This window comes from Sapajus apella, unplaced genomic scaffold (genome assembly GCF_009761245.1).
Source record: "Sapajus apella isolate SASKATOON/1434 unplaced genomic scaffold, GSC_monkey_1.0 scaffold253, whole genome shotgun sequence".
NCBI lineage: Eukaryota > Metazoa > Chordata > Mammalia > Primates > Cebidae > Sapajus > Sapajus apella.
In genome coordinates, this window is record NW_022437193.1 from 105,538 (window position 1) to 177,626 (window position 72,089).

Consider the following 72,089-nt stretch of genomic DNA (forward strand, 5'->3'; position numbering starts at 1 on the left):
ATCTTTGAAACTGCTCTGCTGTGTGTTTGTTCACCGTAGGGAGTTGCATCTCTGTTTAGATATGGTGAGTTAGAAACAGCTTTCTTCCAGGTGCAGCGTTTGGATACTCCATAGTGAATCGGAGTATATGCTGTAATGAGAATTATCTGGCTTTAAAAAGAAAACGGAGCTATCTAACAGAATGGTTGTCAATGTGTGCATTCAACATGTACAGTTAAACTCATGTGTGTATGCAGCCGTTTAGAAACCATTTCTCTGGAGAATCTAAAAACAGACATTTTCAGCCAAATCTGGGCATATAAGAAATAGCAGAAAGACTGCATCTAAAACACAGAAGAAATGTATCTTTCAAACTGCTCTGCTCTGTGTTCGTTCACTTTAGGGAGTTGCATCTGTGTTTAGATTCAGCGAGTTAGAAACAACTTTCTTTTAGAAGCTGCGATTGGATTTTCCAGAGTGAATGGGAGTATAAGCTGTAATGAGAAATACCTGGCTCTAAAACAAAAATGGCCCTATCTAACTGAATGGTGGTCAATGTGTCCATTAAACTTACAGAGTTAAACTGATGTGTGTTTGCAGCAGATGTTACCAGCCAAATACAGGGATATAAGAAACAGGAGTAAGCCTGCTTCTAAAACACTGAAGAAACGTATCTTCCAAACTGCTCTGCTGTGTGTTCGTTCACCTTAGGGAGTTGCATCTAGGTTTAGATTCAGCGAGTTAGAAGCACGTTCCTTCTAGGAACTACATTTGGACATTCCCGAGTGAATGGGAATATATGCTGTTATGAGAAATATCTGGCTCTAAAATGAAAACGGAGTTATCTAACAGAACGGTTGTCAATGTGTGCATTCAACTTAGAGTTAAACTGAGGTGTGTATGCACCAGTTCAGAAACCCTTTCTGTGGAGAATCTAAAAGCAGACATTTCCAGCCAAATCAAGGCATGTAAGAAATAGGAGTAAGTCTGCGTCTAAAACACTGAAGAAACGTGTCTTTCAACCTGCTCCACTGTGTGTTCATTCACCTTAGGGAGTGCATCTATGTTTAGATTCAGAGAGTTTGAAACACATTTCTTCTATCAGCTGTGTTTGGACATTCCAAAGTTAATGAGAGTATATGCTGTAATGAGGAGTATCTGGCGTTAAAAGGAAAATGGAGCTTTCTAACAGAATTTTGTCAATCTGTCCATTCAACATACAGGGTTAAACTGATGTGTGTATGCATCAGTTCAGAAACGCTTTCAGTGGAGAATCTAAAAACAGACATTTCCAGCCAAATCCAGGCATATAAGATATAACAGTAAGACTGCATCTAAAACACAGATGAAACACAACTTTCAAACTGCTCTGCCCTGTGTGCATTCATCTTAGTGAGTTGCACCTATGTTTAGATTCAGCAAGTTAGAACCATGTTTCTTCTAGGAGCTGCATTTTGTCATTCCAGAGTGAATGTGAGTATAGGTTGTAACCAGAAATATCTGGCTCTAAAACAAAAATGGACCTGTATAACAGAATGGCTGTCAATGTGTACATTCCACTTACAGAGTTAAACTGATGTGTTTATGCAGCAGTTGATAAATCCTGTGTGGAGAATCTATAAACAGATAGTTCCAGCCAAATCCAGGCATATACAAAGTAGAGGTAGCACTGCATCTAAAACACAAAAGAAACATACCTTTCAAACTGCTCTGCTGTCTGTGCGTTAACCGTAGCAACTTTCATCTATGTTTAGATTCAATGAGTTAGAAACACGTTTTGTCTGGGAGCTGCGTTTGGACATTCCAGAGAGAATAGGAGCATATGCTGTAATGAGAAATATCTGGCTCTAAAACGTAAATGGAGCTGTGTTACAGAATGGTTGTCAATGAGTGCATTCAACTTACAGAGTTAAACTGAGGTGTGTATGCGCCATTTAAGAAACCCTTTCTGTGGAGAATCTGAAAACAAACATTTTCAGCGAAATCCAGGCATATAAGGAATACTAGTAAGACTGCGTCAAAAAAACAGAAGAAACATATCTTTCCAATAGCTCTACTCTATGTGCGTTCACCTTAGGGAGTTGCGTCTATATTAACATTCAGCATGTTGGAAACACGTTTCTTCTAGGAGCTGTGTTTGGACATTTCAGATTGAATGGGAACATATGCTGTAATGAGAAATATTGGGCTCTAAAACGAAAACGGACCTATCTAACTGACTGGTTGTCAATGTGTGCATTCAACTTACAGAGTTAAACTGATGTGTGTATGCAGCAGTGCAGAAAATCTTTCTGTGGAGAATCTAACAGCAGACGTTTCCAGCCAAATCCAGGAATATAAGAAATAGGAGGAAGCCTGCGTCTAAAACACTGAAGAAACCTATCTTTCAAACTGCTCTGCTGTGTGTTCGTTCAGCTTCGGGAGTTGCATCTATGTTTAGATTCAGTGAGTTAGAAACACATTTCTTCTAGGAACTGCATTTGGACATTCCCGAGTGAATGGGAATTTATGCTGTTATGAGAAATACCTGGCTCTAAAACGAAAATGGAGTTATCTAACAGAATGGTTGTGAATGTGTGCATTCAATTCACAGAGATAAACTGCTGTGTGTTAGCAGGATGACTGCGTCTAAAATGCAGAAGAACCATATCTTTCAAATTGCTTTGCTGTGTGTTCATTCACCTTAGGGTGTTGCAAGTATGTTTATATTCAGCGATTTAGAAACACGTTTCTTCTAGAAGCTGCTTTTTTACGTTCCAGAGTGAATGGGAGTATATGCTGTAATAAAAAATATCTGGCTCTAAAATGAAAATGGAGCTATCTAACAGAGTGTTTGTCAATGTGTGCATTCAATTTACATAGAAAATCTGATGTGAGTATGCAGCAGTTCAGAAACCCTTTCTGTAAGGAATCTAAAAACTGATATTCCATCCAAATCCAGGCATATAAAAAATATCAGTAAGATTGCGTCTAAAACACAAAAGAAATGTATCTTTCAAACTGCTTTGCTGTGTGTTCATTCACCTTAGGGAGTTGCATCTATGTTTAGATTCAGCGAGTTAGAAACACATTTCTTCTAGGAGCTGCATTTGGATATTCCAGAGTGAATGGGAGTATACCCTGAAATGAGAACTGTCTGGCTCTATAACAAAAACACAGCCATCTAACCAAATGGGTGTCAATGTTTGTATTCAACATGCAAAGTTAAACTGATGTGTCTATGTGTAATAAAATTTACAGAGTTAAACTGATGTGTGTATGTAGCAGTTCCGAACCCTTTCTGTGCGAAATCTAAAAACAGATATTTCCAGCCAAATCCAGGCATGTAAGAAATTGACATAAGGCTGCGTCTAATACACAGAAGAAACATATCTTTCAAACTGCTCTGCTGTGTGTTTTTTCACGAGAGTTGCATCTATGTTTAGATTCAGTGTGTTAGAAACACTTTTCTTCTAGAAGCTGCTTTTGGACATTCCAGAGTGAATGGGAGTATATGCTGTAATGAGAAATACCTGGTTCTAAAACGAAAATGGAGGTATCTAAAAGAATGGTTGTCAATGTGTTCATTAAACTTACAGAGTTAAACTGATGTGTGTATGCAGCAGATCGGAAACTCTTTCTGTGGAGAATCTAAAAGTAGATATTTTCAGCCAAATGGAGGCATATTAGAAATAGCAGTAAGACTGTGCCTAAAACACAGAAGAAACGTATCTGTCAAACCACATTGCTGTGTGCTCGTACACCTTAAGGACGTGTCTCTATGTTTAGATTCAGCGAGTTAGAAACACGTTTCTTCCCGGACCTACCTTTGGACATTACAGATTGAATGGGAGTATATGATGTAATGAGAAATATCTGGCTCTAAAATGAAAATGGAGCTATCTAACAGAATGGTTGTCACTGTGGGCATTCAATTTACAGATAAACTGATGTGTGTTGCAGCAGTTCAGAATCCCTTTCCTTGGATTATCTAAAAACGGATATCTCCAACCAAATCCAGGCATATAATAAATAGCAGTAAGACTGCGTCTAAAACACAGAAGCAACATATCTTTCTAACTGCTCTACTGAGTGTTCCTTTACCTTAGGGAGTTGCATCTATGTTTAGAATCAGCGAGTTAGAAACACGTTTTTTCTAAGGGTTGTGTTTGGACATTCCAGAGGGAACCAGATTATAAGCGGTAATGAGAAACACCTGGCTCTAAAACGAAAACAGAACCATCTAACAGAAGGGTTGTGAATGTGTGCATTCAATTTACAGAGTTAAACTGATGTGTGTATGCAGTAGTTCAGAAACCCTTTCGGTGGAGAATCAAAAAAGTGATACTTACAGCCAAATGCAGGCATATAAGAATTTGCAGTAAGACTGCTTCTAAAACACTGAAGAAACATATGTTTAAAAGTACACTGCTGTGTGTTTGTTCTCCTTAGGAAGTTGCACCTATGTTTAGATTCAGAGATTTAGAAAGACGTTTCTTCTAGGAGCTGTGTTTGGACATTCCAGAGTGAATATGATTATATGCTGTAATCAGAAATATTTGGCTCTAAAATGAAAACAGAGCTATCTAACAGAATGGTTATCACTGTGTGCATTGAATTTACAGAGAAAAAATGATGGGTGTATGCAGCAGTTCAGAAACCCTTTCTGTGGGGAACCTGAAAGTAGATATTTCCAGCCAAATCCAGGCATATAAGAAATAGCAGTAAGATTGCATCTAAAACACAGAAGAAACGTATCTGTCAAACTGCACTCCTCTCTGTTTGTACACCCTAAGGAGTTGCATCTATGTTTAGATTCAGTAAGTTAGAAACCGGTTTCTTCTAGGAGCTCCATTTGGACATTCCAGAGTGAATGGGAGCATATGCTGTAATGAGAAATATATGGCTGTAAAATGAAAACGTAGCTATCTAAGAGAATGGTTTTTAACGTGTGCATTCAATTTGCAGAATTAAACTGATATGTGTATGAAGCATTTCAGAAACCCTTTCTGTGGAGAATCTAAAAAGAGCTATTTCAAGGTAAATCTAGGCATATAAGAAATTGCAGTAAGACTGCATCTAAAACACAGAAGAAACATATCCTTCAAACTGCTCTGCTGTGTGTTCGTTCACCTTAGGGAGTTGCATCTATGTTCAGATTCAGCGAATTAGAAACACGTTTCTTCTAGGAGCTGTGTTTGGACATTCCAGAGTGAATGTGAGTATAAGCTGTAATGAGTAATATCTGGCTCTAAAACGAAAACAGAGATATCTAACAGAATGGTTGTGAATGTGTTCATTCAATTTACAAAGTTAAACTGATATGTGTATGCAGCAGTTCAGAAACACTTTCTGTGGGGAATCTAAAAACAGATATTTCCAACAAAAACCAGGCATATAAGAAATTGCAATAAGACTGCATCTAAAACACAGAAGCAACATATATTTCAAACTGCTCTGCTGTGTGTACGTTCACCTTAGGGATTTGCATCTATCTAGATTCAGTAAATTGGAAGCACGTTTCTTCTAGGAGCTGCTTTTGGACATTCCTAAGGGAATTTAAATATAAGCTGTAATGAGGAATATATGGCACTAAAATGAAAATGGAGCTATCTAAAGAATGGTAGTGAATGTGTGCATTCAGTTTATAGAGCTAAACTGAAGTGTGTGTGCAGCAGTTCGGAAATCCTTTCTGTGGAGTATCTAAAAAGAGATATTTCTAGCGAAATCCAGGCATATAGGAAATTGCAGTAAGATTGTGTCTAAACTTTGACGAAATGTATCTTTCAACTGCTCTGCTTTGTGTTCGTTCACCTTAGGGATTTGCGTCTGTGTTTAGATTCAGCGAGTTAGAAACTTGTTTCTTTGAGGTGCTGCATTTGTACATTCCAGAGTGAATGAGAGTATATGGTATAATGAGAAATATCTGGCTCTAACATGAAAACGGAGCTATTTAACATAATGGTTGTCAATGTGTGTATTCAATTTACATAGATAAACTGATGTGTGTATGTGGCAGTTCAGATACCCTTTCTGTGGGGATTCTAAAAATAGATATTTCCAGCCAAATCCAGGCATATAATAAATATCAGTAAGACTGTGTCTAAAACAAAGGAGAAACGTATCATTCAAACTGCTCTGCTGTGTGTTGGTTCACCCTAGGGAGTTGCATCTATGTTTAGATCCAGGGAATTAGAAGCACGTTTCTTCTAGGAGATGCCTTTGGACATTCCAGAGTGAGTGGGAGTATATCCTGTAATGACATATATCTGGCTCTAATAAAAATGGAGCTATCTAAAAGACTGGTTGTGAATGTGTGCACTTAATTTACAGAGTTAAACTGATATGTATATGCAGCAGTTCAGAAACCCTTTCTGTGGATAATCTAAAAACAGATATTTCCAGTCAAATCCAGGAATATAAGAAATAGCAGTAAGAGTGCATCTAAAGCACAGAAGAAACGTATCTTTCTAACTACACTATTATGTGTGCATTCATCTTATCGAGTTGCATCTATGTTTAGACCCAGCGAGTTAGAAACACTTTCCTTCTAGTAGCTGTGCTTAAACATTCCAGTGTGAATGGGAGTATATGCTGTAATGAGAAATATCTGGCTCTAAAACAAAAATGGAGCTATCTGACTGAATAGTTGTGAATGTATGCATTCAATTTAGAGAGTTTAAATAATGTGTATATGCTTCAGTTCAGAAAACCTTTCTGTGCAGAATCTAAAAACAGATATTTCCAGCCAAATCCAGGCATATATCAAATAGCAGTAAGACTTGGTCTAACACACAGAAGAAACGTATTTTCCAAGCTGCTCTGCTGTGTGTTCTTTAACCTTAGGGAGTTGCATCTATGTTTAGATTCAGCAAGTTAGAAACTCTTATCATCTAGGAGCTATGTTTGGACATTCCAGAGTGAATGGGAATATATGCTATAATGAGAAATGTCTGGCTCTAATACAAAAATTGAGCTATCTAACAGAATGGTTGTGAATGCGTGCATTCAATTTGCAGAGATAAACTGATGTGTCTACGCAGCAACTCAGAAACTCTTTCTGTCGATAATGTAAAAAAAGAAATTTCGAACCAAATCCAGCCTTTTAAGAAGTTGCAATAAGACTGTGTCTAAAACACAGAAGAAACGTACCTTTCAAACTGCTGGGCTGTGTTCGTTCGCCTTAGGGAGTTGCATCTACGTTTAGAATCAGCGAGTTAGAAACACGTTTCTTCTAGGAGCTGTTTGGACATTCCCGAGTGAAATGGAGTATATGCTGTAATGAGAAATATCTGGCTCTAAAACGAACATGAGCTATCTATCAGAATGGTTGTGTATGTGTGCATTGATTTTACAGAGTTAAACTGATGTGTGTATGCAGCAGTTCAGAATCCATTTCTGTGGAGAATCTTAAAACAGGTATTTCCTGCGAAATCCTGCCAAATAAGAAAGGGCAATAAGACCACGTCTAAGACACAGAAGAAACGTATATTTCAAACTGCTCTGTTGTGTGTTTGTTCAGCTTAGGAAGTTGCATCTATGTTTAGGTTCAGAGAGTTAGAATCACATTTCTTCTGAAAGCTGCATTTGGACATTCCAGAGTGAATGGGAGTGTATGCTGAAATTAGAAACATCTGGCTCAAAAACGATAAGGGAGCTATCTAACTGAATGATTGTCAATGTGTGCATTCCACATACAGAGGAAAACTTATGTGTGTATGCAGCATTTCAGGAAGACTTTCTGTGGAGAATCTAAAAACAGACATTTCCAGCCAAATCCAGGTATAGAAGAAATAGCAGTAAGAATGCGTTTAAAACACAGAAGAAAGTTATGTTTCAAACTGCTTTGCTGTGTGTTAGTTCGCCTTATGGAGTTGCATCTATGTTTAGATTCATCGAGTTAGAAACACCTTTCTTCTAGGAGCAGTGTTTGTATATTCCAGAGTGAAAGATAGTATATGCTGTCATGAAAATATCTGGCCCTAAAATGAAAGCAGAGCTATGTAACACAATGGTTGTCAATGTCTGCATTCAACTTACAGAATTAAACTGATGTGTTTATGCAGCAGTTCAGAAACCCTTTCTGTGGAGAATCTAAAAACAGACATTTGCAGCCAAATCTGGGCCTATAGGAAATAGCAGTAAGACTGTGTCTAAAACACAGAAGAACGTATCTTTCAAACTTCTCTGCTGTGTGTTCATTCAACTTAGGGAGTTGCATCTATGTTTAGATTCAGCGAGTTAGAAGTATCTTTCTTCCAGGAGTCGCTTTTGGGTGTTCCAGCGTGAATGGGAGTATATGCTGTAAAAAATGGAGCTATCTAACAGAATGGTTGCCAATGAATGCATTCAATTTACAGAGCTAAACTGATGTGTGTATGCAGCAGTTTAGAGACACTTTCTGTGGAGAATCTAAAAACAGACATTTCCAGGCAAATCCAGGCATATAAGAAATAGCAGGAAGACTGCATCTAAAACACAGAAGAAACGTGTTTTTCAAACTGCTCTGCTGTGCGTTCATTCATTTTAGTGAGTTGCATATATGTTTAGATTCAGTGAGTTGAAACACGTCTTTTCTAGGACCTGCATTTGGGCATTCCAGAGTGAATGGGAGTACATGCTGTAATGAGGAATATCTGGATCTATAATGAAAACGGAGCTATCTAACAGAATGGTTGTCAATGTCTGTATTCAGCTCACTGAGTTAAACTGTGGTCTGTATGCAGCAGTTCAGAAACACATTCTGTGGAGAACCTGAAAGCAGTTATTTTCAGCCTAATCAAGGCATATAAGAAATAGCAGTAAGACTGCACCTAAAACACAGAAGAAACATATCTGTGAAACCTCTCTGCTGTCTGTTTCTACACCATAAGGAGTAGCATCTATGTTTAGATTCAGAGATTTAGAAACACGTTTCTTCTAGGAGGTTCATTTGGACATTCCAGAGTGAATGGGAGTATAGGCTGTATGAGAAATATCTGGTTCTAAAACAAAAACGAAGCCATCTAACAGAATGGTTGTGAATGTGTGCATTCAATTTACAGCGTTAAACTGATCTGTATATGCAGCAGTTCAGAAACCTTTCAGTGGGGAATCTAAAAACAGATATTTACTGCCAAATCCAGACAAATAAAAAATAGCAGTAAGACTGCGTCTAAAACACAGAAGAAACTTGTTTTTCAAACTGTTCTGCAGTATGTTTCTTCACCCTAGGGAATTGCATCTATTTTTAGATTTAGGGATTTAGAAACACTTTTCTTCTAGGAGCTGCCTTTGGACATTCCAGAGTGAATGGGAGTATATGCTGTAATCAGAACTATCTGGCACTAAAACGAAAACGGAGCTATCTAACAGAATGGTTGTCAATGTGTCCATTCAAAATACAAAATTAAAAAGAAGTGTGTATGTAGCAGTTCAGAAACACTTTCTGTGGGGAATCTACAACAGATATTTACAGCCCAATCCAGGTATATAAGAAATAGCAGTAAGACTGCGTCTAAATCACATAAGAAGCATATTTTTCAAACTGCTCTGCTGAGTGTTCATTCACCTTAGTGAGTTGCATCTATGTTTAGATTCATTGAGTTAGAAACAAGTTTTTTCTAGGATCTGAGTTTGGACATTCCAGAGTGAATGGGAGTAATGTTGTAACGAGAAATATCTGGATCTAAAATGAAAACAGAGCTGTTTAACACAATGGTTGTCAATGTGTGCATTGAACTTACTGAGCTAAACTGATGTGTGTATGCAGCAGTTCAGAAATCCATTTTGTGGAGAATCTAAAAGCAGATATTTTCCACCAAGTAGAGGCATATAAAAAATAGCAGTAAGACTGCACCTAGGACACAGAAGAAACGTATCTGTCAAACCACTCTGCTGTCTCTTTGTACACCTTAAGGAGTTGCATCTATGCAACTTATCATTTTTTGTGGCTGCATAGTATTCCATGATGTATATGTGCCACATTTTCTTTGTCCAGTCTACCATTGATGGACATTTGGGTTGGTTCCAGGTCTTTGCTATTGCAAACAGTACCATGATGACCATGCCTGTGCACGTGTCTTTATAATAGAATGAGTTACAGTCCTTTGGGTATATACCCAGTAATGGGATTGCTGGGTCATGGAATTTCTATTTCTAGATCCTTGAGGAATCACCACACTGTCTTCCACAATGGTTGAAGTAATTTGCACTCCTGCCAACAGTGTAAAAGTGTTCCTATTTCTCCACATCCTCTTCAGCATCAGTTGTTTCCCGATTTTTTAATGATCGCCATTCTAACTGGTTTGAGATGGTATCTCAATGTGGTTTTGATTTGCATTTCTCTAATGACCAGTGAGGATGAGCATTTTTTCATATGTTTGTTGGGTTCATATATATCTTTTTTTTAAAGTGTCTGTTTATATCCTTCAGCCATTTTTGGATGGGTTTGTTTGTTTTTTTCTTGTAAATCTAGTTTAGTACTTTGTAGATTCTGGGTATTAGCCCTTTGTCAGATGGGAAGATTGCAAAAATTTTTTCCCATTCAGTCGGTTGCCAGATCACTCTAATGGTTGTTTCTTTTGCTGTACAAAAGCTCTGAAGTTTAATTAGGTCCTATTTGTCTATTTTTGCTTTGTTGTCATTGCTTTTGGCATTCTAGTCATGAAGTCCTTGCCTATGCCATGTCCTGATTGGTTTTGCCTAGGTTTTCTTCTAGGGTTTTTATGGTGTTAGTTCTTATGTTTAAGTCCTTAATCAATCTGGAGTTAATTTTGGTGTAAGGTGTCAGGAAGGGGTCAAGCTTCTGCTTTCTGCACATTGCTAACCAATTTTCCCCACACCGTTTATTAAACAGGGGATCATTTCCCCATTGCTTGTTTTTATCAGGTTTGTCAAAAGTCAGATGGCTATAGATGAGTGGTGTTGCTCCAGAGGCCTCTGTTCCATTCCATTCATCCATGTCTCTGTTTTGGTAACAGTACCATGCTGTTTTGATTACTGCAGCCTTGTAGTATAGCTTGAAGTCTGGCAGCATGATGCCTCCAGCTTTGTTCTTTTTGCTTATTATTGTCTTGGCTATGTGGGCTCTTTTTTGGTTCCATATGAAGTTTTAAGTGTTTTTTTCCAGTTCTGTGAAGAAAGTCATTGGTAGTTTGAGGGGAATAGTGTTAAATCTATAAATTATTTTGGGTAGTATGGCCATTTTCACAATATTGATTCTTCCAAACCATGAGCATGGAATCAGATACAGCAATTCACTCCTCAGCAGCACACAGACAAGGAAAACATCACCTTGCTGAGAACTACCCACAGTCAAAGACCTGTGTAACAACCCAGGCTGGTGGCTCCAGCCAGACCGGTGCCTTGTTAGGGCAGACTAGTGAAGAGATTGGGATTAATACTGAGAAAGCTTGTGAAAAGAAACTGCCCATCCCACCAAAAGTAGAGTTGAAAGCAGGGAGGGGGATATGACCAGACAGGCTCCTCCCCTACAAGATCCAGTAACTGGAGTCCATCTCCTGGGAAAGTTGCACAGTTAACACAACCTCCACTGGGAACACAGGGCTCGGCAGAGGGAAAGAGCCCACCATTGGGAAGGCGGGGCCAACCCCACCAGTACAGAAATGAGGTGAAGAATAAACGGTAGCTGGACTGGGATGGAGGCAGCTCAGCAGCTCCTCCACAGGCAGACAATGGACAGACTGTCTCAAGTGACACACTGACACCTGCATTGGTTTGTTTATTTATTTATTTATTTTGAAAAAAATCCAAAATTTATTTTCCAACAGACAACATCAGCAGGTACAACTACCGGGGTTTGTTTCTCTGTAGATCATACATTCACAAGGTATTATTAGCTCAACAGTCAGAAAGCCACTGGTGTGTTTTCTGTAACAATATCCACTTCAGAGTGTAAACGGGTACTAGTATTGTGTTCACTTACAATTGCAGAAGGAAAGGCACAACTTGGCCAAAAAAAAAAAAAAAGTTGTGGGGGGGGATCCTAAAGTCAGATGCAACGATGAGGAGACAACACTTTGGCTAAGAGTCTTGGATCCACATTTCCATCAGGACCTTCCACATAGAGGGGAAAGACTTTTTCTCCCAGAAGTTAGAGTTTTCCTCTTTCTTTCTCCTTTCTTTTTAAAGCAAGAGCAATGTTTCATTTGCTCAACAGCACACATGCAAAAGGAGACTACAAAAAAAAAGGCATCACAAAATCATCTTGAACGTTCAGCTCTCCCCACCAATACATCAACTCTTCAGTTTTAGATAGGGCCTGGGAATACTTCCACAGTCCTAAAATAGGAAAATATACACCATGGTTACAAAACATAAAAAATAAATGAGGTAGATAAATTAAAGCTTTCACACCCAGGACTTACCTGTGCTATCTTTGTAGCCTTCATGAAATATTCAGCAAGAAAACAAACAAACAAAAAATCTTCATAATTGCTTGGCAGAAGTCGCACCAAGGAAATTCACCAACAAAAAATCAGCATGTGAACCTGTGATAGGAAACACGCCCTTCCACGAGTTTCTTCTCGAGAATGAAAACCCAGTTCTTCAATAGAGTAGGCACTAGCAAAGTAATTTAAGTCGCCTGAGATTTCCTGCTCAGGTGCCCACCTCTTCTGGGGTTCAGGAAGAGGAAGGCATCTAAGAGGCATGGGGAAAACATTGGCACTCTCAGGGATCCAACTGAACTGTATTTAAATAAGCAGCAACACATGCATTGACTCCCTAAAGACTAACATAAGTCCATTTGAGGGGATCCTACACAAGTTTCCAAGGTTGAAGCAATTTTATAATTCTACAACCTTAGTTTTTTGTTGTTTCTTTTTTAAGTACATTCAAAAAAACTTAAAAACCAAAAGATAAGATGGGTACAGGATTGGGGCATAGAAAACAGGTCCCTAAAGAGATGACATACCTTGTCCTTTTACCCACATGTACGGCCCCATGGAAGTATAGAGTTTCAGAGAGGAAGAATACAGACCCCTCTCCCCTAATTAGGCTATGTAGTTGTTTTTTCCACTGTTGGAAGTTCCAACAGTTCTACCTTGAAGTAGGTAAGTCTTTGGAAAAAGTCATTCTAGGTTTTACAGAGGTTCTACGTATACGTCTGTTACAAGGAACAAAGCTACTTTGCAAGACCCGCTTCTTGCTAACATTAAAAAAGAAAAGTGCCAGGCACAGTGGCTCACAGCTGTAATCCCAGCACTTTGGGAAGCCAAGGCAGGTGGATCATGAGGTCAGGAGTTCAAGACCAGCATGGCCAACTTAATGAAATCCTCATCTCTACTTAAAATACAAAAATTAGCTGGGCACAGTACCATGTGCCTATAATCCGAGCTATTCAAAAGCTGAGGAAGGAGAATGGCTTGAACCTGGGAGATGGAGGTTGTGGTGAGCTGAGATCATGCCACTGCATTCCAGCCTAGGTGACACAGCAAAATTCTGCCTCAAAAAAAAAAAAAACCCAAAAAACAAAAATGTCTGTTTTGGTATGAATTTTTTTTTCAATTTTTTGCAAAGCAGCATAGCAACAATCCTGATTGTAGGACTTGCCTGAGGTTTTGGTCACAACCATGGTAAACATCATTTGCATATCAGTAAGAAAAAGAAAACAGAAGGAGATGAGTTCTCATGAAACAAAGCAGATTCTAGAGAGTTCACTGTCTGCCCTTCTCCTTCCATGCACGTTCTCCTTTAGCTTAGCTGACCACAATCTTGTTTTCTTCCAGGAAGTGAGGAAACTGGGACACCTGCATTTTTTAAAAATGCCTTATACAGGAGGAATAACCCCAATTTTAACAAAAAGGACGTCCACTCAGGGAAGACGGGAAGAAACCAGTGCAAAAAGGAGAAAAACATCAAAGTCCAGAATGCTTTTCTCCCCCAGAGAGATCACAACGACTCACCAGCATGGCAACAAAACAGGTCAGAAAACGATTTTTTTTTTTTTTTTTTTGAGACGGAGTTTCACTCTTGTTACCCAGGCTGGAGTGCAATGGCGCGATCTCGGCTCACCACAACCTCCGCCTCCCGGGTTCAGGCAATTCTCCTGCCCCAGCCTCCTGACTCGCTGGGATTACAGGCACGCGCCACCATGCCCAGCTAATTTTTTTGTATTTTTTAGTAGAGACGGGGTTTCACCATGTTGACCAGGATGGTCTCGCTCTCTTGACCTCGTGATCCACCCGCCTCGGCCTCCCACAGTGCTGGGATTACAGGCTTGAGCCACCGCGCCCGGCCAGAAAACGATTTTGATGAACTGACAGAAAGGCTTCAGAAGATTTGGCACAACACATGTGATGAAAGTGTATACCTTTACCTGCATTTTCACCCTTGTCATTCACCACCCACAAGCTTTTTCCACTCAAGAACAGGATAAGCCCTCTGAAACATAAATGTCCACTGGAGAGCACAATGTATGAATGACTCATAGCAAAAAAAGGAAAATGGTAACTATAAAGCTAAATTGTAGTCATGAAAAGCAAGTAGATGAAAATTGATTCCTCTCCACAGGTTAGAGATAGACACACTGCAGGAATTCTTTTTAGATTGAGCATTCTTTTCTTTCTTTCTTTCTTTTTGCCCCAGAATATCACAAAGAAAGCCACTGACTTATTTTCTTTATGCTTTCTCCTGCAAGTAGAACTTTTCTTTTTCACATATGAATTCCAGGTCTTTCTGAAACAGGGGCCATTAATATAAGCCTAAGATAACACTGGCCAAGATAGCCATTTGAAATAGAAATCACTTCCTATTTCTTTAAAATTTCTCCTGTTCAGAATGCCAGGCCAAACTGGTCACTCCTGTTCAGTTTTCTTCATTGATCTGTTTTCTCATTTCACTCCATAAATGTTGGTTGTTTGTAATAGAAGTCACATTTGTCTACGCTCTAATCACTCTACCTGGATTAACTGATTATTTTAGTTTAAATGCTCTCTAATGAAAACTCCAAAATTTGGTCTGATTTCTATCACTGAGTTTCATAACCTTATTTCTGATGGGCTGCACAACAAACCTGAATTGATTTTAGACTCAATTCCATATACTTCTGCTTTCTTCTGTATTTTTATTTGTGATTAATGATATCATCATCTAATTTATCTCTTAAGCTAAAAATCTAAATGTAATATAGAGCTTTCTTAATCCCACACCTCAAACTATAAGTCACTAAATTTTGTAGGTCCTGTTATAGAATATTTCTCTTCTAATCAGGGCTCTTATGTGCCACAGCTTTAGGTTACACATTTATAATTTTCCTCCCATATTGTTGAACAATCTTCTAACTAAACTGTCTGCTACTTCTACTAACCTTTAGGAGTTCATCATCTCTACCGGTATCAGTTATCTACTAAAATCTGACTTGTCTCTGCTACTCCTCTGCTAAGCTATCTTCACATGTCTCCACTGATTATAGCCTCAACTTCGAGCACAAGTTTTCTCCTATTCAGAAAATGCTTTCTATTCTACATGACCAGTAAACTCTAAGACCCAGCAAAAAAATCACCAGTTCTGTGAAGAATTCTTCCGTAAAGACTTTCGGTGACTTCACGGTCTCATAAGACTGTGCCTTCCATGAAGACTTTCCTTACACTCCTTTCTTTTTTTGTTTTTTAGTTTTTAAATTTTATATTTTTATTGTTGTATTCTTATTTTGCATTTCTCTAATGACCAATGATGATGAGCATTTTTTGATATGTTGTTGGATGTATATTTGTCTTCTTTTGAAAACTGTCTGTTCATTTCCTTCACCAACTTTTGGATGGGTTTGTTTGTTTTTTCTCATAAATCTGTTTTAGTTCTTTGTAGATTCTGGATATTAGCCCTTTGTCAGACGGGTAGATTTCAACAATTTTTTCCCATTCTGTTGGTTGCCAGTTCATTCTAATGATTGTTTCTTTTACTGTACAGAAGCTCTGAAGTTTAATTAGGTCCCGTTTCTCTATTTTGGCTTTTATTGCTAGTGCTTTTGGTGTTTTAGTCGTGAATTCCTTGCCTATACCTATGTCCTGAATGGTTTTGCCTAGGTTTTCTTCTAGGGTTTTCATGGCGTAGGTTCTTATGTTTAGGTCTTTAATTCATCTGCAGTTAATTTTGGTGTGAGATGTCAGCCAGGAGTCCAGTTTATGCTTTCTGCACACTGCTAGCCAATTTTCCCAAAACCATTTGTTAAACAGGGGATCCTTTCCCCATTGCTTGTTTTTGTCAGGTTTGTCAAAGATCAGATGATTGTAGATGTGTGGCATTGCCTCCAATGCCTCTGTTGTGTTCCATTGGTCTATATCTCTGTTTTGGTACCAGTACCATGCTGTTTTGATTACTGTAGCCTTGTAGCATAGTTCAAAGTCAGGTAGCGTGATGCCTCCAGCTTTGTTCTTTTTGCTTGGGATTGTCTTGGCTCTGCGGGCTCTCTTTTGGTTCCATATGAAGTTTAGGGTTTTTTTTCCAGTTCTGTGCAGAAGGTCATTGGTAGCTTGATGGGAATAGTGTTGAATCTATAAATTACTTTGGGCAATGTGACCATTTTCATGATATTGATTCTTCCTAATCATAAGCATGGAATGTTTTTCCATCTGTTTGTATCCTCCCTTGTTTCATTGAGCTGTGGTTTGTAGTTCTCCTTGAAAAGGTCCTTTACATTTTTTGCTAGTTGTATTCCTAGGTATTTTATTCTCTTGAGGTAGCAATTGTGAATGACAGTTCATTTTTGATTTGGCTCTCTTTAAGTCTGTTATTGATGTATAGGAATGCGTGTGATTTCTGCACATAGATTTTGAATGCTGAGACTTTGCTGAAGTTGCTTATCAGTTTCAGGAGACTTTGGGCTGAGACAATGGGGTCTTCTAAATATACAATCATGTCATCTGCAAATAGAGACAATTTGACTTCCTCCTTTCCTGATTGAATACCCTTTATTTCTTTTTCTTGCCTGATTGCTCTAGCTAGAACTTCCAATACTATATTGAATAGGAATGGTGAAAGAGGGCATCCTTGTCTAATGCCAGATTTCAAAGGGAATGCTTCCAGTTTTTGCCCATTCAGTATGTTATTGGCTGTGGGTTTGTCATAAATAGCTTTTATTATTTTGAGATACATCCCATCAATACCTAGTTTATTGAAAATTTTTAGCATAAAGAGCTGCTCAACTTTGTCAAAAGGCTTCTCTGCTTGTATTGAGATATCCATGTGGTTTTTGTCTTTGGTTCTGTTTGTGTGGTGGATTACCTTTATAGACTTGTGTATTTTGAACCAGCCTTGCATCCCCAGAATGAAGCCTACTTGATCATGATGGATAAGCTTTTTGATGTGCTGTTGCAATCGGTTTGCCAGTATTTTGTTGAGTATTTTTGCATCTGTGTTCATCATGGATATTGGTCTGAAGTTTTCTTTTCTTGTTGAGCCTCTGCTGGGTTTTTGTATTGGGATGATGTTGGTCTCATAAAATGATTTGGAAAGGTTTCCCTCTTTTTGGATTGTTTGTAATAGTTTCAGAAGGAATGGTACCAGCTCCTCTTTGTATGTCTGGTAGAACTCAGCTATGAAGCAATCTGGACTTGGGCTTTTTTGGTTGGTAAGCTATTAATTGCTGCCTCAACTTCAGCCCTTATTGGTCTTTTCAGGGTTTCGACTTCTTCCTGGTTTAGGCTTGGGAGGATGCAAGTGTCCAGGAATTTATCCATTTCTTCAAGATTTACTAGTTTATGTGTATAGAGTTGTTTGTAGTAATCTCTGATGGTAGTTTGTATTTCTGTGGAATTGGTGGTGATATCCCCTTTATCATTTTTTATTGCATCTATTTGATTCTTTTTTCTTTTTTATTAATCTGGCTAACAGTCTGTCTATTTTGTTTATCTTTTCAACAAACCAGCTCCTGGATTTATTGATGTTTTAAAGAATTTTTTGTTTCTCTATCTCCTTCATTTCTGCTCTGATCTTGGTTATTTCTTGCCTTCTGCTAGCTTTTGAGTTTTTTTTTTTTTTTTTTTTTTTTAGCTTGCTCCTCTAGCTCTTTTAATTTTGATGATAGGGTGTTGATTTTTGATCTTTCCTCTCTTCTCATGTGGGCATTTATTGCTATAAATTTTCCTCTAGACACTGCTTTAAGTGTGTCCTAGAGATTCTGGTACATTGTGTCTTCCTTTCCTTTTTTTTTGAAGAACATATTTATATCTGCCTTCATTTCATTGTTTATCCAGTCAACATTCAAGAGCCAGTTGTTCAGTTTCCATGAAGTTGTGCAGTTCTGAGTTAGTTTCTTAATCCTGAGTTCTAATTTGATTGCACTGTGGTCTGAGAGACTGTTTGTTATGATTTCCATTCTTTTGTATTTGCTGAGGTGCGATTTACTTCCAATTATGTGATCAATTTTAGAGTAGGTGTGACGTGGTGCTGAGAAGAATGTATATTCTGTGGATTTGGGGAAGAGAGTTCTGTATATGTCTATTAGGTTTGCTTGGTCCAGATCTGAAATTCAAATATGAAATGTATTTTCCTTAATTCATAAAAAGCAGCACTTTTAAAAATCAGGGTATCACACTGATTTCATAATTGGACTAGTTTACATATGTATAAGCAAGTAATCATTTAACTGATTAGTTTTTATAAGACTAGTAAACCTGAGTTAGCTATTAAGATGAGGCATTGTAAGTGGTGAATATTTTACCAAACTATCATATAGTTATTTTTCACATTTATTTCCATATAGAAATTGCTTCAACATTTTATAACAACACTTTCTTCAAAGCTTGTTTAAGTACATTGCAAAACATTTTATTTATTACCTTTTTTTCAGTTTTGGTACTGATTAAATGCAGTTATATAAATAACATGCTCTGCTTTGGCTGTTCAAGTTTTCACACTAAATGTATGAAGAAAATTCACTGTATTTGGATACTTATTGCACTCTTTTAATCAATTCACTTTTCCTCTCAACGAAAGTCAAGTATCAGAAATGAGGGTGACTTTTGTGTCCAGATGATATTTTCAGTGGTAGTGTTGCTGAGGAAAGTGAAGAAGCTTCCCAGTATAGACTGTGAGATAGAAAGAGTGTGTAGAGAATAACCAGGGAAACAGGCTGGCAAAGGATAACACCTGTTGTAATAACCTTATCTCTTCATAGTTACTAAAAATGACAGAAATGCATGCAAGAACTGGATGGCATTAAAAAAACACAGGATACAACCTTTGGCAAATGTGATGTGGAACTCCCTTTTGAGTGTACATCTCTCCACTGTGATGATTTGATAGAGACCACAGCCTAATGACAATGCTAGGCAAATTCTTAGAATGATTAGGAGAATCCCTGCTAAGTTGTGGTGTGAATGGTAGCTATGATGATTGGTATCTTCAAACTGTTCCTAAGGTAGCAAAATACTCTGTGTCATGACAATGAATACTGCAATTCCAGTGGATGCAGGGGTAGAATCCTACAGGAGAGGTCTGCTTTGAGACTTCTTCATTCTGACTATTGTCCAACCCATGCATAGACTCAAAAGTAGGTATAACATCTGAATTTGGGAAGTGATATCAAAAAATTCTGCCAAATTTCCCATAAATGGTACTGCTATTCCATCTCTGGAGTAACTGGAGAAATGAATGTAATTAGCTAAAGTTGAACCAGCTGTAACTGCAATGCAGTTGACAAAACCTTTAAAATCATGTGCATGGATCTTCCTTTCTTAATAGCCTGTCACAATGATTGAGCATAAATGCAAGCAATCACAAAGTACACTAGGACTAGGAGGAAAAAGAATTCATGTAACCCAGATTCTCCAGCACTAAAATTATCAAATGGATTCCCTTCAGCATCTGGGTTTAGTAACACCATTTCAAATGGGATATCGTCCACCTGAGTGTTGTCCTTGTCATCTTGGCATGTATGCTTGTCTGCATAAAACACATGCCATGTTTGCAGAGATGGAATCTGGGACACTGTCAGATTATGTTTAGTCTGGTTCATGGTTATTGTCAACTGAGCTTTGGATAATTTTTTACTACAGCTATAACCATGAATGCTTTGCTGTGGCTTTAGCTATTCCTGAGCTTGGAACAGGTAGAGCTTAGCTTCTTTTTCAACAGCTACAGCTGTGTTGTTGATTCTGACACACAGAAGAGCATGGTCACCATGGAACTCGAAGTGGCAGATGCACTGGCTCTGAGCATCTTGGGCTGTGGTGCTGCTGAAGCTGCCCAGCAGGGTGTTACCGTGGCTGCCCTGTGGCCACCAGCAGCATGTGAGGGCCACTGCCAGCAGCCGCAGCCCACCCCCATGCCCGCTTCCCACTCTGCACAGACACCATGGCTCCCCAGCTATCCTGTTTTTATAGGAGGATTTGGGAAGACTCAAAACTATTCTGTTTCTGCATTTTTCAATAATCCCATCATAGAAGTTACTTAGTATAGATATTTTTTAAGATAGAGAACGTAAATGTCCTGGTAGTCTGTATCATTTTATTTTTATTTATTGCTTTAGGAATGATTCACAGATTGATTCTTTTATTCATTCAAAAATAACATTTATTTATTATCTATTACATTACAGGCACTTGGCTAAATGTGACTGAGAAACAGAATGTTCTAGATATGATATTAGGTGCTTTAACATGGAATATCCCATTTACCCTTGAAAAGAACACAGTTTCCTGAAAGTAATTATGTTGCCAAAATTTACACACAGCTTCAGTACCAGGTGTTCAAGTTTATTATACAATTGAATAAAATATGTTGCTTAAGAAATTGTTTGATGTTTATAACTGGCCACTAGGCTAGGCATTGGGAACAGAAATATGTGCCAGCCTTTTGTGTGTGTGTGTGTGTGTGTGTGTGTGTGTGTGTGTGAGTGTGTGTGTGTGTGTGTGTGTGTGTGTGTGTGTGATGTTTACCTATTCTCCATATTAAAAACTTTACTATGGACGAGCCCACTATTACTTTTGGAAGGAATTAAAGCCAATATTGAAAGGCTAAAATAAATATTAAGTATTTTATGTGCTCACACAGACAAAAAAATAGGCGAGATCATGCTATTGAAGGCGTAACATTAGTCTTTACTTTTAAATTGTTCAGGATAGGAAATCAATTCAGGTTGCATTGCAAGGAAGAAATGTTAACTTCTACCAGTTGAGCATTGTATTGTTATTACTATAGAGTATTTCTGGATGAGATTTAATTGCTACTGAAGCTCATCATTTATTATTCACACACTTAGATTACTTCTCATCGATATAGCATTTGCATTTACAAGTGCTCTAATACCATGCTACTCAAAATATGGTCAATGGACCAGCAGCATCCAAATCACCTGGGACCCAGATATGGAGAATCTGGGATCTAGTGAATCAGAAACTGGATTTTAACAAAATCCCCAGGTTATCTTATGCATCTGAAATATTGAAGAACATTGTTCTAATGTGCCAGTGCTTAGATTCATCAGGAATAAAAAGAACATAAATAATATTAACTACCAAATTCTTTTTTTTAAACTTTTTGTTTTCTGAGATGGAATCTCACTTTGTTGTCCAGGCTGGAGTGCAGTGGTTCACTGCAACCTCCACCTCCCTGGTTCAAGCAATTCCCCTGCCTCAATCTCCCAAGTAGCTGGGATTATAGGCTCATGCCACCACACTCAGTTAATTTTTTGCATTTTTAGTAGAGATGGGGTTTCACCATGTTAGTGAGGCTGTTCTCAAACTTCTGACCTCATGATCCGCCCACCTTGGCCTCCCAAAGTGCTGGGATTACAACCCTGAGCCACCGTGCCCAGCCTTTTTTTTTTCTTTTCCTTAGCTACGCTGAGAGGAATTAACTACCAAACTGTAAACACATTATTAAGATATTTTAAAATAGATATTTATAATCTATTGATACTTGAATAAATATTTATGGGAAATTTTATTTAGCATTTAAAAAATTCTATGTAATACTTTCCACCTAGATTAATGTTTTGGTAGAGCTTTGTTAGTAGAGGCATTAGACACCATTTGGGCTGAGCACAGTGGTTCATGCCTGTAATCCCAGCTCTTGGGGAAATCAAAGTGGGAGAATCATTTGAGCCCAGGAATTTAAGACCAGCTTGGGCAACATAGTGGAACCCTGTCTCTACAAAAAAACAAAAAAGAAAAAGGAATCATTTTGTATTACTTTAATAATAACAAAGCTTATTTGGTTTAAAGAGAATTTTTTAAAGATGTTTGCACATTAGCACAGACAGCCACTAAGTAAGGCTGTGCAGTGCTCAAGAAAGGCACTATGGGCAGCTTTGTCACATATACACCTACATTGGCTCATAGCTAGAATGTAAGCACGTAAGTGCAGGAATCTCTTTTCTCTATATACATTCATGATAGAATACTATCAGGCAAATAGTAGTTCAATAAATATCACTGAAAGTTTTTTTTTTTTTTTTGTATGTGAAGAGTCGCAGATAACATTGTCCCATCATACAGGAAGACAGTACACGTTAAAAAAATTAATCAGTGTGAAAGATACTTTGAGTAACATATTTTTAATACTCAGATGCTTTGCTTTCACCAAAGCAAGTCCTATTAATCACATTAGTTACATTTTCACAGATGAGCAGATGAAGACTGTAGTTCAATGGCTTGAGTATCATATGTCTTGATTATAATATGCCTTGATTGTAACATAACATACAAACTACAATATGTTGACAGAGATATTCCTGTCTTTTTTCCTTTTTTTTTTTTTTGTTTTTGAGATGGAATGTTGCTCTGTCACCCGGGCTGGAGTGCACTGGTTTGACCTCAGCTCACTGCAACCTCCACCTCTCAGGTTCAAGTGATTCTCCTGCTGCAGCCTCCTGAGTAGCTGGGATTACAGGTGCCCACCACCATGCTTGGCTAGTCTTTTGTACTTTTAGTAGAGACAGGGTTTCGCCATGTTGGCCAGACTGGTCATGAACTCCTGACATCAGGTGATGCACCTGCTTCTGCCTCCCAATGTGCTGTGATTTTAGGTGCCACTTATGCCTCCGCTCCTGGCCTAATATTCCATTTTTATAAATACTTTAGATCTTCTCCCTTTAACTAGTGAGGGTTGTGATAATTAGCCTATTTGCAAGCAAGCAGGGGGGATTAAGTGTATACACTGTAACTGAGAAAAACACACTCATGGCTCATCCATGTTAATGACTTGTCCTTCTTTCTATCATCTTCTGTCTGATTACAGACTGTACCAGATATTTGAGTGTGTGGCAATTATGGACTTTGATGTGTGTTTGGAGTCAGTCTGTGCCTTGACCTTGATTAAACGAGGAGAAAGCTATGGCTTAATGGAAAGTACATTGGCCAGAAAATTAAATATCTGAATATAATTACCCTGATAATTGAGGATCTGGCTTAAATTGTAGTTCTGTTACTGATGCTGCATTGAATTTAGTCTTTTGATTTAATCATTTTCACATTGTTTTTTTATAGAATGAGGAATATTCTACCTACCTTACATGAGTATTATTATTATTAAATTTGAATGAAACTTATTTAAGATGCGTTTGTTTAAGAAGACTGATGAAAGCAGAATTTCTAAAGTGCCTGTGTTGAAAATTCTTCTCTTTATCCTTGATATTCATTGAATTTCCTTGTTTGTTCTCTTGTTTTGTATATTGGTTTTGAAAAGCCTGCTGCTAATCTGATTATCTCTCCATTGTAAGTTATTTGCCACTTTTGCCATGAGGCCTATAAGAGTTTATTTTTATCTTTAAAATCAATTTATTTTAATAGAATATGTTTCAGAGTAATTTTCTGAGTCAATTTTCCTCAGGTGAACCTTTTTTTTTTTTTGACAAAGTCTTGCTTTATCACCAGGCTGGAGTGCAGTGGCCCATCTCAGTTCACTGCAACCTCTGCCTCCTGGGTTCAAGTGATTCTCTGTCTCAGCCTCCCAAGTAGCTGGGATTACAGGCACCACCACCATGCCCGGATAATTTTTTGTATTTTTAATAGAGACAGGGTTTCACTGTGTTAGCCAGGATGGTCTGGATCTCCTGACCTTGTGATCCACCTGCCTCAGCCTCCCAAAATGCTGGGATTACAGGCATGAGCCACCACGCCAGGCTGAACCTTTTAAAGTTTAGATTGTGGTCTTTTTCTTTCTCCGAAAGCCTTTCTTGAGTTAGACTTGTAAACATCAGCTTTGTTGCATAGTTTTCTTTTCCTTTCCTTTTCTTTTTTTTTTTTTTTTTTTTTTTTTTTTTTTGAGATGGAGTCTTGCTCTGTCACCCAGTCTGGAGTGCAGTGGTGCTATCTTGGCTCACTGCAAACTTCACCTCCAGGGTTCAAATTATTATTCCGCCTCAGCCTTCTGAGTAGCTGGGACTACAGGTGCGTGCCACCAGGCCCAGCTAATTTTTGTATTTTTAGTAGAAATGGGTTTCACCATGTTGGTCAGGCTAGTCTCAAATTCCTGACCTCTCAATCTGCCCTTCTTGGCCTCCCAAAGTGCGGGGATTACAAGTGTGAGTCACCGTGCCCAGCAAAGTTTTCCTTTTCACCATTTTTTTTTTTTTTTTTTTTTTGAGACGGAGGCTCACTCTGTCAGCTAGGCTAGAGTGCAGTAGCACAATGTCTGCTCACTGCATCCTCCACCTCTGGGTTCAAGCAATTCTTTTACTTCAGCCTCCCCAGTACCTGGGACTATGTGCCACCACACTCGGCTAATTTTCATATTTTTAGTAGAGATGGGGTTTCACCATGTTGGCCAGGCTGGTCTCAAACTCCTGACCTCAGGTGATCCACCTACCTCAGCCTCCCAAAGTGCTGAAATTACAAGCGTGAGCCACCATCCCTAGCCAATAAATTACTGTTAACAATAATCACCCTGTATGCTCCTGAACACTAGATTGTATTTCTTCTAAGTAATTGTATTTTCTACCCATTAGCCTTCTCCTCTTATCCCCTACTCTCACTCCCCATCTCAACCCCCGTAACCATCACTCTATTCTCTTTCTCCAAGAGTTCAATATGTTTATTTAAGCTCCCATAAATCAGTGAGAACATGTGATATTTGTCTTTCTGCAGTTGGCTTCTTTCACTTAAATAATGTCCTCCAAATCAACCCATGTTGTTGCAAGTAAAAGGACTTCCTTCCTTTTGTGGCTGAATAAAATTCCACTGTGTAAATGTGCCACTTTTTTTTTCCCCATTTATTTATTTTATTGCATTTTACATTTTGGGGTACATGTGAAGAACATGCAAAATTGTTGCATAGGAACACACGTGGCAGTGTGATTTGCTGCCTTCCTCCCCATCACCTACATCTGGCATTTCTCCCCTTGCTATCTCTCCCCAGCTTCCCACCCCCCACCCTCCCTCCCCTATTTCCCCCCAACTGACCCCAGTGTGTAGTGCTCCCCTCCCTGTGTCCATGTGTTCTCATTGTTTAACACCCGCCTATGAGTGAGAACATGCGGTGTTTGATCTTCTGCTCTTCATAGACCAATGGAACAGAACAGAGGTCTCGGAGGCAACACAACATATCTACAACCATCTGATCTTTGACAAACCAGACAAAAACAAGCAATGGGGAAAGGATTCCCTGTTCAATAAATGGTGTTGGGAAAGCTGGCTAGCCATGTGCAGAAAGCAGAAACTGGACCCCTTCCTGACAACTTACACTAAAATTAACTCCAGATGGATTAAAGACTTAAACATAAGACCTAACACCATAAAAACCCTAGAAGAAAATCTAGGCAAAACCATTCAGGACGTAGGTGTAGGCAAGGACTTCATGACCAAAACGCCAAAAGCATTGACAACAAAAGCCAAAATAGACAAATGGGACCTAATCAAACTCCACAGCTTCTGCACAGAAAAGAAACAATCATTAGAGTGAAATGTGCCACTTTTTAAAACCCATTCATCCGTTGATGGACACTTGGATAGGTTCCATATCTTAGCTTTTGAGAATAATGCTGTTGTAAACATGGGAGTGCAGCTTAGGGAATTGATGTTTTGTAGGGCTTTTATTGCATATTTATTATCATTTCTAGCTACTTCAATAGATTATTTTATTTTAATTCCTTATTATTTAATAATTAAGGTAACAAGGATGGGAAATTATACCCTGATAAAAGCCTCAGTAATATCTCTCAAATTTTGATAGATGGTTTTGATGGTTTTGTTATAATAATTCATTATATTTTTAAAATGCCCTGTGCTACTTTATAAATTTTATAGAAAAGGATCTTATAATTTAATTTCTGAGTCACTGGGGTTTTCAAGTTCCTAGTCTACATTTTAATTTTTTTTCTTTTTTTTTCTTTTTCTTTTTCTTTCTTTTTTTTTTTTTTTTTTTTTTTTTTTTTTTGAGATGGAATCTTTCCCTGTCACCCAGGTTGGAGTGCAGTGGTGCGATCTCAGCTCACTGCAACCTTCACCTCCCAGATTCAAGCACTTCTCCTGCTTTACCTCCCAAGTAGGTGGGACTATAGGTGTGTGCCACCATGTCTGGCTAATCTTTGTATTTTTAGTAGAGACAGGGTTTCACTATGTTGGCCAGGCTGGTCTTGAACTCCTGACCTCAAATGATCTGCCTGCTTCGGCCTCCCAAAGTGTTGGGATTACAGGCATGAGCCAATTTTCAATTTTCACTGCATTGTGGAAAGTAAGTATAACCTAATATTTGCTAAGGTTTTTCTCTGTAACCAAGAATAAGATGAACGTTTATGAAGGGTTTGGCTCTATGCTCCAAGGCTTTTTGTATGTACGTGGAAGCTATCTTCACATTACCCATGTGCCCTGTAGCCCTATTTTTGGTTATTTTGTCTGAGATAAATTATTGTAATGTACTGATTTTATGTTACTTCCTGGATTTACTTTCAACAGTTTTTAATTTTCAGTGCTCTGCTGTCATAGTGGATTTCACTTTTTATCAGTGCCAATGTTCTTTAAATGCTTTTGAGTTATGCTTTTGAGTCCTGCTGATTTTTGCCACATAACCTTTTTGCTTGTGTTTGTATCACATTTACTGTCATGTGCAGTGGTCACTGGGGCTGTTCCCAATTATTCAGTTTCTTCTCCTTCTGGAGATATGGAACATGATGCCCTATCTTTTGCTGTGATTTTGTTAGGGGTGAAACCTTTACCCAATATATGTTACTGTGTTATAATTTTTAATTATTCTGAGAGCCTTTTTATGGTACACTTAGTCTATTTATATTTATTTCACAATATTAAGGTTGAGTCTTAATTCTGTCATTTTGTTTTGTGGGGGTTCTCCTGTGGGCCTACTTATTCTTTTAATTTTTTAAAATTTTCTATTGCATTTTAGGTTTTGGGGTACATGTAAAGAACATGCAAGATTGTTGCATAGGTATACACGTGGCAGTGTGATTTGCTGCCTTCCTCCCCCTCACCTATATCTGGCATTTCTCCCCATGCCATTGCCCCCAACCCCCACACACCGCTGTCCCTCCCCTATTTCCCCCCAACAGACCCGAGTGTGTAGTGTTCCCCTTCCTGTGTCCATGGGTTCTCATTGTTGAAAACCCGCCTATGAGTGAGAACATGCGGTGTTTGATTTTCTGCTCCTGTGTCAGTTTGCTGAGAATGTTGGCTTCCAGGTTCATCCATGTGCCTACAAAGGACATGAACTCATCGTTTTTGATGGCTGCATAATATTCCATGGTGTATATGTGCCACATTTTCCCTGTCCAGTCTATCATCCATGGGCATTTGGGTTGGTTCCAGGTCTTTGCTATTGTAAACTGTGTTGCAATGAACATTCATGTGCATGTGTCCTTACAGTAGAACAATTTATAATCCTTTGGATATATACCCAGTAATGGGATTGCTGGGTCAAATGGGATTTCTGTTTCTAGGTCCCTAAGGAATCGCCACAGTGTCTTCCACAATGGTTGAATTAATTTACACTCCCACCAACAGTGTAAAAGTGTTCCTATTTCTCCACATCCTCTCCAGCATCTGTTATCTCCAGATTTTTTAATGATCGCCATTCTAACTGGTGTGAGATGGTATCTCAATGTAGTTTTGATTTGCATTTCTCTGATGACCAGTGATGATGAGCATTTTTTCATATGTTTGCTGGCCTCATGTATGCCTTCTTTTGTAAAGTATCTGTTCATATCCTTTGCCCACTTTTGAATGGGCTTGTTTTTTTCTTGTAAATCTGTTTTAGTTCTTTGTAAATTCTGGATATCAGCCCTTTGTCAGGTGGGTAAACTGCAAAAATTTTTTCCCATTCTGTTGGTTGCCGATTTACCCTAATGACTGTTTCTTTTGCTGTGCAGAATCTACCTAGGAATACAACTAACAAGGAACGTAAAGGACCTCTTCAAGAAGAACTACAAACCACTGTTCAACAAAATACGAGAAGACACAAACAGATGGAGAAACATTCCATCTTCATGGTTAGGAAGAATCAATATCGTGAAAATGGCCATACTGCCCAAAGTAATTTACAGATTCAACGCTATCCCCATCAAGCTACCAATGACCTTCTTCAAAGAACTGGAAAAAAACACGTTAAACTTCATATGGAATCAAAAGACAGCCCCCTTAGCCAAGTCGATTCTAAGCAAAAAGAACAAAGCAGTAGGTATCACACTACTAGACTTCAAACTATACTACAAGGCTACAGCAATCAAAACAGCATGGCACTGGTACCAAAACAGAGATATAGACCAATGGAACAGAACAGAGGCCTTGAAGGCAACACAACATATCTACAACCATCCGATCTTTGACAAACCTGACAAAAACAAGCAATGGGGAAATGATTCCCTGTTTAATAAATGGTGTTTAATAAACGGACCTACTATTGAGTTATTCTTTTGCAAATACCATCGTGTCTTTGTTTTTGATGTTATTCACTCAACTGCTTGGAAGGTGGATATCTTACTCTTATTCTCTTTACCGATGGCCATTAAGTTCTTTGTGAGCTTATCTCTAACAGCTAAAATCAGTTGCAAATGGAATAATACCTTTTTTAAGAAATATAAGATATTAAATGTTATCTCTCCTTTGTTCTTTGTTAATTTTAATATATGGTGGTTATAAATATGCTCCTCACATTATTTTACAACTTTTATTTTCAATTTTAAAAATATTATTGGTTTTATAACAATATTAGAAACACTTATCTTGCCTGTGTATTTAACTGTCTCTAGTGCTTGCACACAGCCATACTGAACTCATTTTCTGTTTCTTATTTTTAATTAATATGTATTTGTTTTAGCACAAACTTTCCCAAATGTCATTGTTATGTTTTTTTCAGGAAGTTTACTTCAAGCATCGATCCTCTTAGTATTATAAATCTGAGAATATCTTTCACACATTTTCATACAAATCTGAGAATATCTTAACACACATCAACAACTGGGTTTAATATAAAATTCTTGGGCTACAACCTTTTTTTTTCCTGAGATGGAGTCTCGCTCTGTCTCTCAAGCTGGAGTGCCTTGGTGTGATCTCAGTGCACTGTAACCTCTGCCTTCTGGGTTTTTGTGTCCCAGCCTCCAGCATAGCTCAGATTACAGGCCCCCACCAGGCACCCACCACCAGGCCCGCCTAATTTTTGTATTTTAATAGGGATTTGGTTTCAACATGTTGGCCAGGCTAGTTTCAAACTCCTGACCTCAGATGATTCACCCACCTGGGCCTCCCTAAGTGCTGGGATTATAGGCGTGAGCCACTGCACCCAGCCTATAATTCTTTTCTTTTAAAGGTCTTTGAATGCTCCTTCATTATTGTTGGGGTTTAGTATTGTTAAGTTTGTGGTAACCTGCTTTCTCTTCCTTGTGAATAATCTAATTTGGCTTAGGATGCAAACATTATTCAGGAAGTTTGAAAATGTCACCAGTTCAAGTTTATCTCTGTGTTGTAGTTGTGGTGGTGCTTAGTGTTATTGTTGTGTCATTGTGGTTCCTTGGAATATGATTCACACTCTCTGTTTTTATTTATTACTTATTTATTTTTAGAGACAGATTCTGACTGTGTCCCAGGCTGGAGTGCAGTGGTGTAATCAAAGCTCTCTGCAGCCTCAAACTCATGGGCTCAAGTGATCTTCTTGCCTCAGCCTCCAGAGTAGCTGGGATTACAGACTCGTGCAACTACACCTGGAAAATTTTTTCAAAACTTTTTGTGGAGGTGGGATCTCACTGTGTTTCCCAGGTTCCAAACTCCTGGTTTCAAGTGATCCTCCTCTCTCTGCCTCCCAAAGTACTGGGATTACAGGCGTGTGCAAGCCTATACTCTCAATTTTTAGACAGAATTTTCTTTCAGAAAAACATTTGTTCAATACTCTCCAGTTTTCTGCTTTTGCTCTGTATATTTCGGTCTCCTTTGCTAGCCTTATCCACAGCTTAGATCCAGGGCTGTGGCCTTCCCATACCCCTCACAGCTGTTCTTTCTCAATGTTTTTCCTCGGCCTTCTATATTCTCATACATATACTTTCTGCTTCACTACTGTGAGGCTTTCCAGCAGCCAGTCTACTGATTACTGGATTTCATTTCTGTAACAATGCTTTATCCTCTCTGTGGAATTCTTTCTTATCCCTTTTCTATTACAGTTGATGTGACATCTTTACAGTGTTGTTGAGGACATAAACTAGATACTTTTCTAACACTCTTTGGTGGATCTGTTTTAGAGCTGGGCATTGCTGAGTCAAGACAATTGATTAGTGGTGGCTTTTGAATTGTGACATCTTGTTCTCCAGTCTCTTGCTTCTCCTGGTAGAGGGAGACCCAGCTTGTCTAGAGTGGGTTTAGGTCAGGTGATACCAGACTCTAGCATAGGTGGACCAGGGCATCAGCTGAATCCCCTTCCAATCCAGGCAAAGAATGGGGTAGGTGTGAGCTCATAACAAGCAGGTAATTCATTTGGCAATCTAGGGATATTGAAGGGGAAGCCATGTAGGCATTTCTTTTCTGTCTTTTTTTTTTTTTTTTGAGATGGAATCTTGCTCTGTTGCCCAGGCTGGAGTACAGGGGTGCAATCTCTGTTCACTGCAACCTCCACCTCCCCAGGTCAAGCAATTCTGCTTCCTCAGCCTCCTATGTAGCTGGGCCTACAAGTGCCTGTCACCACACCTGGCTAAGTTTTGTATTTTTAGTAAAGACAGGGATATACCATATTAGCCAGGCTGGTCGTGAACTCGTGACCTTGTGATCCACCTGCCTTGGCCTCCCAAAGTGCTGGGATTACAGGTGTGAGCCACCACGCCCAGACAACATGACATTTCTTGTAGTAACAAAATGCTCCCTGAGCTTCTGGATCTGTGCTATGAGAGATATTTCTTATTTTTTATTTCTGCCTTATTTCAGTGGGTGGAAATTTTAGGGCAAAACAATAGTAATAATTGTTATTTCAGACACTCTCTTTTCTGACTTGAATGGTGCTGGTGTTCAGAGTTCAAACTCAGAAGTTTAAATTTGGAAATTATATAGATTGTTTTCTGAGATCAACATTATTATGGTTAGGATAATATCTTACTTGTGGTTTATCCTGTTTTCCATTTTAAATCAATAACAACTTTTGAGTAACTTTTTGACACCTATTGAGATAATCATGTAGTTTTTATTATTTGACTTCATAATGAAATCAGGTCATTTTTATTTGACTTTTATTATTTGACCCTTATTTAATTGGATTTATAATAATCAAAAAACTTCTACAATTCATGAATTACTTCTCCTTAGCTCAGTTTCTCCATATATATTCTGTTATGTTTGACTGTTGTTTTATTTTTTAATTTAGGTTTTGCAAATATATTCATAAAAATAATTGGGCCAGGTGCTGTGACTCATGCCTGTAATCCCAGCATTTTGGAAGGCTGAGGCAGGCAGATCGCTGAGGTCAGGCATTTATGACCAGCCTGACCAACATGGTGAAACCCCATCTCTACCAAAAAATACAATATAGTCAGGTGTGGTGGCACAGGCCGATAATTCCAGCTACTTGGGAGGCTGCGGTGGGAGAATTGCTTGAATCTGGGAGGCAGAGGTTGCAGTGATTCAAGGTCACACCATTGCACTCCAGCCTGAGTGACAGAGCGAGACTCCTCTCAGTAATAATAATAATAATAATAAAACAATAATTGACTCATTTCATTTTCTTTCCATTTTCAGGTTTTAATACTGGAGTCAGGCTAAAAGTACAGGATATTTGGGACTTTTCCATCTGTTTTGCTCTGGAAAAGATTACATAATAACCATGTTTGAGTATTAGAACACATATTTCTATGAAATCTTATAAAACTTAAAACAGTTTAGGGCAGAACTTAACAATATTTAGTTTATGACACGTTTATTAATTTACACAAGTGATCTTTTTTAGTGGATTCAATTACACATTAATTTCAGAAATCACTCATTACTTTTGGGTTTGAAATGTATTAACATAAATGTATACTTTCTATTTTTTTATATTTTAGTACCCTTTAATTCTGTAAATATACTATCTTTGAGATTTCTACCTTCACATGTTTTTGTTTTATCTTTTTTCTTAACCTGAGTTTCAGATGACTTTTCTTATACATCTATTTTTATCCACAGAATTTTATCACTATTAGCAGTGGTATTAGGTCAGTTTTTGGAGGGAAAACTTACATTGTGGATGTAAGGAGTTATTTTAGTTTGTTGTATTTTTTTCTTTATTTTCTTCAGCCTCCTTTTCATCTCAGACTGTACCACCTGATATTTTACTTTTTAATAAAGTGAGACATAATTCAAATACTATAAAATGTAAAGCTCTTGAGTGTTCAGTTTGATGAATTTTGACAATTATGAACAGCAGTAAAACACATACCCCAATATAAAGTATAAAACATTTCTATTACCACAAGCAGTTGCTTGGCAAATAATTTCTCCCACTCTGTGTCTTACATTTATTTATTTATTTTGAGAAGAAGTCTTGCTCTGTCACCAGGCTGAAGTGTTGTGGCACAATCTTGGCTCACTGCAACCTCTGCCTCCCAGATTCAAGTGATTCTCCTGCCTCAGCCTCCCAAGTAGCTGGGACAATAGATGTGCACCACCATGTCCAGCTAATTTTTGTATTTTTAGTAGAGACAGGTTTTCACCATGTTTGCCAGGATAGTCTCGATCTCTTGACCTTGTGATCCACCTGCCTCAGCCTCCCAAAGTGCTGGGAATACAGGCATGAGCCACTGTGCCCAGCTTACATTTCATTTATTAATACAATAACCCCTCCTTATCCAAGAAGCATATGTCACATGACTTTCATTAGGTGCCTTAAACTGCGCATAGTACCAAAACCTATATATACTATGCTTTTTCCTATACATAGTTATAATACAGTTAAATTTATACATTAAGTGCAGTAAGAGATTATGATAACTAATGACAAAATAGAACAATCTTAACAATATACTCTAAAAAATTTTAAATGAATGTGATTTCCCTTCTGTCAATATATTTTACTGTACTGTACTCTCCGTTTTTAAATTTTTTAAAAAATTTTGTAGAGATGGGTCTTGCTATGTTGCCCAGAGCTGGTCTAAAACTCCTGGTCTCAAGCAGTCCCCACACTCAGCCTCCCACAGTGCTGAGATCACAGGCTTTAGCCACCATGTTCTTCTTGTGATAATGTCAGATGGTAAAATGCCTGTGTAATGAGATTGATGTGAATGGTGTGGTCATTGGGATATAGCATTTGGCTGATATTGCCCTTCTGAGAGTAAGTCAGAAAGAGAATTATGTGCTTCAGGTGATCCTGGTCATTGCGGAGCCATGACAACATCAGGAGTAGATGACAGCAGTGACTAATGGGCAGGTAGTAGAGAGAGCTTGGATATGCTGGACAAAGGGGTGATTCACGTCTCTTGCAGGATGGAGTGTGATGGTGTGAGATTTTATCACACTACTCAGAACAACATGCAATTGGAGAATTATGAATTGTTTGTATCTGGAATTTTCCATTTAGTATTTTTCAACCACAGCGGATCAGTTAACCAAGGGTAACCGAAGCTGCAGAAGGTGAAACCACAGATAAGGGGGAGCTACTGTAATATCTTTTCATGAGCAGATATTTGAAACTTCGATTAAATCCAGATTAGCACTTTTTTCTTTTATGTTCAGTGCTCTTTGGTTCCTGTTCAAAAGAAAAAAAAACCCCTGCCTGCATCAATGTTATAAAAATATTGTAATCCCAGCATATTGGGAGACCAAGGTGTGTGGATCACTTGAGGTCAGAAGTTCGAGACCCGCCTGGCCAACATAGGAAAACATAATCTCTAATAAAAATACAAAAATTTAGCTGGGCATGGTGGTGTGTGCCTGTAACCCCAGCTACTCAGGAAGCTGAGGCAGGAGAAGAGCTTGAACTAAGGAGGTGGAGTTTGCAGTGAGTTGAGATCAAACCACGGCATCCAAAAAAAAGAAGGAAAAAAATATTTTACTACATTTTCTTCTGGAAGATTTATAATTTATCTTTTATATTTAGGTCTTGAGCCATGAGAAATTAGTTTTCATAAATGCAGTGTGGTGGAAGTTAAGGTTTGGTTTGCCTTGTACAAAGTTTTAGTCATTCTAAGCACAATCTGTTAAAACTACCTTTATTTCCTCATTGAATTGACTTAGAACCTTGATTGGACATCAACTGACCATAAATATGACAGATCATTTTTGGATTCTGTATTCTATGCCTTGAATCTCTTTGCTGTCTTTTGTACACTAATAGCATACTGTCTTGAAGATAGTAGTTTTATGCTAAGTCCTGAAATCGGGCAGTATAAGTCCTGAAGTTTTGTTAATCTTTTTCAGAATTGTGAATAACCAGAATGAGCATGGGTATCCAAGTATCTTTTAAAGAAAATGTCCTCATTTTGTCCTTATTTTTTAATGTGCAGGTGCTAGGTTAACTGATTTTCTTTGGGTTTCTTAAACATATTTTATGTTCTGGTCTTCATTAGTTCTGGTGAGACATTCACAAATGTTACTTTTAATTGAGACTGAGTTTTGCTCTGTGCCAAGGCTAGAGTACAGTAGCATGATCTTGGCTCACTGCAACTTCTGCCTTCCAGTTTAAAACGATTCTCCTGCGTCAGCCTTCTGAGTAGCTGGGATTACAGGCACCTGCCACCACACCTGGCTAATTTCTGTATTTTTAGTAGAGATGGGTTTTCACCATGTTGGCCAGGCTGGTCTCGAACTCAAGACCTCAAATATTCCACCCACATTGACCTTCCAAAGTGATGGGATTACAGGCGTGAGCCATTGCACCCAGTCATTATTATATGGTATGTCTTTTCCATTGACTGTCTTTAAGATTTTTTGCAGGTTTTTGGCAGTTTGTGCTGTACTTAGGTATGGTTTTCTTTGTATTCATTATGCTTAATGTGTGCCAAGCTTCTTGGGTCTGTTAATTGATTTCTTTCATTGATTTTGACAAATCCTTAGCTATTACCTCTTTGAGAATTTTTCTTTCTTATTTCCCCTCTCCTCTTCTTCTGGTCCTCTAATTACACACTCATTAAACCACTTGATATTGTCCCTCAGATTTTACATGCTGTGTTCTGGTTTTTCTTCCCCCACTTGCTTTTACTTTTTTGTGTAGATACAAATAAAATGTATACATTTTATTGGCCTTTTATTTGCTAAATCCAGGCTATTTTTAAGTCCATCTAATGAGTTCTCTCTCTCTCTCTCTCTCTCTCTTTATATATATATATATATATATATATATGTGTGTGTGTATATATATATATATATACATACACACACATATATATACATATATATGTATATATATATGTATATATGTGTGTATATATATATATATATATATATAATTCCTTCCATTTTCATTTATTTTTAATTTTTTTAGAGATGAGGTCTTGCTCAGCCACCTAGGCTGAAGTACAGTGGCATGATCATAGCTCAGTGGCTCAAGCTCCTGGGCTCAACCAATCATCCTTCCTCAGCCTTCCAAAGCATTAGGATTACAGGCACATGCCACCTCACCTAGCTGATTTTTAAAAACAATTTTTATAGAGACAAGAGTCTCACTATATCTTTTTAAATAATTTTCATATCTCTGCTGAAACTCCCCATTTGTTCACATTATCTATTTTCATCAGGACATACTTTGGCACATTTATCACACTTATTTTAAACTCTGATCATTACAATCTCTGGACCATCTTTTAAGTCTGCTTCTGTGAAATTTTCTTTTGAACATCAGCCATACTTTCTTGCATCTTTTTCTGAAACAGAGTCTCACTCTGTTGTTCAGGCTGAAGTGCAGTCATGTGATTTTGGTTCACTGCAACCTCTGCCTCCCAGGCTCAAGCGATTCTCCCACCTCAGTCTCCTGAGTAGCTGAGATTACAGGCATGTGACATCACACCTGGCTAGGTTTTGTATTTTTAGTAGAGGCAGTGTTTCACCATGTTGGCCAGGCTGGTTTTGAACTCCTGACCTCAGGTGATCCACCCCCCTCAGCCTTCCAAAATGCTGGGATTACAGGCATGAGCCACCACACCCATCCTGCTTTCTTGCATCTTCTCATAATTCCTCATTGAATGCCAAATACTGCATGTAAAAAAAAACCCTGCAAATCTAAAATAAATAAAATTTACCCACCAAAGAATGGCAGAACCCTCCTGGCAGGCCCTAGAGTCAGGCTGTCATGCAGTGTCATCTTTAGTTGAGCTGGATTGGAGTTCTGTTACAGCTTTAGTTGAAGCTGGTTCACAGCAGCTTCAAAGATTTTGAGGGTAGTATCAGGACGTTCTGCTTTTCAGAGCTTGTGATGGGAGCAATAAGACTCTGCAGATGTCTTTTACTTTATAATAGAGCTACCAAGCTTTCTAAACAGCACAGGCTTTTTGCTCACTGTATTTTCTGTCCAGTTCCACAATGGTTTTCTGGGTTTTTAGGAAAGCTCCTTCCATTCTCTTTGGCACAGGAGGGACCTCAGCCATGGACAGAGGGTCTCAGAAGGGTTTCTCTCAGCTCTCCTGCCCTATCCTACCATCACCCTACTAACTGCCTGCACACACTTAAGATCCAAGGACTAAAATAGTGGTGGGTATGGCATGATCTTCAGCTGGGGCTTTTTTGAAATGTGAATCTGTCACAGTACCTGTTAAAAGTTTGTTCCCACTGGGTGAGGTGGCTCATGCCTGTATTCCCAGCACCTTGGAAGGCTGAGGTGAGCAGATCACCTGAGGTCAGGGGTTCAAAACCAGGCTTCCCAACATGGTGAAACCCTGTGTCTACTAAAAATACAAAAATATGCCAGGCATGGTGGCACATGCCTGTAATCCCAGCTACTCAGGAGGCTGAGGCTGGAGAATTGCTTGAACCCGGGAGGCAGAGGTTGCAGTGACCTGAGATTGCACCATTGCTTTCCAACCTGGGTGACAAAGTGAGGCTCTGTCTCAGAAAATGAAAAAAAAAAGATTTTTCCAGTTAGGCAGCCCCCACCTGAAGCCCATGTCTACCATGAATAAAAGCTTCTGGGAGCCTCATTTCTCCTAAGAAGGCCTCATCATTTTGTAGAATTTACCTCTTTTAGAGTTCTTTGATTTATTAGCTCTTTGATGGATTAGAAAGATAAACGAGGCTGGGCAGAGGTATCTGGGACAGGAAAGATGCCCACTCCAATTAAGAAAGCATCTGGATGAGTTCTGGCTAGTCTAGAGAGGAGCTGATGACTGTTCTTGGGCAGTTTCTTAGTAGGGCTCACACCTGCAATCCCAGCACTTTAGGAGGCTGAGGCAGGAGAATCACTTGAGGCCAGAAATGTGAGACCAGCCTAGGCAACATGGTAAGACTTTGTCTCTACAAATATATATATATATATATATATATATATATATATATATATATATATAAACTAGTTGGGCATGGTGGTGCACACATGTAGTTCCAGCTACTCAGGATGTTGAGGTGGGAGAATTGCTTGATCCCAGGAGTTGAAGGCTGCAGTGAGCTATGATTGCACTTGGGCAACAGAGCAAGACTGTGTCTCAAAACAAAAACAACAAAAAAGAAGAAAACACACAAAACCCCAAAAAACAATGATTTTGTGTCTTATGCCAACTGTTCTCATTCTCAAGAATCCCTTGATCCCAGGAGGTGGGGGTTGCAGTGAGCCAAGATGGGTGGATCACCTGAGGTCAGGAGTTAAAGACCAGCCTGGACAACATGGCAAAACACCATTTCTAATAAAAATACAAAAATTAGCCAGATGTGGTGGTGGCACCTGGAATTTTAGCTACTTGGGATACTGAGGCAAGAGAATCACTTGAACTTAAGAGGGGGAGTTTGCAGTGACCTGAGATTACACCATTGCACTCCAGCCTGGATGACAGAACTAGGGAGGCTTCATCTCAAAAAATGATAAAAATGATGTTTAAAAAAGGCATGGATGGACACAGTGACTCATGCTTATAATCCCAGCACCTTGAGAGGCCAAGGCAGGAGGATCACTTAAGGCCAGGGGTTCAAGACCAGCCTGGGCAACATGGCAAGACCCTGTCTCTACAAAAAATAAAATTATTAGCTGGGCCTAGTGACATGAACCAGTAGTCCTAGCTACTCGGGAGGCTGAGGTGGGAGGATTGCTTGAGGTCATGAGGAGGAGGCTGCAGTAAGCCAAGATCGTGCCACTGCACTCCAAATCCTTAAAAAAAAAAAAAACATAAAAAAGCAGCAAAATTAATAGTCGTGGAGAGTGTCCTGACTACAATGCAGATCTGACAACTGCGAGAGCTCTGCAGAGAGACCCAAAGCAGACTGTCCACATAGCAGCTGTTTATAGGCAGGAATGGAGCAACCTGGGAAGAGCATGCATCAGCATGGACCCTGTGGTGGGCCCAAGTGTGTTAGCAGCTGGAGTCTCTTAGCCAGTCAGACCTCTTGCAGAGGGCTCTCTTAAGGGGAGATCTGGCCAGGCATGGTGGCATGCACCTGTAATCCCACCACTTTGGGAGGTTGAGGCAGGTAGATCACTTGAAGTCAGAAGTTGGAGACCTGCCTGGACAACATGGTGAAATGCCATCTGTACTAAAAATACAGAATTAATCGGATGTGGTGGCATTTGCCTGTCTTCTGATCCACTTGGGAGGCTGAGACAGGAGACTCCTTTGAGCCCAGGAGGTGGAGGTTGCAGTGAGCCGAGATTGTACCACTGCATTCCAACCTGGTCAACAGAGCAAGATTCTGTCTTTAAAAAATAATATAAAATAGGGAGATCTGAGTGTGTTACCACCACCACCACCGCATTGCCAAACAGTTTTCCAAAGTGGGTATGCCAACATAAATTCCCATCAGAGCTGTATGCGCTTCCTTCACGCCATATCCACCCAGTCTTGGGCATTGTTAGTGCTTTCAGCTTTAAGGTTTTTGGTGACTCTATAGAGGAATCTCATTGTGGGTATTTTGGTTTTTTATTTTTTTGAGTTTTGGGTTTGGGGATTCTTGACTTGTTTTTTTGAGACAGAGTCTCACTCTGTTGCCCAGGTTAGAGTGCAGTGGCAGGATCTAAGTTGTGGACAACCAGCCTGGGCAACAGAGTGAGATGCAACCTCCACCTCCCAGGTTCAAGTGATTACCTGCCTCAGGCTCTTGAGTAGCTGGGGTTACAGGCAACTGCCACCAAGCCCAGCTAGTTTTTTTGTATTTTTAGTAGAGACAGGATTTCACCATGTTAGCCAGGCTGGTCCCAACCTCTTGACCTCAAGTGATCTACCTGACTTAGCCTCCCAAAGTGCTGGGATTGTAGGTGTAAGCCACTGTGACTGGCCTGGGGATTTTGTTTGTTTGTTTGTTTGTTTGTTGTTTGTTTTTTGTTTTTGACAGGGTCTTACTCTGTCACTCAGGCCAGAGTGCAGTGGCATAATCATAGCTTGCTGCAGCCTCCAACTCCCAGGCTCAAGAGATCCTCATGCCTTACTTAGCCTCCTAAGTAGCTCCTGAGGCTATAGGTATGCACCACTAAACCCGTCTAATATTTTTGTAGAGATGGGGTCTCTCTCTGTTGTCCAGGCTGGTCTCAAACTCCTGGGCTCAAGCAATATTCCCACCTTGGCCTCCCAAAGTGCTGGAATTACAGGCATAAGCCACCATGCCTGGGTTCTCTTTGTAGTTTTTCAATTGCCTTTCTCTAATGACTAATAAATTTGAGCATTTTTTTAATGTGTTTTTTGACCACTTAGATGTTCTATTTTGTGAAGTGCCATTGAAGCCTTTTGCCCATTTTAAAAAATAGGTTAAGCCTTGGCAACATAGAGACCTCACCTCTTCTAATAATAAAAATTAGCCAGGTGTGGAAATATACACCTGTAGTCCGCCTACTCAGGAGACTGAGGCAGGAGGATTGCTTAAGCCCAGGAGTTAGAGGCTGCAATAAGTATGATCATGCCACTGCACTCCAGCCTGAGTGACAGAGTGAGATGCTGTCTCAAAATAAAAAAAGAAATTTGAATATAATTATCTTTTTTAAAAAAGATAATGGATTCTGTTATTTTATTATTGTCAGAACAGAGAAAATGCTCATTTTTAAAAACCTAGATGAGGGGTGGACCAGTAAACATCATTTGTACACACAAAACCTGCTGATCCACCAGGCAAAAAAGAGGCCTCCACTTAGCAAGTCTACCTGCTAGATGCTATGTCATCTCTAAACTTCATGAGATCTGGCCAGGCACAATAACTTATGCCTGTAAATTCCTGTAGGCTGAGGTGGGAGGATTGCTTGAGGCCAGGAGTTTGAGACCAGCCTGGCAAAGAGCAAGATCCTATCTCTATAAAAAACTTTTTAAAAAAATTAGCTGGGTGTGATAGTGTGTCCCTGTGGTCCCATCTACTTGGGAGGCTGAAGGGAGAGGATCACTTGAGCCCAGGAGTTTGAGGCTGCAGTGAGCAATGATCCTGCACTACAGCCTGGGCAACAGAGCAAGACCCTGTCTTCACAAATAAATAAATAAATATTAAATGATCTGTACTAGGGTACAGGCAGGTGTTATTATCCCCACTTTTCATCTTCAACTCTAAGTTGAGTCATACATCAACGCTGATGACCTTTGCTTCTACTCCCCTTAAGCCATCCATGGGAATAGCTACTTTACATAGAAAAGCAGGGTTGAACAACTTGCCCAGTTACTGTAAAAGGTAGAGCTTCAATAAACATCCAGGCCCATCTGATGCTAGTATTCTCTCTCCAGCCCTCAGCATGACTTCTGTTTATTTATTTTAACTTTTTTTGAGATGGAGTTTTACCCTTGTTGTCCAGGCTGGAGTGCAATGGCATGATCTTGGCTCACTGCAACCTCTACCTCCTGGGTTCAAGTGATTCTCCTGCCTAAGGCTCCCAAGTAGCTGGGATTACACGTACCTGCCACCACACCCAAGCTAATTTTTTGTATTTTCAGTAAAGAAGGGGTTTCACCATGTTGACCAGGCTGGTCTTGAACTCCTGACCTCAGGTGATCCACTCACCTCAGACTCCCAAAGTGCTGGGATTACAGGCATGAGCCACCACACCCTGCCTTGGCTTCCCTTTAATAAATTACCACTCAATTTGATATGGAGGCTCTGTCTATTCCCAGAATATAATGAATGAACTATTTCCCAGCCCAATTCCTCTGTTTTATCTCTCAGTGTAATCAAGAGCCAGTGTCTTACCTTGTGCTTGCCTCAAGGTGAAACAACAATGGCTCCCCTGTGCTCTGAAGCAGGATACGCCTAGGCTTAAATCCTGAAGTGTGCTGACACTCTGCTGCACACTGCGATCCTGAGGCCCCTGTGGTGTATCTCGACTGAGGTTCTCTCCTTCCAAGCCCTGTGAACCCCAGAGGTGACAACCTGGCCACCAGCCTAAACTTAGTCTCAGAGCTCAGTAAGCTTCAGGAACCCTGAAGTCTGTGACTTCTCACACCCCACCAGCCTATTCTTAGTTCTTTGCTGTATTAACTCATTTAACACAGACAAAGCTTTTTATGTTTTACAGATGAGGAAACTGAGGCTTGTAGAGGAAATATAGACTGCCCAAAATCACACGGCTAATAAGTTGCAGAACTAGAATTCAAACTCCAAGTGTATCTCCTGGACCCAAGCTCTTAAACCCTGTGCTATGAACTAGTAACACATGGAGAATTTTGATTATTTTGTTTAGCATTTGCCACCATATAACATAATATGTATTATACTTATCTATCTTGTTTATGCCTCCCCCAGTAGATTATAGGCCCGACAAGGGCAAAGATCTTTGTTTGATTAACTGTATTAGCATCCAGAATAGGTCCCAACCATAGATTGAGTAGGCACACAGTACATATATCTATATATATATATATATATATATATATATATATATATATATATTTCCGATGGATCCCTGTGGTACCAGGCATGAATGGGCAGCTTGAGGACCAAGCGAGCTCCCAGGGCCTTTCTGCAGCTTTCTCTACCCCTGTATTTTGCTCAGCTTTCTAATTTGACTCAGCTCTAGGTAAATTTGGAAACTTTTCCTGCAAATAGACCTTCAGCTTTTCCAGTGTGGGTATGTGTTCAGGAGGGGAGGGTCTCCCTTTCCCACTTCTGCAGTTGGGGCACTCACAGTATTTGGGGTGTTTCTTGGGTCCTGCAGGGACAGTCCACTTCCTTCAGAGGGTCTGTGGGTCCTCTCAGCATTGATGGTTTGTTCTTGCAGTCGACCTGGAGCTAAAATTCACAATGAAAGCCTCCACATGTTGCTCTGTCTGGAGCTGAAATCTACTCCTGCCTCCCGTCCTCCAGGATTCCCTGAATTACCTTATATTTTATTTTTCAATTTCAGTTTATAAAAAACACTTTTCCTCAAGACTTAGAATAAATGCCCTCAAAAACCTCACTAAAAATACATTCGATATTTCACCAGAATGTGTGACATGAATTAGGGTGTATAATCTGGTTGCCCCATGGGGAGAGAAAAAAACGTTAGAATTCTTACTTACGTTATTCTATCTAACTTCATTATTTCTTTATGGAATACGACTTAAACACAGAATATATATAATAAGAATCTATATAAATTTCAGTATATATAAATCACTTTCCTAATATAGTACATTTTGCACGTATGTATCCAGGACAATAACAAGAGATAGTAATAGCAATATTATTCAGTGAAACTGTAGATCTATAAAGGGTTCTGACACAGAGACATCTTGCTTAAGATATGGAGAATTATCTTTGCTATTAGAGAAATTAGCATTTTTCCAAAGGATGAGAATGTATTCCTGTATAAAGTCTCAAGAAAAAGACCACCATGAAATTATTTTAATCCAAATTTATTGACGTCCTAAAGTAGAGAAAGGTAGTCTGTGTCCTCTAACATTGTGAGCTGGATTTTAGCAATTTTCTCTTGAGATTGAAAAAATTTACATTTTTTTCTGGGATAGAAAGAAAACTCAATCAGAGCCAGGATTATTTTAAAGAGATGTAGTTAATTAGCCCTGTGGTAAGTGAAATAATGCCATAAAATACGCCTGTGTCTTTCCCCAGGGCCTAGGGATGTGTCAGGGCATGTGACACATGCCTTTATTTCAACGCAGAATTAAGGCTGCAATTGAAATAAAGGTGGATGATCAGCTGGCTCAAAAATAAGAATATTAACTTGAATTACAAGTTTGGCCTAATGTGTTACAAGGCTCCTTAAATGTAAAAGAGACTATAAATTGTTCTATTATAAGGACACATGCACACGAAAGTTCATTACAATAGCAAAGACTTGGAACCAACCCAAATGCCCAGCGATGATAGACTGGATAGGGAAAAATGTGGCACATATACACATATGGCAACCATAAAAAACGATGAGTTCATGTCCTTGGTAGGGACATGGATGAACCTGGAAACCATCATTTTCAGCAAACTGACACAAGAACAGAAAATCAAACACCACATGTTCTCACTCATAGGTGGGTGTTGAACAGTGAGAACACATGGACACAGGGAGGGGAGCATCACACACTAGGGTCTGTAGGGGAGCACTAGGGGAGGTACAGTGGGGGTTGGGGAGTTGGGGAGGGATAACATGGGGAGAAATGCCAGATATAGGTGATGGGGAGGAAGGCAGCAAACCACATTGCCATATATGTACCTATGCAACAATCTTGCATGTTCTTCACATGTACCCCAAAACCTAAAATGCAGTAAAATATATATTTTTAAAAATGTAATAGAGAGACTAAGAAGATAATCAGTCTGAGTGCTGTGATGTGAGGGAGTCTGTTCAGTTTTTAATTTTTGTTTATTTATTGACTCTCTTCTTTCAAATAAAATTTACTTTAGTTCAGATATACAAATACTCATGAGATATTTTTGTATGACTATCACCCTTCTGGTTGATGAATATTAGGCAAGAGAATCTAGAGCTACAAAATGTGTTTTCTAAATAGTTTTCCCCAGAACTATAGTAGTATAGATAATGGGCATTCTATACAGGTGATTATGAATGTGCTGGTGTTCTCTCTGTGTGCATGTGTGTATGATTGTGTATCTCTATATATAATTTGATGTACAAAATAATGTGACTGTAATTTTAAAAGTTTATGACACAACTAATCAAGATAACATTTTGAGTGTTTAGCTTCTTGGAAACTAAAAAATAAAAAAGTAAAAAAAATCAAGAAAACATTGAATGGATTAAAGAAAGATGTCATTTGTGATAATTTTAACCATATAATAAATAACACCTATGATGTGAAGTCAATTTTTTTCAGATATACATATTTCTCGTTTTCCCTTCCATATTTTACTATGCAGTAGTAGTTTCTTATTTTCACATCAATATTTATATTTATTTATTTATTTTTAAACACTACCATGTCTGAATTAAAAGATTCATATCTGGTTTTAAATTTTATTTTATAAAATTATTAGTTGTTGATTGTTGTGTTTTATTCTTTTTACATATTCCAGTGAAGTAATTGAATGTTTCCCTCCTTCCTTTTCTAGCCTTTATATATCTGTATTTATTTTTTATGTCAGTTTACCTTTTTCATTATAGATTCTTTCTGCTTCATCTCCCAGTGCACTGTTCCTCTCAGTAACTCTTACAAAGTTAATAGTTAAACCATAGGATGTATGATCAAATCAAATTCTATACCTTATTTTTCAGCTATTCAACTTATCCTTGGCTTTTTTCACATATGCTCGTCAACTTTAAAGTTTTCTTTGCTCTTTCAACATTTTATTTTGGTTTCATATTTTCCCACTGTATTGACTTAAACATTTGTGACAGTTTCAATATTGGAAATTTATGTGTAATCTAATTTATTCTGGTAGCTTAAATAATGGTAGCTTATTTTTTTGTATGCTTCAATCTTTATAATTTAGTTCTCATATCAGGGAGATCTAATATTGTAACTATTTTTAATCTGTATGTTTATGTATTTATTCTAGTTGGCCTGGCACAAGATTGCCAATGTTTCTTTGTGATCAGCCATTGACTTTTCACATTTACAACTCCTCTGAATTTTTTCTTGCCTCATTTCTGGTCCTGAGGAATTCTGATATTTTCTCCTTATCTCCAGTGTATATTTTAGGGATTCTTGAAACTTTTGATCCATAAACATCCACACTGTCTATATAAGTAAAATATTTTACTTAGATATTTTCTAGCAGACACTGAGTTCTCATAAGAAATCCTTGGTCTCTTTATTTGGAACACTCCCTCCCCAATATTCCATATGGAGTAGTTATGTGTAGAATGTGATTGTTTCATTAATATGTCAAAGTATAAATATATTTTGAACACATTTCTGAAGTTCTAATTCCTTTCTTCATGAATAGGGCCTGCACATGAAGGGAACTGATGTTTTCCCTGAAGCAGTAAGTTAGCACTGGTAGAATCTGTTCTGTAATCCCAGGTCCTTGGGCCCCAGTATCAATGCTTCCTCTTTAGATCCTCACTGACCCTCTAAATTCAGCTCAGTATGGATTTCTTAATCCAATAGTTATTTAAATTGATCTTCAATTACTTTTTATGTGGCTAGATATTATTTATGGGTTATATTCTAATTCACATCTTCTGGTGTAATTTCACAGTGCCTAGAAAATATTACCTATTGAATATCTACTTCTATGCAGTCAGTGGTACATTTTTAGCTCTTAAACTTCAATGTTTAAAATATTTGTCTCTGGAATTTGAAAATAATGTGTATGCCTTGTTTACTGCCTAATAAGGCTAATCATTTGTTTATCTGATTAGTAATCAAACTTTCTAAAATTTAATAATTTGTGTTATATAAAATTGTATTTCTAGGACAGTTTTAGTGTCACCAAATATTATTTTCAATGTTGTAATTTTTATTTATATGAATGTTTGTGTTATATATTTTAATGTCATTGGTATTAAAACTGTACGTGCAAATAGCTTGAAATAGTAGCTAATACATCATGGATTCTATGTAAATATTTACCACTCTGTTTTATCACATTTTAACCTATTCATATTATTCTTCATTTGCTAACATTTTGTTTCTCCTTATTCAAATTTATGTTGGTGTCCTGCCTACATCATAATAAAAGAGAGGAGGTAGGCTCAGACTTCCAACTTGATTAAATACTAAGACAAATGGCATATTTTCTTAGTTCTATTTAGACACAACATTACATTTGTCTCACACTATAAATATGAGTATTAAGTGCAGCAAGAATAATAACCTTCTTCTTCCTACAACAGATGTTGGGTTATTCATTAATTGTCCACAGCTTTCTTCTCCCAACATTATTTTCATTTTTACATCTCCACTGCCATGAAAACCTAGAAGCATGAAATACTACAAATTAGAAACGAATTTCCTTCTATACACAAATTGTAAAATCAAACTCAAGAAGAAATAGAATATATACATATTCAAATGACAGGTAAATAGGTTAGGCAAATGAAAACTCTCCACACAGAGAAAATCCAGGCTCAGATAGCTTCACTAGTGAATACTATTAAACACTTAATGAATAACCAATCCTTCACAAACACTTGCAAAACAGGGAAGATGGAAAATATGAATTCATTTTTGTGGCCAGTATTATTCAGATAACAAATCAGACAAAGGATCACAAGAAAATAAATGTGCAGACCATTATCCCTCATGAACAAAGACAGAAATATTTGAAAACTCCAGCAAAGTAGATTCAGAAACACAAAATTGTTAGACAAGCCTGGCATGGTGGTGCACACCTGTAGTCCCAGCTACTTAGGTGGCTGAGTTGGCAGGATTACTTGAGCCCAGGAGTTTCAGGCTACAGTGAGTTATGACTGTGACACTACACCCCAACCTTGGTGACAGAGGAAGGCCTCATTTCTAATAAGAACTAAAAAACTTTAGAAAAGAATGTTAGACAATATAATCAAGTGGAACTATCTTACAAATATAAATTTAAAATTCAGTCAGTATAATACACCATATTAATAAAATAAATGACAAAATCATGATCATTTCAATGGACATCTGACAAAGTCTGACACTCATTCCTGATAAATCTCCCAGAAATCTAGCAATAGAAATAACTTCCTCAACCTCCTAAAGGACACCATGAAAATTTAATAAATTCCACTAAGGTATATTGAAAGATGTATTGATACTTCCAACTCTCAGGTTTTAAAAATTAACAGTAAAATGATAACGAATAATAGTAATCTATTCATCTGGAAAGCATTAAACACTTTTCTAAAAACATTACTTTTGCATGTAATAAAGGTAAAAATACAAATTTAATAAGAGGAGTGCTCCTGAGAAGATTGAAATTTTGTGTTCCTAATTTTTCTGACTTATTGGCAATTAGAATCTAATTATCAATAATTTCAGGAAGACAGGAGTACTCTCCTCAGCCAAAAGGCATGATCACATGGAGTCCTTATGTTAGGCATAACAGCATTTCATATTTGAATCATTAAGTAACATTATCATTATTGCTGTATTCTCCTGGAAATAACACACAACACCTACTTCAAAAAATCAGAGCTTTTGCTGGGAATGTATGCTCCTTACAACAAAGGCGAGTGCATGCAGTATTCTGAGAATTAATTTCTCCAAAGGTAAAGTGTGGCTATCTGGGCTTCTGGAAATACTCTGAAAATCCACATATTCTAAAAATCTTTTCCACTGCAAACCACAATAAATGCCAGACAACAGAATGTGTGCTCAACTGTGTAAATTATTCCTAAGTGTGGAAGTGAAAGTGAAGAAACACAGGTGGCAGGAAGGAGTGAGGATGACAGCACAGCTGGCAGGGTGGGGCAGCCCATGATGGTGCCATCATAATAGGGGCATCCTTTGTTGGGTTTTAACAGCATTCAGGTGTAAATACAATGCTACACAGCACCAGAGAAGAGACGAAACTGACCAGCCTAACTGAAGCAAAAGCCTCAAAGTTCCACAAGTCTAAGAAAAATGACCTAGGACACACAGCCTGCAGTCAAAGGAAGATAAACAGCGAAGCTCCTCAGGCTATGCCTTGGCTGATTCTGAAGGAAGGCAGCCCACTGTTACTTTGGAGCTTTTGTACACAGCTTTTGCACAGAAATATTTAAGTTAATATAAATTAATTCAAATGTTTTCCAGGTTGATATTAAAGGAGAAACAGAAAAATCCAAGACAATCCCCGGTGGAAGAAAATTCTGTAACCCAAAGCTCAACTGAACCCAAAGCTCAACCCGAACCACTGAACAGCACATCAATTAAGGCCTGTCAAATGTAACAAAATCTAATATTTTAAATATTCCAAATGAAGTGCACTGAAGTCAATGTCATTCAGAAATAGCAACAACAAAACCAGAGCACACCTATACAATTAGGTCTTAAGGAATTACAAAGTAGTGTATTAGGTATAGAAAAGATATGTGTAACTAGAAATGTTTACAAAAATTAGAGGTGTACAAGCAAAGTAAAAAATATAAGCTAAAATATGAGTAAAAGAATGAACCATAATCAATACTTAGATGTCAGTACAAGGAAAAAAATGAATAGAAAATATAAAATAGAGGTGAAAATAAGTTGAAAATGGAATGAAAGGGCTATTTCTAATGAATTTTTGAAACAGAAATTTAAATAAATGGAAGATAAAATAGTAGAAAATAAGACATGTTTAAACATTTTAAAGAATAATGAAATACATGCTCCTCAGATATCCATCAAGAAAAGCACAAAAGTTATACATAACTAAAAACATCATAACAAATGAAAAGGATAACACCAAAGTAAGAGAAATGAATTAAATTAATTGAAAAAAAATGCTAATTAACTATGGAGCAATAAATTTTCAACTTGTTTCTCAACTTCTTCATGAAATATTAAGTCTTTAATGTGATTATTCACATCTTTAAAAAGTATATCTTAAATTACTGCATTATTAAACATTTTAAATGACGGCATAAACATTAATGTTTATGAAGGATGTTATGTTTTTTAAAAAAATACATTTGGCCTCGGATCCAAGATGGCCGTTTAGGAACAGCTCAGGATTGCAGCTCCCAGTGAAAGCGCAGAGGGTGAGTGGACGCCGCGTTTTTATTGCCCACAGACTAGGAAATTCCCGGGCAGAGGAACTCCAGGGTCGCCAGCGTGGCTGTTTCGGCCAGCGCGGCTGTGCCGGCCGGGGCCGCTGCTTTGCCCCGCGCGGCTGCTTTGTCGGTGCCCCGGAGCCGCGGTTCTCCGTACAAAATACACAGGTCCGGGGGCCCTTTAGGCTGGCGACTGGAGCCACGGGAAGTCGCCCATACGCTGGTTCAAAAAGGGGACTGAGCAGAGAACCAGGACAGTAGATTCCAGGGCAAAAAAAAAAAAAAAAAAAAAGCGCCACAAACCTCAGTGCTGCTGTTTAAGCCAGCGCAGTGAGTGGCCGCAGGGGAAAACAAACAGACCCCGGTGCCTCTTCAACAGGCGACTGGACCACCAACTTAAAAAAGGCTCTGAGGCAGGGAGCCAGGCGATCAGGCTCGGCTGGCCCCACCCCCACAAAAGAACAGCAACCAGAAACTCTGGATTGAGAGTTTCACAGCAAGCGCAGCTGAAACCCGGACGGTCCAGCTCTGTGGGGGAGGGGCGTCCGCCATTACCAAGGCAGCCCGCCATTGCCAAGGCGACCCGCAATTGCTGAGGCAGCCCGCCATTGCCAAGGCAACCCGCCACAGCAGAGACTCCGCCCCAACAGAGGCGGGCCACCATCGCCAAAGCAGTTCTAACTACACCCATATAAACAGGACTGCAGGGAAGTTCACTCGGCAGCGGGGCGCAGTCCACAGCAGCTCAGCAAAGCTGCCATAGGCCGACAGTGACTAGGCGGCCTCCTTGCTGGGCTGCGCAGGTCTGAAGGAAAAAAAAAAAAGAAGGCGGCAGCATAACGGAAACTCATAAATAAAGCCCTAAATCCCTGGGACAGAGCACCTGGGAACAAAAAGCAGTTTATCAGTTCAGCTGCAGCAGACCTAAAAGTACCTGCCCAGCAGCTCTGAATGAACAACAACAGAGCTCACAACTCACCATTTGAGCTCCTATAAAGAAAAGACCGTCTCCTCGAGCAGCTCCCTGACCCCTATATATCCAAAAAGGCACCTCATAAAAGAGAGATCAGATTGACGCTAGGCGGGTATCCGTCTGGGACATAGATAGCAGAAGAAGAAAACTGGTAACAACCCTTGCTGTTCAACAGCTGCTGCAGGTGAAGCCCAGGCAAGCAGGGCCTGGAGTGAACCTCAGCAGACCTACAGCAGAGGGGCCAGACTGTCAGAAGGAAAACCAAGAAACAGAAATAACCTCATCATCAACAAACAGAACATCAATCTGAAAGATTTGAGACCCAATCCGAAAGCCAGTAACTACAAAGTCGACAGGTGGATAAATCCTTAAGGATGGGAAGAAACCGGCGCAAAAAGGATGAAAACACCTGAAACCAGAACACCTCTCCTCCTAAAAGGGATCACAACTCCTCACCAGCAAGGGAACAAGGTTGGATGGAGAACGAGTGTGATGAAATGACAGAATCAGAATTCAGAAGGGGGGTAGTAAGAAACTTCTGTGAACTTAAAGAACATGTTCTAACAAATGCAAAGAAACTAAGAACCTTGAAAAAAGATTTGACGAAATGCTAACAAGAATGGACAAAATAGAAAAGAATATAAGTGAATTGATGGAGCTGAAAAATGCAACACGAGAACTTCGTGAAGCATGCACAAGTATCAACAGCCGAATTGACCAAGCAGAAGAAAGGATATCAGAGGTCGAAGATCAACTCAATGAAATAAAACGGGAAAGCAAGACTGGAGAAAAAAGGGTAAAAAGGAATGAACAAAGTCTCCAAGAAATGTGGGACTATGTGAAAAGACCTAATCTACGTTTGATAGGCGTACCTGAATGCGACGAAGAGAATGAATCCAAGCTGGAAAATACTCTTCAGGATATTATCCAGGAAAACTTCCCCAACCTAGCAAGGCAGGCAAACATTCAAGTCCAGGAAATACAGAGAACACCACAAAGATATTCGTCAAGAAGAGCAACCCCAAGGCACATAATCGTCAGATTCACCAGGGTCGAAATGAAGGAGAAAATACTAAGGGCAGCCAGAGAGAAAGGTCGGGTTACCCATAAAGGGAAGCCCATCAGACTCACAGCAGATCTCTCAGCAGAAACCCTACAAGCCAGAAGAGAATGGGGGCCAATATTCAACATCCTTAAAGAAAAGAACTTTCAACCCAGAATCTCCTATCCAGCCAAACTAAGCTTCATAAGTGAAGGAAAAATAAACTACTTTGGGAACATGCAAGTACTCAGAGATTTCGTCACCACCAGGCCAGCTCTACAAGAGCTCCTGAAAGAGGCTCTACACATATAAAGGAACAACAAGTACCAGCTCAACTAAAGGGCAAAACAGCCAGCTAGCAGCAAAATGGCAGTATCAAATTCACACATAACAATATTAACCCTAAATGTAAATGGACTAAATGCCCCAGCCAAAAGACACAGACTGGCAAATTGGATAAAAAGACAAAACCCATCGGTGTGCTGTATCCAGGAAACCCATCTCACATGCAAGGATACACAAAGGCTCAAAATAAAGGGATGGAGGAGGAAGATTTACCAAGCAAATGGAGAGCAAAAAAAAGCAGGAGTTGCAATTCTCATCTCTGATAAATTAGACTTTAAAGCAACAAAGATCATAAGAGACAAAGAGGGACATTACATAATGGTAAAAGGATCAATGCAACAAGAAGAGCTAACGATCCTAAATATATATGCACCCAATACAGGAGCACCCAGATACATAAGGCAAGTTCTTAATGACTTACAAAGAGACTTAGACTCCCACACAATAATAGTGGGAGACTTTAACACCCCATTGTCAACATTAGACAGATCAACCAGACAGAAAATTAACAAGGATATCCAGGACTTGAACTCAGACCTGGACCAAGCAAACCTAATAGACATTTACAGAACTCTCCACCCCAAATCCACAGAATATACATTCTTCTCAGCACCACATCACACCTACTCTAAAATTGACCACATAATTGGGAGTAAATCACTCCTCAGCAAATGCAAAAGAACGGAAATCCTAACAAACAGTCTCTCAGACCACAGTGCAATCAAGTTAGAACTCAGAATTCAAAAACTAACTCAGAACCGCACAGCTTCATGGAAACTGAACAACTTGCTCTTGAATGTTGACTGGATAAACAATTAAATGAAGGCAGAAATAAAGATGTTCTTCGAAACCAACGAGAATGAAGACACAACGTACCAGAATCTCTGGGACACATTTAAAGCAGTCTCTAGAGGAAAATATATAGCAATAAGTGCCCACATGAGAAACAAGGAGAGATCAAAAATTGACACCCTATCGTCAAAACTGAAAGAGCTAGAGGAGCAAGATCAAAAAAACTCAAAGTCTAGCAGAAGACAAGAAATAGCTAAGATCAGAGCAGAACTGAAGGAGATAGAGACACAAAAAACCCTTCAAAAAATCAATAAATCCAGGAGCTGGTTTTTTGAAAAGATCAACAAAATAGACAGACCACTAGCCAGGTTAATAAAAAAGAAAAGAGAGAATAATCAAATTGATGCAATAAAAAAAGATAAAGGGTATATCACCACAGATTCCACAGAAATTCAAACCATCATCAGAGATTATTACAAACAACTCTATGCACACAAACTAATAAACCTGGAAGAAATGGATAAATTCCTGGACACTTGCCTCCTGCCAAGCCTAAACCAGGAAGAAGCCGAAACCCTGAACAGACCCATAACAAGGTCTGAAGTTGAGGCAGCAATTAAGAGCTTACCACCCAAAAAAAGCCCAGGTCCAGATGGGTTCACAGCTGAATTCTACCAGACATACAAAGAGGAGCTGGTACCATTCCTTCTGAAACTATTGCAAACAATACAAAAAGAGGGAATTCTTCCCAAATCATTTTATGAGACCAACATCATCCTGATTCCAAAACCCGGCAGAGACTCAACAAGAAAAGAAAACTACAGGCCAATATCTATGATGAACATAGATGCAAAAATCTTCAATAAAATACTGACAAGCCGATTGCAACAGCACATCAAAAAGCTTATCCACCATGATCAAGTAGGCTTCATCCCGGGGATGCAAGGCTGGTTCAACATACGCAAGTCTATAAACGTAATTCACCACATAAACAGAACCAAAGACAAAAACCACATGATTATCTCAATTGATGCAGAGAAGGCCTTTGACAAAATTCAACAGCCCTTTATGCTAAAAACACTCAATAAGCTAGGTATCAATGAAACGTATCTCAAAATAATAAAAGCTATTTATGACAAACCAACAGCCAATATCATACTGAATGGGCAAAAACTGGAAGCATTCCCCTTGAAATGTGGCACCAGACAAGGATGCCCTCTCTCACCACTGCTATTCAATATAGTATTAGAAGTTCTAGCCAGAGCAATCAGGCAAGAAAAAGAAATAAAGGGCATTCAAATAGGAAAGGAGGAAGTCAAATTGTCTCTATTTGCAGATGACATGATTGTATATCTAGAAGACCCCATCGTCTCAGCCCCAAACGTCCTGAAACTCATAAGCAAGTTCAGCAAAGTCTCAGGATAGAAAATCAATGTGCAAAAATCACATGCATTCCTATACACCAGTAACAGACATAAAGAGAGCCAAATCAAGAACAAACTTCCATTCACAATTGCCACAAAGAGAATAAAATACCTAGGAATACAACTAACAAGGAATGTAAAGGACCTCTTCAAGGAGAACTACAAGCCACTGCTCAACGAAATAAAAGAGGGCACAAACAGATGGAGAAATATCCCATGTTCATGGTTAGGAAGAATCAATATAGTGAAAATGGCCATACTGCCCAAAGTAATTTACAGATTCAATGCTATCCCCATCAAGCTACCAATGACCATCTTCACAGAACTGGAAAAAACCACCTTAAACTTCATATGGAACCAAAAGAGAGCCCGCATAGCCAAGTCAATTCCAGCAAAAAGAACAAAGCGGGGGGCATCACACTACCAGACTTCAAACTATACTACAAGGCTACAGTAATCAAAACAGCATGGTACTGGTACCAAAACAGAGATATAGACCAATGGAACAGAACAGAGGTCTCAGAGGCAACACAACCTTTCTACAACCATCTGATCTTTGACAAACCAGACAAAAACAAGCAATGGGGAAAGGATTCCCTGTTCAATAAATGGTGTTTGGAAAGCTGGCTAGCCATGTGCAGAAAGCAGAAACTGGACCCCTTCCTGACACCTTACACTAAAATTAACTCCAGATGGATTAAAGACTTAAACATAAGACCTAACACCATAAAAACCCTAGAAGAAAATCTAGGCAAAACCATTCAGGACATAGGTGTAGGCAAGGACTTCATGACCAAAACGCCAAAAGCATTGACAACAAAAGCCAAAATAGACAAATGGGACCTAATCAAACTCCACAGCTTCTGCACAGCAAAAGAAACAATCATTAGAGTGAATCGGCAACCAACAGATTGGGAAAAAATTTTTGCAGTTTACCCATCTGACAAAGGGCTGATATCCAAAATTTACAAAGAACTAAAGCAGATTTACAAGAAAAAAACTAACAAGCCCATTCAAAAGTGGGCAAAGGATATGAACAGACACTTCTCAAAAGAAGACATACGTGAGGCCAACAAACATATGAAAAAATGCTCATCATCACTGGTCATCAGAGAAATGCAAATCAAAACTACACTGAGATACCATCTCATGCCAGTTAGAATGGCGATCATTAAAAAATCTGGAGACAACAGATGCTGGAGAGGATGTGGAGAAATAGGAACACTTTTGCACTGTTGGTGGGAGTGTAAATTAGTTCAACCATTGTGGAAGACAGTGTGGCGATTCCTCAAGGACCTAGAAATAGAAATTCCATTTGACCCAGCAATCCCATTACTGGGTATATATCCAAAGGATTACAAATCATTCTACTATAAGGACACGTGTACACGAATGTTCATTGCAGCGCTGTTTACAATAGCAAAGACCTGGAACCAACCCAAATGCCCATCGACGATAGACTGGATAGGGAAAATGTGGCACATATACACCATGGAATATTATGCAGCCATCAAAAACGATGAGTTTGGGTCCTTTGTAGGGACATGGATGAACCTGGAAACCATCATTCTCAGCAAACTGACAGAAGACCAGAAGATCAAACACCGCATGTTCTCACTCATAGGCGGGTGTTAAACAATGAGAACACATGGACACAGGGAGGGGAGCACTACACACTGGGGTGAGTTGGGGGGAAATAGGGGAGGGACGGTGGGGGGTGGGAAGCTGGGGAGAGATAGCAAGGGGAGAAATGCCAGATGTAGGTGATGGGGAGGAAGGCAGCAAATCACACTGCCACGTGTGTTCCTATGCAACAATTTTGCATGTTCTTCACATGTACCCCAAAACCTAAAATGCAATAAAATAAATAAATGGGAAAAAAAAATACATTTGGCCTCTAAAACAGTTAACAATTTCAGTAAAGAAGAAAGGAAAAAATCAATGTTTGATATACATGCATAAAATTAATTTTAATGAAAATAAAAGATCCATGTGATGACAGAATCCAAATTATGTAAAAGATAGAAATTTCAATATTTGCTTTTACACATTTTAAGGAAAAAGCAACTCTAAAGGCATAAAGTGCAGAAAATAATGTTAGTAAGTTTTGAGTTTTCAAGTCCCTCTCAGTGACTTTGGCACTTAGAGAACAGCCAGCACAGGCTCAGGACCCCCTACTGGGCATTTCCACCAAGGAGACAGTCCTCATGGAAATGGAGCAGAAAGCTACCATGCACAAGATGAATGGATGCTCCCCTCCCAGAGATTAGCAGGGGCACATGTAGAGGGATCGGGCCAGGGAGGGGCTGTGGGCACCAAACTGGGAGAGGTGTCTGGACCTCCACTAGACCCCTCAGGGGCCTCCAAGGGTTCCAGAAGAGGCAAATCCTAGGTTCCCTGTCCCATGGCTGGCCCCTGAGACTTGCTCAACTTGCCAGCTCTTTCCACAAAGACAGCAAGATGGCAAACCCAACCCGGCACCCTCACAGGGAAAGGGGATTAATGTCAGGGCCCACAGCCATCCTGGCCTGTTCAGCAACTGTTTAATTACGTAGTGAATACGTTAGGCCAGAATGTGCTGCTGTGGCCCCTGTGATCACATCCCTCGAGGGAACTTTCCTGGGGCTGTAAACTGAAGGGGGAGGCTGGACAGCCCACTTGGGGTTCAGTGAGCTGGGACTTAGTTCTCAGCTCAGTTCCCTCTGCCACTCTTGGAGGACCTGGGCTTGTCTAGAGCAGGCATTGAGGATGGCAGACAGCAGACATGCTGAGCTGGCAGGTGGGTGGCAAGGGGTGAGCATGAGGCATGCCAAGGGCTGGAGCCATCAGGGCTCTTCCCTGAGGTCAGCCCAGAGCCAGCCCAGCCTCTGTACCTGGAACTGCAGGGTGGGCATGTGCAGTGGGCTGGTGAGAGTGGAGTGAGAAGTCAGTCAGGGAGGGGCTTTCATTGCCCGTTTTCCTTCGGTGCAAATCAAGTCCCCAAGGCCACAAGCCAGTGGGGGCAGAAACACTGGGCTGAGGAATTGCCTTCTCTCCTCTTTGGCTCACATAGGACCATGACTTTCCTGGGCTTGCCTGAATGTGAGAGAAAATCACTCTTCTTGTGAGGGTGGGCACAGAAGTCACCAGTCACATGGATGAGGGGGGTCCAGGTACCCCTAGAGTCTTTGCAGGGCAGCACCCACTACTTGCTGGCTGGACCGGGAGGCCAGGCTGGGGCATTCCGGGAACTGAGGTCACCAGTCCCTGTTATGCCTCAAATCTGTCCCCACCCTGCAAACTTGGGCCAGCTCAGCCTCTGCCACCAGCTCCCCACATTGTCCTTCAGAGTCCTAGGGTGGGTTCCCCCTACCTGGTGTTTCTGGCCCCTGCTCTCCATTCTGAGGCCCCAAGCACCCAATCTCCAAACCTGTCTTCCTGGGGGAGTAAGTGTTTGGACCTCTGGCACAGAACTCGCAGGTTAGCTACATGTTTGTCCCAGACTTTCTTCATCAATGCCACAGTGAACCCTCTGCCTTTGGGGTTGGGTCTCCTGCATTTCGTGGATCAGGTAGATAGGCTGCGTCCCCTTCACCCCCAGGTGTCTGCACACACAGTTGTCTCCGCCTGCAATTCACTCCTGCCCTTTTCCACCTGAAAAAGACCTGCTCACAGGGGTCAGCTCCGCCGCTCCTTCTTGGTGAAGTCTCCCTGACATCGCCTGCATCACAGATCCCACCCTCCGGGCCCCAGCACAGTCCAGCTGAAGCCACAAGCAGTGCAACAGAGGCCTGCGCTCAAACTCGCTGTGCACACAGCAGAGTCTGCTCTCGGTTCCACCCTCTCCCCTAACGCCCCTGCCTCCCAGCCCAGCGCCCCCAGGAGGAGCCGGTCCTCTAGCCGTGGAACCAGGGTGGGCGCCACCTGGGAATCAGGCGTGGGAAGCTGGCCCACAGGGTCGCCCCTAGCAGAGACCCACTGGAGACCACAAGCGGGAGCCGAGGCCGCAGCGCCTCGTGTGCAGCGAGCTCCTCCGAGACCCAGGCAACGGGTCAGGTGCCAGCGGGGCCGGCGAGAGAAGGGCCCCGGGCACCAGGCGAGCTCTGATCTCCAGCGGTCCCATTGGCAGCCCTCGTGGGCGCTGGCTCCAGCTCTGGAAAGCTTATGGCCCCTGTACCCGGAGGGCTCCGAAGCCTCCAGGGAGGGACCAGAGGGACCGCGGTGGGAAGAAGCAGAGGTGCCAGGCGGCCCCCGAGCTCTGGGCCCGCTGGTGGGCAGAGAAGTCGCGAGCAGGAGCCTGGACCACCGCTTCCACACCTGCGCCGCCCTCCCTGGGGAGCATTGCCCTCCTCAGCTGGGGCCGGAGCTGGGCGTGGGGGTGGCAGGCCAGAGCGGCAGCCTGAGGACGCCACAGCCTCTGCCCCAGGGAGTGTTGCAAAGGCCTTGGCGGGGCGCCTTTCGCAGGCGTGGGGGCAGCAGCCCCGCAGGGTCCGACGCATCAGTTTCCTGCAGAGGCCGCGGGAGGGTAGGAGCTGGTGAGCTGGCCGCTGCAAACGTGCCGCCAGGCTCCAGGACCCCATGGCCGCATCCCTGGTGCAGCCAGCTCCGGAGTTGCGGGAGGGTGGCGGCCCTGTCCCCAGCCAGGCGGCAGCGTGAAGCTGCTTCCCGGTGTGCGGGAGCGGCCGTGGCCCAGCAGCCCCAGTGCCTGACTAGTGAGAAAGTGGGGTTTGGAGCTGCCACGGAGGGAGGTGTGGGTACCTAGGGGGCTCTGTCTGGACCTTTTGGGTGTCCTTCTCGAACCTCAGACTCCTCACCTGCCCGAGGACTGATGGGCTGCTATGGCAGGGTTGTTTGGAGGATTAGGCCAGATAGTTCCAGTAAAGCCCCATTAGCCTCGCTGGCCTCTGGATTTTTTTTTTTTTTTTAATTTTCTGGTTTTCTTAAAAAAAGCTTTGCAGAATGTGCCCAGATGCCAAGTGGGAAGACTGGACCCTCTCCCATGGTGTCAGGGTTCCTTCCAGATGCCCCCTCTTCTTAGGCTCTTTTCAAGCATGCACCTGGCAATATGTACTCTACCCAAGAGGCTTCACAGATCTTCCTGTGGGTCTAAAACCAGAGGCTTTGTTCCCTCACCCCAGCCCTCACATCACCCCAAACCCAAGTCTTTTGGTGGAGCCAGCTTCAGACTCGAGCCTCAGTTTAATGCTTGTTCTCTCAGGTTTGCCCAGGGCTCTTATGACAGGGCGTCCTTCCATACCATCCCACCCTGTGCCTCCCCAAGACGCTGGGGCCTCAACTGCAGGGACTTGGAACTGGGAGCCATCCTTGACAGGCTGGCCTGGCTATGGACTGGTGGACCTCAGTCCCAGGGTGAGATATCCTAGGCAGGGCCTCTCAGCCTGGCTTTTGTACACTCCAGCCATTTAACCTGGTGTGGTGGCTACACTGGGTCCCCAGGTCTATGGGTGGGATTTCTCTCTTGTGTCATAGTGGAGGAAACTGAGGCATAGGGTCAGTGAATGACAAAGTCAGGGTGATGCTCTGACTGTGAAATGCCCCCGAGGCCTCACAGGTCCCTCCAGGACACAGCATTCCTCGGGCTGCTGTATCAGTGGGCTGTTGGCTTGGGCACCCCAAGCTCAGCACCATGTGGGGATGATGCTGGGAAATGTGGGGTTAGTGATATTCCTTCCTCACATCAGCACAGCAGGAGATTACTTCTCTGATGTATATGAACACCACTGTATGTGTAGGTGTGTGTGGGGTCCCCATTTTGTTGATTAAGAAAGAGCCCTTCCTGGGGCCTCAGGGAAAGTGAGGGGGCACCATGTGTGCCTGGCAGCTGGTTGGGGTGTGGAAGGGCTTGGCCAGCCTCCGTCCTGTGATCACCTTTTCAGGGCCAGCTAGATCCTGAATTCTTAGTGCCAGTCACGCCCAGTTGCACACTGCTCTTCGCTTGGCATCCCCCTTCCTGATTCCCCCAGTTCAGCCCCTGCCTGGCTTTCTCAGGCCTCTGTGGGTCCTGGATGAGATCCCAGGAGATGGGAACTCCACTCCTGCCTCTCTGCCTATAATCTGGGGTCCCTGTGCAGGGTAGGTGAGCAGCTCAGGGGACAGCTTTTGGCTGAGTGTGGGACCCTTTTCTGCTCCCCACCTCACACTATGAAAACACTGCAGGCTGGACTGGGGACTGCACTGGGTCCCCCAGCCTCCTGTTGGACCTGATTGAAGAGAGTGTTTGTGCACATGGCTTGACCTGTTGTCAATGCACAGTCCAAACCAGAACTAACCAGCAGTTTCCCTGGGGCCAGGGCCCAGGCCTGAGGCTGTCATGACCAGCCCATTCTCTGCCTTCTTGGGAGTAATCAGTGGCCAGTGCTTGGTGGTCCCCAAAAGACATGATGGCCAGAACTGGAGAGCTGGTGTTTAAGTCAGGATAGCCCCCTGACCATGGGGGTCCACAGGGGCTGTCCCTGAGCTGTGGGTCCCTATGAGATGCAAGCATGCATGGATTCTTTAAGAGATGAAGATGGGTCCTTCTGGCTGGCAGGATCTTGGTGGTCATTGGGCATGGAGGGCCAGGTTAGGTGGGATGGGCATAACTGGACCTGGCTGGGGAGTGTGATTGATGTGGCCAGAGTGTGCAGCTGAGCCCTCACATCTAGGCTGCACATTGGCAGAATGACAAGTGCAGGTCAACCATCCCAGCTGGGTCTGGGGAAGCAGACCTACCCTGTAGGAGCCCCACCTTTTTCCTGGCCCCAAGCCCAGACTGCCTGCCTGCACCAGGCATGTCTAGCCTTGTCAGGAAAGCCCAGGTGTGATGATCAGGTGTGTGTCTGTGAGTCTCAGGCCTTGGTGTCCCTTGGGAGATGGGCAGGCACTGGGCAGGGAGAGGGTCCTGGGAGCCACCCTTGTGCCCCTGGATTTGTGCCCCCACCCCAGCTTCTCAGCCCTCAGGGTGATGTGACCAGGGCTCCTCTCCTGCTCTGTGGCTCTAACTCAGACCCCCTTGCCTAATGACTGACAGACACTTCCCTGAGCCTCTGGGGACTTTATGTGGGTCTTAATTTGTGGGTTGGGGGGTCCCAACCTCCCAGTAGGAAGGAGCCCACCACCAACCATCCTAGTAAGCCCGCCTGGGCCTCCTCACTCCACTAGCCAGTGAGACCCAACTGGCCAGAACTGGTGTCCTATTTGTATTTTGCTCTTTTTTTCAGTGTCTGTTTTCTGTAATGACTGCTATGTGGCACTTCCACATAAGCTGCAGGGTAGAGACTGCTCCCTGCCCCAGAGAACCCCCACATCACCTGGGCTGGTTGTGTCTGTGTTCACCTTTGTTGTAAATGGTCCCTGCAGTGTGTACTATTGAGTGGATCTGTCCACACGCTGCCTCAGCTGGCATCTCCATCCTTGATGCTAAGGCCTGTTCTGTTCCCCCACTCTCCACCTGAGCTGCTCCTGAAGCCAAGATGAGAGATGAGGAGGGGATGCTGAGAGGGATGTCTCCTGGGGTGAATCTCCACTGTGAGGGTGCTGGGCTTGCCCACCCTGTCATCCACTCCTCTGAGCTCCATCTTGGCCAGAGGTCAGCCAAGTGCAGCCTGGCCCTACCTGTTTTTGTGTCGCAGGTGAGCTAAGAGTGGATTTTACATTTCCAAATGTTCAAACAAATCAAAACAATTATACTTCATGACACTGTGGAATCTTAATGTTGCTTGTTCATGAATAAAGCTGTACAGGAGTCCGGCCATGCCTGTTTGTTTACAGGTGGTCTGGGGAAGGCTGCTGTCTGGTTACAATAGCATAGTTAAGTCCTTGGCACAGAAAATGGTTGACAAAGCTGATAATATTGACCCCTGGCCCTTTAGAGGCACAGTTTCCAGCTCAGGGTTTGAGGGCTGTCTGGCAGGACCCGAGGTTCTGGGTCAATCTTTCCTCACTCACAGCTGCTGTGGCCTCCAATGGTGTGCCTGTAGAGAGGAGGTGCTGCAGTGCCTCCCGAGGACCTTGTGTGTCAGTTTTCCATGTGTTTGCTTCAGTCACTCATCACACGCACTGAGGTCCCAGGCCTGAGGCAGGACTGCCTGCAGAAACAATTACTCCTCAGCAGTGGGAACTCGGTGAGCTGAGCTGCCACCCACCTGGAGGGTGTCCCATGGAGTTCACTGTCTGGGTCAAGGATGGTGTGGGGTTGGTGTCCTGGAACACATCCTGCTGGGATCCAGCTACTGCCACTGCTGACATCCTCCCATGAAGAAATCAGAGTCAACAGCTGCAGCAGCTCACCCAGTGCATGCCGTGCCCCTTCCATTTCCATGTGACAGAGGGTGCCTGCTGGGTCCGCACCAGGCTGCCAGGAGAAGGCCTTGGTGGCTAAGTTTACTGAGTAGCTGCCTGGCCCAGGAGTGGCCAACGGGTCTCAGGAGGTGTGGCTGCAGCACTCCCTCCATGAGGGTCTCTCTGATGATTGGAGAGAAGGGCAACCCCAGGAGGTGCTGCCTGAATAAGGGGCTCCAATCCCATCAATGAGAGGCAACTGGGGCCCTCCTGGGAATTGTCAAAAGCTGAGCCCCAGGACAAAAGAACGCTGCCTTCAACTGAGTAGCAGCAGGCACCTGGATGTGGCTATCACGGGGCTGAAGTGCACATGCATTGTCTCCTGCATTGCAGGGGGCCCATTCGGGGGAGGTGAGGGAGATGGGAGGCCGAGCTGAAGACACAGGTGACACCCAACTCCAGGCACAGGCGAGACCCAACTCCAGGCACGTAGGGCTGGTCTGGGGTGGGACCTGACCACTGATGGTCAGGGTTCCTTTAAAGGGGAAGATGGGCTGGGACACTGACATGGCTCTGGATGCCTGGCCCATGGGGCTCATTGTATGGCTGAGCTGGTTCTGGGTATCAGGCTGTCGGTGGCAAAGGAGCACCCATGTTGTAGATGGGAAGACTGAGGCACATGACTCCAGGGTTTCCAAGGCAGCAGTGGAGAGGGAGAGCAGCCTGGTTGCAGGCAAGAGGCTAGGAGTCACCAAGGGAACCCGGCAAAGGCTGGGCCAAACCATAGGGGCACCACAGAGCCACTGCTGGCTTAGGGGCCCAATCTCCTCAGATCTCTGAAGCAAAGCAGGGTCGGGCCTGGTTAGTACTTGGATGGGAGACCAGCTAGGAATCCTAACTGATGCAACCTTTTGGCTTCTGGCTCCCTCCCTCTTTCCTGCCTTGTGTCGCCGTGCTTCCCAATTGCCCCTTCACTCTGCTTCTCCTTTTTCGCCCTTCTGGGCCCCTGCTACAGCCTGGGACCTCCTCCTGGGGGTCCGCCACTGCAGCACCTCCAGGAAGCAGCATCCCACCTCTTTCGCCTGGCCAATCTCACCAGGAGCCCCACTCCAGCTAGGGCAGGGTGGGCCGGGACTGACTCTGAAGGTGCAGGCGCATGTTCCCTGCAGTCCCGGGGGTCTTTCCGCTCCTGAAAGGCCCAGGCAATTTAATTCACTAATGCAGCACCTCCGAAACTATCCAAGCTCAGAGAAGGGGCAGGCAGGGGCAGTGGGTCCTGCAGACACCAGCCAAGACCTCCGCTCCAGAACGCATGGGCTACTTTCTCTGGGGGCTGGGCATTTCAGTCTCAGCCAATGGGAAAACCATCTCTGTGCATCCAGTTTTGGGTTGCCACCGACTTTGTGTAAACTCCAGTCCCGAGGACCCGAGAGAGACTCAGGCCTCAGCTGATGCACAGGCTCGGCGCTGCCACCACCACCACCACCGCCGCCACCGCCAGAAGGAAGGGCACACTCTAAAAATCTCGGGGCCCACCGCACCAAGAGGACAGAGAGGAGCCAACCAAGGAGGAGATCTAGGAAATACACCCCCAAGACAATCAACCAATCCAAGAAAATACATTTCTCAGTGTTCCATTGGTTCTCCCACATAGGCGACCCTCTCCCACGTCTTGGCCTGGCCCACCACCTTCACCTTATCCCAGCCTTCTCAAAAGGGCCCTGTCTACTAGAGCAGAGCCTCCCTCTGCAACACTCTATTGCTCTCATTCTCCAGCTCCCTCACCCTCCCTCTCACTTCTTCTTGCTTCACCTCGAGCTCTTTCTGTCCCCTTCTCTCTTCCACCTCCCTCTCTGTCTCTCTATCACTGTCTCTCTCTCTGCCTCTGTTTCTATCTCTCCATCTCTCTCCCTTGCTCTCCTTCAAGCTGCATCTGTGTTTTTGTCTGTGTGTGTGTGTGTGTCCATGCACATACACCCGTGTGTGCCTGTGTGTGTGAATGGGTTTGCTCGTGGTGGTGGTGGGGTGTGTATGGGTGTCCATCAGCCCCTCTCTCCCAGGACCAGGCTGCAGGCTGTAGGGCCAGCTCCAGGCAAAGCAGGACCCCACCCTCCACCCCCTTGCCCACTGCCCGGGTCCTCATTGGGACAACTGATGGTGGTAGGGGCATTGTGAGAAAAAGTGCCCATGGTGCTGGGCTGGCTGTTCCCCTCTGGGCAGCCCTGGCAGTTCTGGGTGGGTGGGGCAAGAGGGGGCTTTGCAGGAGGGGTGGCGTTGGATCTAAAACAATCCCTCCATGGTGGAGGACTGGATAAGAACCATGGGAGCTGGGCCCTGGTGCCCCAAAGCACACCCCGTCCTTAGTGGGCTGATGTGGTGGGTGCTCCAGAGCACAAACGCCAGGGGGAAGATCTGGAGCCTCCGTGGGAGGGATGCCCAGAAAGCACCAAAACTGGGCCTGGGACAGAGGTCTCTGGCGCCCCCGCACGGCAGCAGGTCCAGCGCTGGCCTGGCCGCCAGCAATGGTGGGAGGATGGGCGATGTCAGCCTAAGGCACAGGACAGCATCCAGAAGTGCTCTGGCCTAGAGGAGAACAGCCCAGCCCCTCAGGGGGCAAGCGGCTTGGGGGTCACCAATCCGAACCCCATGGCCCAAGGGTGATGCCTGGAGTCCGGTGGCCATTGCTGGGCTGGGTTATTGTGGAAGCCAGGAGCCACTGCCAGTTTCTAGGGCCACATCACCCTGAACACTCCCCAACGTGCCAGATCTCGTCTGACCCCGGAAACTAAGCAGAGTTAAGCCTGGTTGGGACTTATATGGGAGATCGCCTGGGAATACTGGGTGCTGTAGGCTTTTGGTTTCCCTCTCCCTCCCTCGTTCCCCCTTTTTCCCATGCTTTCCAACCCACCCCTGACTCTGCTCCACCTTTTCCATCGCTAGCGCCTACCGGCACCCCCCTGCCCCACCGCAGACTGAAACCTCCTGTTGGGGGTCCGGGGCTACAGCTCCACCAGGCAGCAGTATCCCACCTCTTCCACCTCTTCGACCTCCTGGATATCCCACCAGGAACCCTGCTTTAGTGGGGTGGGGTGGGCCGAGATCTAACCCGAAGGCACAAGCTCAAGTGTTGTGTCGTCCTGGGTGTCTTCCCACTCTCGGGATGCCCAGCAATTCAATTCACTCATCTGTGCTACGGCAACTGTCCAAGCCTGGTGAAGGGGCAGGCAGGGGCAGCGGGTCCAACAGATGCCAGCCAAAACCTCCATTCCAGAACGCAAGGGCTGATTTCCCCAGAGAAAGATCATTGCCTTAACCATCCACCATGAAAGCCCTTCCAGTGCATTTGGATTCCCATTGCCACCAACTTCGTGTACACACCAGTCCCGGGAACACAAGAAAGACCCAGATCTTGACCCCGTGGTCACGCTCAGTGGCACGACTCTCACCAGATGGACGGATGCACTCTACAAATCTCGGGGTTCACTGCACCAAGAGAACAGGGAGGAGCCAACAAAGGAAGGACCCTATGAAATGCACCACCAAAACAATCCACCAATCCAAGGCTCCGTTGGTCCTCCCACAGTGGGTGGCCCTGCCACCCTGTACTGGCCCAGCTGAAGCACCCTCCACCCTACCCTGGCCTCCTCAAAAGGGCCCTGTGTGCCAGAGCAGAGGGCTCCCTCTGCAAAGCTCTATCGCTCTCCTGCTCTAGTTTCCTCACCCTCTCTCTCTTCGCCCTCCAACTCGCGCTCTTTCTGTCCCTTTCTCCCTCCCTCCCCTCCTTCTATTTCTCTCTTTCTAGGGCTCTCTCTCCCTCCATTTCTATCTCTCCATCTCTTTTTCCCTTGCTCTCCTTCAAGCTGTCTGTGTGTGTGTGTGCGCATGCATGGGAGACCGCACACATGTGCCGTTGTGCTTCTGTGTGTGTGTCAGGGGTGGGTTTACTCGTGGTTGTGATGGAGTGTGTCTGGATATCCGTCAGCCCCTCTCTCCAGGGATCAGGCTGTTGGCTCTAGTGCTAGCACCACACAAAGCCAGACCCAGCTACCCAGGTGCCCAGGTGCCAGGTTCTCCTAGAGACAAGCAACAGTGGTGGGGGCATTGTGAGAAAAAGGGCCTGTGGGGCTGGGCAGGCTGTTCCCCCCGGGCAGCCCTGGCGGATCTGGGTGAATGGGGCAAAAGAGGGCCTTGCAGGAGGAGTGGGGAGGGATCCAAACCAATCCCTCTGTGGCAAGACAGGAGACCAGAGGGGATCCAAGGACCCTGAGCCCTGAGCCCTGATGCTTCAGAGCACACCCATAAAACACACCACCAAAGCAACCAACCAATCCAAGAAAAAACATGTCTCAGGGCTCCCTTGGTCCTCCGTGGGTGGCCCTGCCACCCAGTTCTGGCCCCGTCCAAGCACCTTCTATCCTACCCAGCCTGCTCAAAGGGGCCCTTGTCTACCAAAGCAGAGCACTCCCTCGCCAAGGCTCTATCACTCTCGCTCTCTAGCTCCTCACCCTCTCTTTTTCTTCCCTCTCCATCTGGCGCACTCTCTCTTGCATCTCCCTCTCTCCCTTCCCTCTCTCTTTCTCTATCGCTGTCTCTCTCCTTCCATTTCCCTCTCTCCATTCCTCTCTCCCTTACTCTCTTTCAAGCTTTGTCTGTCTGTCTTTGTGTCTGTGTGTGCACATGTGTTCCTGCATGTGTGTGCCTGTGTGTGTCTGTGTGTGGGGGCAGGAGGGTTTGCTCGTGGCGGTGGTGGGGGGCGTGACTGGATGTCCATCAGTCCCTTTTCCCCAGAATCAGGCTGGCTGCCGGCTCTATTGCCAGCGTGCGTGTTGACGTTGCGGTGATAGTCTCACACAGGCAGGTGTGTGGATCTCATTAATTTCCCAGTAGGAAATGAGAGTGCCACCACAGAGAATGATTACTGTCTCCCTGCAGCAGGGAGAATTTCCAATATTGCCTGTTTGGAAACTGGAAAGGGGAGCAATGACCCGATGCTGGTTTTCCACCCTTCCCTGGAAGTCTCTGTGCCCCCACAGAGCTCGGGAAATAGTCCACAGGATCACTTCTCTCCTTCTTTCCCTTCTTCCCTCCCACCTTCCCTTCCTCTTTCCCTCCCTCCCTCTGCTTCCCTTCCTCCCTCAGTTCTTCCCTCCCTCACTTCCTCACTTTCTCCCTCCCTCTCTTCCTCCTTCCCTCCCTTAGTCCCCGCTTTTTCTTTCCCTCCCTCCCTTCCAAGGTCCCTCTATTCATCCGTCCTTTCCTCCCTCCCTCTCCATCTCTGTTCCTTTCCCCTTCTCTGCCTGCCTTCCCTCCCACCTGGAAAGGGCTGCACCCAGGTTTGCGCAGTGTCTCAGGGTCTGCATTTTGCTGCCAGGCGCTCCACGGTGATGGCCAGTAGGCTGGCTGGACACTGGGGTGAGAGTGATGGTGGAGCGGGAAGGCAGAGAAGGTGAGCTGCTGAAAGGAGAGCAAGCCTGGCTGCTGCCTGGGCTTGGCGTTTTCCGGGACAGATGTCTCCGCCCACCCCCCTGAAGAATGTGGTGGAAAAAGGGATGCGACTTCTGCTTGGGGTGGTCCGAAAGCCTGGCCTGCTGTCTGTGGACCCCTGTGACTCAGCTTGAGTGGGCCCAAGTTGTCCCACTAAGCCCACGCCCAGCAGGCTGCCGTGCTGCGGGTCCTGTTTCCCCAAATCTGTTGGGGTGTGGAGGTCACTAAGGAATCTCAGGGTGTGAATGCCACTTCTGGAGGAGCCAGGGCAGCAAACTGAAAAGTCCCCAGTGCCGGGGAAGGTTGGGAGATTTCTTCTGCCTGTGAAGCTTGGCTGGGCTGGAGCAGAGGGAGGGACCTTGCTGTCTGGCTCACAGAAGCCCCCTGTGCGAATCCTGGAATCTGAAAGGCTGGTCTCTCTGGCCAGTTCCTTTCCAGTGGGGATGCCTGGAAAGTGATCTTTCTGAACGGCTTGGAGGAGCGTGACATTCTGGGACTGGGTGACTGCAGTCCGCATTCGCCTGCCTTCTTCCATGCTGCGTTTTCCAGGCCAGGGACCAGATGCCCAATGCCACTGCCTAAGCTGGCCTGATCCCTCATTCTGAAACCAAATCTGGACCCTGGGCTCTGGAGTGCCTATTGCTTGGGCCAGCTGTTCTCTGGTGGAGATTCCTGGGTATAGCTCCACTCAAAGCACTTTCGCAGGGCATCCCTTTGGCTCCGGATCCAAATGAGTCTCTTCGCCATTCCCAGGCTTCCACGTGGACAGAGCTATCTGAAAGCGTGGGGAGAAGCATTGCGGGGAGACCTGGCCAGAATTTCACAGTCAGACACCAGCAAAGAGAGGCTGGTGGGCTTCTGTGCCCTTCAGTCGAACTTTGCACTGCACACAGGTCCAGCCAGGAGGCTGGCCCCACCAGTGACTCTTATAAAGACTTACCGGCCCCTCCCTTCATGAATATGCATGAACTCAGGGGCCCAAGTGGCCCAGGTAGCCCTGCCTCCGAAGCCAAAAACCACAGGTACCAGGGCTGTGGGGTGGGTGAAGGTGGGGTAAGAGAGGAAGGGGAAGGGGTGCTTTTGGGGCTGGCTCTCTGTGGTTCTCCAGGAATTCCATGGAAACTGGAAGCCTCTCTCTGGGCTCACACACGTTTTCAGGGAGAAACCACCCTGGAAGTGTGGAGTGCGGAAATGACCCTCCAAGACTGTCTTGAGTCTTTCAGGCCTTCTCTCCAGGAAGGCAGCAATGTTTATGGGTGTCCCGTTTGCCGTGATAGTCTCATTCATGCAGGTGTGTGGGTCTCATTCATTTTCCTGTAGAAACGAGAGTGAAACCACAGAGAAAAGAGACATTTCCTGCATCACAGCGTGAGGATGGATTTCTCTCTGCCTTCCTCCCTCTGTCTCTTGCTGTCTTTCTCCCTCTGTCCTCCCCTTCCTCCCTCCCTCACTCACTGCCGCCCTTTCTTCTTCTCTCCCCCCTTTCTCCTTTCCACTGTCCTCTGTCCTTTTCTCTCTCCATCCCTGACTTTCTCTGTCTCTGTTACTCTCTCCACCTCTATTTTTCAACATTATATGAGCCAGTTGTGTGTGTCAACTTCTTTTTAGCAACAAAGTTCATTTTCATTAATGTATGTACATTGTTATTTAGACACCTTATTTATGTAAGTGCATTTGTTTATTAGACATAAATCTATTTCAGGCATATTTTACAGCATAGAGTAAGCATAATTTTATAAGCAGTGTCAACCCAAAAATTGCATGATTCACATTACTGTGATTCTTTTCTATTGCAGTGGTGGAGAACAAAAGCTCTATATTGCCAATTTATATCTTTGTATTATCATTTAATTGGTCCCATTTACTGGAGTGATAGAACACTGTTCCTTGACTGACAAGAGCTGTGGGCTGTGGGGAGGTCAGGGTTAGGATGATGCAAAAGTGAAGATAAGACATTCTCATTTTCACATCTGTGGTAAATACAAATTCCATATGGAAGAGAGACAAATTATCTTAAAATTTAAAATTCCAAACAACATTAATTTTTTATTTCATTATTACATTGAATGAAAATTATAAAGCAACCAAACAAATAATACACTTACACAGTGAAAGATTGTATGTCAGTATAAAATGCAAGTAGAATACATGTCAAATATGACAAAATATGCTGTATTGTGGTATATTATGAAATCTTCATATTCTGTAATAAAGTACAATCAATTGAAATGTGTAAAATACAATATAATTTAAATTAAGGATGTTTAAAATAAAAATACATGAGGCAGCTGAAAAAATAAGTACAACCATTTATTGTTTAATGTATTTTGACTTAAATTTTATGTAAAATATTAAAAGTAGACTAATTACATAATAATTTTACTATAATTATATCAAACTGTAAAAATGTATAGACATTTTCTCACAGGTAATGTTATTCTTGGTTTGTGGATATTAGTGCTCCATGGGTTCAGGCTGGAAGAGTGAGAACCTACAACCATTTCTGAATTAGAAGAGGAGCAATTTCTTGGTAAGGCAGTTCATGCCTGTAATCCCAGCACTTTGGGAGACCAAGGCTGGTGGATCACTTTTGTTGAAGAGCAACCTGGCCAACATGACAAAAATCTGTTTCTGCTAACAATATGAGGACAAAAATTAGCCAAAACTCTGTCTTTACTAACAATACAAGAAAAAAATATATATACATGCCTTTAGTCCTAGCAACTTGGGAGGCTGAGGCATGAGAATTGTTTGAACCTAGGAGACGAAGGTTGCAGTGAGCTAAGATTGTGCCACTGCACTTCAGCCTGGGTAACATAGGAAGACTCTCAATTTAAAAAAGCATATAATTTTATATTTACTTTCCTACAATCTAAAATATGCAAACTCATATGATTACATTCTAATATTTTCCTGATTACATATAAATGCATGACTGTCATCAGATATCCAAAAGGCACCAAATATCTAACATGAAGTATAAAATCAGTCTGTAGCCTTAGCCGTCTGCAAAATGCAGGGCTTACCATTCTGATATATTGTTCAAGTTTCTTTCCTGTGACTGTTTCAGGTTCTGTCATTTATTAACACAATGCATCTAAAATCGTTGCTGATGATCATCTGGAAGAATCTGAGAAGTAGCAGGTCCTTGTTCTCATTCCCAGAGCTGCATCATCTGCTGAATAGGGTCAGGGTGCTTGCAGCTTAAGCTTCATCTGATCCACTGACAGGCTCAGTTATCTCCTGGCCAGAGAAGGGGTGGAATTCTCTATCCAGGGCTGAATCCCAAGGACCAGGCAGTGTGTCTGGGACAAGCCAGTCCTCAGCAGGGAAGGCATAAGCTACCTGCGTGGCCATGGCATAGAAGGTCTGCACATGAACACACAGAGCCCCTGGAGCTGAGTGAGCCATGTGAACTGCTCCCAGGTCAGTGGAGAGTGGACGAGCTGTGCCCACACCTGAGCTAGGTCTTGATAAATAGCCTCCGATGTAGCTTGCACATAGGTCACCAAGCTTTTTTGAAGTGACAGTGGTTGAACTCCTAGTGCCCGAGACCTGTGCTGCTTGCTGTGTCCAGTGTGAGCCCTCGAATGTCTCCTATGGTGGGCATCACAGGTCTCCTGGATTTCACTGTTGTGCACAGCAATGGAGGACTTTGACTTTTTTTTTTCATTGTTAAGCTACACTCCTCTTTTGGACAGTTCCCTACAGAGAAAGCATGTGAGAGACTCGCCAGAACAGTTCCCACAGACTCTCATTTCTGGAAACTCCTGTGTGCTCAGGTGAACCCCACTTGTCTCTCCCACTCCTTCCTGACCATCTCACCACTGGAATAAAGTGAGGCTGAACCACTTCTGAGTCCCCAAATATATTCTGGATGCTAAGATCTCAAAAATTGTCTTGTCACTAAGTAACTCCCTTCCTGCTTAAGCCTAATATAAAAGTTTTCTGATTATTTGGCCTTTGGGGCAAAACAAAACAAAACATAAGAAACACCACCAACAACAAAAAACACCAAGATCCTACCTGCTCTGTCTTGGCAGCTCTCCTTGGAACTGATTGTTCTTCTCCTGCAGTTTCCCTGATATGAGCTGGACTCTCGTTCTGTGGATACAGTGAGAGTTTGAGAAAGTACCTCCAACTGAACACCCTGAAATTCAAAGTCCAACCTGGACACTGCTGAGGTTATCACCAAACCCCAGCTCTCTTCTGTTCTCCAGTGTCCAAAATCTGTAGGGCCCTGGCTGCCAATAAGCTCCCAGTTTCCTTGCCAGGGGAGCCTGTGTTGCTGCCCTGTCCCTTCCTACCTTGAAAGAGTCAAATCTTA

The 72,089-nt window shown here is 42.3% G+C and overlaps 2 pseudogenes; both read right to left on the bottom strand.

The window, feature by feature from the left end:
* Nucleotides 1-18,901: 18,901 nt before the first annotated feature.
* Nucleotides 18,902-50,107, bottom strand: LOC116545279 (annotated as a pseudogene).
* A 20,859-nt stretch (nucleotides 50,108-70,966) lies between these two features.
* Nucleotides 70,967-72,089, bottom strand: part of LOC116545281 — a 1,665-nt pseudogene continuing 542 nt past the window's right edge.